The sequence below is a fragment of the Perca flavescens genome, chromosome 18, assembly GCF_004354835.1.
Source record: "Perca flavescens isolate YP-PL-M2 chromosome 18, PFLA_1.0, whole genome shotgun sequence".
In the NCBI taxonomy this organism is placed as follows: domain Eukaryota; kingdom Metazoa; phylum Chordata; class Actinopteri; order Perciformes; family Percidae; genus Perca; species Perca flavescens.
The window spans coordinates 110,795-172,500 of record NC_041348.1 but is presented as its reverse complement, the minus strand read 5'-3'; the positions used below and the strand labels follow the sequence as shown (position 1 = coordinate 172,500).

General features: G+C 43.6%; 3 protein-coding genes across 3 annotated transcripts; all 3 read right to left on the bottom strand.

Moving 5' to 3' along the window:
- Positions 1–10,501: 10,501 nt before the first annotated feature.
- Positions 10,502–16,829, bottom strand: tcf23 (transcription factor 23). Its single transcript, XM_028605399.1, has 4 exons — positions 16,129–16,829; positions 15,190–15,342; positions 12,034–12,198; positions 10,502–10,914 (listed from the first exon to the last, which is right to left on the bottom strand). The coding sequence occupies exons 1-4, from the start codon at positions 16,279–16,281 to the stop codon at positions 10,777–10,779; spliced, it is 609 nt and encodes a 202-aa protein (XP_028461200.1). The 5' UTR covers positions 16,282–16,829; the 3' UTR covers positions 10,502–10,776.
- A 463-nt stretch (positions 16,830–17,292) lies between these two features.
- ephx1 (epoxide hydrolase 1, microsomal (xenobiotic)) lies at positions 17,293–22,821 on the bottom strand. The gene is made up of 9 exons (XM_028605398.1): positions 22,693–22,821; positions 21,704–21,887; positions 21,435–21,615; positions 19,945–20,163; positions 19,608–19,737; positions 19,304–19,515; positions 19,099–19,207; positions 18,719–18,841; positions 17,293–18,442 (listed from the first exon to the last, which is right to left on the bottom strand). Exons 2-9 carry the CDS (start codon positions 21,884–21,886, stop codon positions 18,232–18,234), a joined length of 1,368 nt encoding a protein of 455 aa, XP_028461199.1. The 5' UTR covers position 21,887; positions 22,693–22,821; the 3' UTR covers positions 17,293–18,231.
- Positions 22,822–23,788: 967 nt separating this feature from the next.
- srp9 (signal recognition particle 9) lies at positions 23,789–25,385 on the bottom strand. Its single transcript, XM_028604530.1, has 3 exons — positions 25,180–25,385; positions 24,983–25,051; positions 23,789–24,516 (listed from the first exon to the last, which is right to left on the bottom strand). The coding sequence occupies exons 1-3, from the start codon at positions 25,249–25,251 to the stop codon at positions 24,397–24,399; spliced, it is 261 nt and encodes an 86-aa protein (XP_028460331.1). The 5' UTR covers positions 25,252–25,385; the 3' UTR covers positions 23,789–24,396.
- Positions 25,386–61,706: the final 36,321 nt, after the last annotated feature.

Genomic DNA, 61,706 nt, shown 5'->3' with positions numbered 1-61,706 from the left:
CTCGATTAATCCAAAGCATATAGAATATCAATTCCTCTCATACTGTATTTTGTTTTTTTACCAACAAAAGATATATTTGAGATCATTTGTATATTTTTATAAATTTACATTTATAAATTAAAGCCACATTTCACGAGTTGAAAAGTGGATTCTACATGCAAGAACCATGAAATGTTTCTTTTTTTGTTAGATGTGACAGGGAAACATCCCATAAGCTGGCCTCCATATTCCCAACGTGGCAACACATGTGATGGCTCCTTCAGTTTAAACTACGTGACAATGTGTGCTTTATTTATGATTGCATAGTGTTGAATCTCCTCCTTCATACCTGAAATTACTTGAAGTGTGTGCCTGTAACCTAATGATACGCAGCCCCTTTATAATGTGAGAATACATATTGTTTATAATCTTCATATTGTTGATATTTTTGCTGTTAAAGATGTCCTTTATGAAGCCAGCCTGGCTGCAGCACTGTGATCCTAATGAAGCACAATGATCTCACCTTTAGATTTATAGATGCTTTGGAAGTACTATTTTCATTAGAGGCCTTTTTTAACAGTGAAACTGTTTGTGAAAGAGAAGAATGGCACTTAGTAATTTCTAGCAATGATAAATATTGTTTTGAACAATATTTATTATATTTGTTCTCCCATCCACAAGAATTCTTTCGGTGATGCATTCCAAAAACATCCCATAAGCACTGAAGTCAAGACGACTGCTCTGCTTTGGCTGTGCCTTCATTGTGTCACCACGTTCCTTTCTGTGTCTGATGTACTTTTATATTAAATATGAGCCAAACATCTGTCCACAGGTGAATGGCTCACATCCAATCAGCTGAGAGAAGATGATGGGATATGCTGATGCCTTTGAAACTGTTGTTTGGATGTGTGACTATTCCATTTATAAGACTGATGGACCTGATTTGAGATGATATTAAAAATGATGATAATGACAAATTCAGTAGCTGTTTTGCCTTTATTGCCCCCGCACAAGCCATAGCACCCTGAAGGAGGTTCAGGAGCATATATGACTGCCCCCTTCACATCATCACTACAGAACTACACAAGTATTCATCTAATTTGCAAAACCTAAAGGTATAAAAGAGAAAGAATGAAAGGGGAGCGAGCGGCTGCTCTCAACATCCTGATGTTATCAGTGGCAGCGCTGGTGGTCAGCTGGATGTTCCCCTGCTGGGTCACACTGACTCTGGTCCCCTCTATTAATACACTCATCTGGTCCCCTCTAATAATATACTTATCCAGGAGGCTGACTGGACTGGGCCTTGGTGCAGAGCAGCAGAGGAAGCAGGGCATGTTAGAAACTCTTTCTATAAAATGCTTCATACCAACCAAATGATGATTACAAAGCATACTTCAGAAGCTTTGCTATGCTATGCCTTAACAATGCACTACAGAGTGCATAAAGACCTGTGAACATGATCTCTCCTCTCTCACACACACAAACACACACACACACACACACACCACAGCATAACATTTCTCCTGAGTGCCATTAGGCTTCATGGATGTCTGATAATCCGTGTTTGTGAAGCAGGGCCGGAGTTCCCGAGTCCAGGCTCCAGTCCACTTTTTGATGTCTTGGTCCCATGCCTTGTTGGACTCGGTTAATAAGAAGGGGTCAGTTGGTCCTGGCTGCTGATCAGTGGTCAGTTGTACACTCTGAATTGATCAGTTTGATGTTAGAAGATTCTGGTGTATAGATCCATCCTAACTCCTTAATCACTATATTAGTTTTGGAAAGACACTGTTGCCTATTATGGTCTAGAACTGGACTCTGTTTGGACTTGGACTGGACCTGGTCTTGCACTTAGACACGATTAGGATGGTCTGACTACAGCCCTGTGGTAATGTTTAACAGCTTTCTTTAACTTCACTAACTGAGGCTCCACCAACTACCTTTTGGAGCGCAGGACGTGTCTCCTCAGTCACATATGACGCTTCTGTATGTTAGACATTCAACAACACAATCTGATTGGCTGAACTTAAGTGAAACGGCAGAACCCACATTTTGTGTGAAGCCCAACCCCTAACCCTAACCCATGTGAGGAGGGAGCTAATGTTATAAACTCAATGCTCTAAAATTCCACACTGACCTTTTCCTATCAAGGTAAGCTGAATAAAAGAGAGAAACGTGGAAGAGCTATGTTTGCGTAATCTTCCAGGGTCACACAATATTCATTATCTCCCCCTGTTGTTCCCCTTTGTCCTCCTTCTTTCCTATTTCTATATTTATTTTCTCTACCGTCCAGTAGTGGTTTCTCTCCTCTTCTCCTCCACCCTCCCCTCCTCCTCTTCATCCTCCTCATCTGTTCCAGCAAAGCCCCGGCCAGAGAGGGGGAGTGTGGTCTCAGAGCCCCATAAATCCAGCGTGGAATCAGCGTGTCCCAGCCATAATGAGCAGGAGATAGGGAAAATATGTTGATTATCTCCCAACATGAGGGGATGAGGGGGCAGACTTCTTGAACCTGTTCCAGTGGCAGAAATAGCTGTCTTTACATGGAAGCATGAGCACCACACACACACACACGCAGCCACAGGCCTGCAGTGCATTCTGCACCTGCTGTAATGTATGCTGTAGCTCCACTGAGCACTGAAGCACATTAACTCATTAACTGGTGTCAATAACGGAGAATACACTTAAAATTCTACTAGAATTAAACATTTCAAATAGATGATACATTCCTTACAGAGTTCTGATGTTTCCATGTGGCCACTGAATTTAATTCAGCTAAATTCACTGATACAAAATAGCAGTTGAAAATGTTCAGTGGCCGACCTGGCTGAAATCTTACCCGTTAAAGGTCCTTTCATATCTTCATATCTAATCCAGTTGATGATAATCACATTGAACTGTGGGTAATGTAAAGTTTAATTAGGAAACCAAAACTCTGCAAATTATATTCCCTCAGGAGGTATTTCAGAGAACACTTCCTGAGGAGTTAATGTGCTTGTTACTGACATTTATGACAACGTAACTGCGTATCACCAAATCTCAATCAGAGTTTTTCACAACATGGATTCCATTGAAAGATGATAAATGATCATATTACTATCACTATCACCCAGCCTTAGTGGACACACTGGAATCATTAGCAGCAGCAGTAGCGATAGATTTAGTTGAGTGAAGTTTAAGTAGAAGTGCTGAAAGGAGTGGAAGAGTTGAAGTGGAGGTCCAGGAACAGTTGCATGCGAAGACCTGAGAGGTGTCAGCCCAGTTTAGGAATGGAAAGCTGGTAGTACTGAACCAATTGAAAGTTCCAGTGTGAGTGTTCAGTGTGGCGCTGAGGGAAGTGTCCGAAGACTTCCGTTTATAAATGGAAAGAAGCGTCTGCACTGGAACTGGCACTTTCTGAATAAAAGCTGCAGTTTAACATAAATATAGGTGTAAACCTATATATATATATATATATATATATATATATACACTACCGGTCAAAAGTTTTAGAACACCCCAATTTTTCCAGGTTTTTATTGAAATTCATGCAGTTCAATATCTTATTGTACTCTGAAATGAAAGAATAGAACAAATGAACAATTTAAGTTAAAAAAGAAATCATGGAATCAATTTATAAACCAAAATATATTCTAAATGTTTGACTCATTAAAAAAAAACCCTTTGGCAGATATAACAGCTGAACACACTCGTGGCATTCTTTCTACAATGGAAATCAAATATTCTTCCGAAAGTTCTTCCCAGCTCTGTTGCAGAAGTTCCCATAAATGTGTGGCCCTTGTAGGTTGCTTTGCTTTCACTTTTCTGTCCAGTTCATCCCAAACCAGCTCAATGGGGTTTAAGTCTGGTGACTGTGCTGGCCACTCCATGTTTTTAAGCTTACCATCTGGTTCTTTTTTGCTAAGGTAGTTCTGGCATAGCTTGGACTTATGTTTTGGGTCATTATCTTGCTGTAGGATGAACCCCTGACCAACTAGGCGCATACCAGAGGGTACTGCATGGCACTGCAAAATGCTGTGGTAGCCGTTTTGGTTCAGGGTGCCTTTCACTCTGTACAAATCACCGACTCTGGATCCAGCATAACAGCCCCAGACCATCACGCTTCCTCCTCCATGTTTGACAGTTGATGTCACACACTGAGGAACCATCCGTTCACCTACTCGATGGCGTACAAAAATCCTGCGTGATGAACCGAAGATTTCAATTCATCGATTCATCAGTCCATAACACCTTCTTCCAGTCTTCAGTAGTCCACTGGCAGTGTTTCTTGGCCCAGGCAAGCCTCTTTTTCTTATTCTGACATCTTAGCAATGGCTTTCTTGCTGCAACTCGACCCATCAAACCTGCAGCTCCAAGTCTTCTCTTTCCAGTTGAAACTGAGACTTCTTATTATGACCACTATTAAGCTGTGCTTGAAGCTGTTGTCCTGTGAGCTGCCTATCAAGCAAGGTGTTGACTCTCAGAAACTTGTCTTCTGATTCTGTTGTGGCTTTGGGTCTGCCAGACCTCTTCCTGTCAGAGTCTCCCCCAGTTCCTAAGTACCTTTTGATGGTGAACAATACTGTACTCACTGACACCTTGACTTTCTTCACAACTTCTCTGTAGGAAAGACCACCATTCTTAAGTGTTATGATGGTCTGTCTCTCTTCCATTGTTAATTGCCTTTTTCCCGCCATTTTTATAGCAACACACTGTAAAGAATTCAAATGTCCACACAAGTGTTATACTTGAAAGAATCCCTTGTATTAAGCAAACGTGCAGGTAACATACAGGCAGGTGCTAAAACTTAACTCTCCACAACTGCGTGCGTCTTACGTTACAGGCGCCACGTGCGTACGTGTGTAGGGACGCAGCAGAATGTCCTTAAAGGTATACAGCCACATTTACATGGGCACATTATATATCATCTCCCCTTTTAAGTTTTGTTTCTTTCTCTGAGAATAAACCAGAATCAAAAGATATCCTGACTGTTCCTGAATAACTGAACATTTGAAAGGTACTGCATTTGATTAAACAGTAAGGCACTAGTATCAGTTGACTTAACTCATCAAACATAACTCTGTGCATTATAGTAACGAGCATTATAACATCAGCTATCTTCATAGTGTCAATAAACTTGTCAGTCCACAGAATTACTAATAAACATTTCCCTTAATTTCTCTTTTCCCCTCCCCATAGTCCATGGCTCAAAAAATGAACAAAACAGCCACACCATCACAGCGAACATGTGATTTTCCGTCACAGATTCAACCTTTCAACAGGTTTACTCAGTCTACCAGACCGGTATGGACCAGTCCAGTCTGTATGTCAGGCGGTTCGACACTGGGGGCTGCAAAAGTTTCAGCAAAGACTGTGGGGTCAGGCTGCTGCGTGGCAGCTCCTTGCTGTACTCTGTCTGGAGTAACAGGATGTGTGGCTCCAGCCGCCAGAGGAACCTGTTGCAAGTGACACCTGTTGCGTCTCAAAGTTGCTCCCTGGGGTGTTTCAATGACAAAGGAGCGTGTTGTGACGCTGCCTCCAGAGACAACGGCAGGTGTTCTCCAGGCTTTCTGATGGTCCAGCTTCATGAGGACAGGATCACCTGGCTGTAACGAAGGCAAAGGCATAGCTCCATGGTGCTGATTAAAGTAGAACGCTTGTTTCCCTTTTTCCAACGCATCCTTGGTCCCGACAGTTTCCAGATCAGGCCATCGGGGCTGTCAATTTGCCTCCAGTGTTGGAAGGGTTGTCTTTATCTTCCGGCCCATGAGTAGCTCTGCCGGGCTGACGCCTGTGGTGGTGCAAGGCGTTGACCGAAAGCACATGAGGGCGAGCAGAGGGTCTTTCTGCTTCAAGATTCTTTTAGCGGTCTGAATACTCTCTGCATGTCCGTTCCCTTGAGGGTTGTGTAGACTTGAGGTGATGTGTGTAAAGTCAAACTCTCGCGCAAAGTCTTTAAATTCCTGGCATGAAAATTGAGGCCCATTGTCAGACACAACCTCGTCTGGACAGCCAAATCTGGCAAACACTGCCTTCAACTTCAAGATTACCTGCGAGGCAGTAGTCGTCGGCAGGTGACGTATTTCCAGAAACCGGGAAAAATAGTCTGACACGACAAGGTAAGTGTGTTTGTCATGATCACACAGGTCCATAGCAAGTCTCTTCCAAGGCCGGTCAGGTAAGGGGGTAGAGATGAGAGGTTCTTTCCGCTGGCTGAGTTTCATCTCACGGCACAGCTGACAGGACTGGACTTTTTGATGGATTTCTGATGAGATGCTTTTCAAATCTCTCACAGGCCCAGACACTCGCCAAACACTCCTTCTCAATCTGTGCATATCTGGTCTCGGCATCAGACAGACGACGTGAGCAGTATGCCACAGGTTTCCAGTCCCCTTCATGCAGCTGCAGTAGTCCTCCGCCTATGCCATAACTGCTGGCGTTGGCGGAGACAGCAGTGGGGCGGTTCACATCGTAAAACGTCAGGACTGGAGAAGTGGACAGGATGTCTTTTATCTGCTGGAACACCTCCTGCTGAGAGTGGTCCCATGTCCATACTGACTTAGACTTTAACAGTTCATAAAGTGGCTAACCCACTGTAGACATGTTGGGAATGTATTTTCCTAAGTAATTAAACATGCCCAGAATCCGCTTTAGGTCTTGCACGTTCTGTGGTGGTGGGAGCTCGCGGATTGCCTCGACTTTGTCAGGGTCAGGTCTCACACCTGATTTGTCAATGACTTAGCCCAAGAAGTGAAGCTGGTCCTGCCTGAACTTACATTTTTCTTTGTTTAACTTCAGGCCGGCTGACTCGATCCTTTCCAGCACCTTGCTGAGACGCTGGTTGTGCTGCTCTGGAGTATCTCCATACACAAGGACATCATCCATGAAGATACCCACTCCTTCCAGGCCGGTGAGGGTCTCGGTCATTTTTCGATTTGCGGAGCACTTGAGATTCCGAATGGGAGTCTTTTAAATGCATATCTCCCAAAGGGTATTATAAAGGTGGTTAACTTGGTGCTTTCTGGGTGTAGAGGTATCTGCCAAAACCCGGAGGCAGCATCCAGTGACGTAAACATGGTTGCTCCACTGAGTTTAGCAGTAATTTCCTCAGCAGTTGGAAGGACGTACCTCTCTCTCCTTACAGCCTCGTTTAACCTCTTCAAATCGACACAGATGCGCACCTTCCCATTTTTCCTTGGAACTGGTACCATAGGCGCACACCAGTCAGTGGGCTCAGTCACAGGCTCAATCACCTCATTTTCCTCCATGCGTTTTAATTCCTCTTTTACTTTTTGCAGTAGAGGCAACGGAACGCGACGAGCAGTGTGCACTGTGTATGGCTTGGCGTCATCTCTTAACAGTATTTTTACAGGCTCGGTTTTGAGTGTTCCATGCTCACCGAATGCTTTGTGGACTTCTTCGACACGTTTCACAAGCTCCATCATCACTGCTGTGACTCTGCTTAGCAGATTGTTTGCGTTTTGGCCACTGATGACATATACTGGAAAAGAGTATGGCTTTCCTTTATATTCTGTGCTGGCTTGAAACTTTCCTAAACAGTCCAACTGACCACCTGGGCTGCACAGTGCAACATTAGATGACTCCAATTTCTTGTTTGGAACCAATTTCTTGAACGTCTCTTCTCCCATAATGTTTACATCTGCACCCGTGTCAATTTTAAATTTGACCGGTGTTGTTCCAATTGTAGACTGTATTGTCCATTGTTCATCACTTCTGTTTTCATTGGTGACTGCACCCAGGAAGTATGGTGTCTGTGAAACAGTCTCTGTCACTTATCTGACTGATTTACTGTAACATTTCTTTTCCCAGTGACCCACCTTCTTACATTTGTTGCATGTAGAGTTCATGGCTGGGCACCTTTCCGGATCTCTGTGTTTCAGTTTTCCACATTTTCCACATTTCGAGTCTCCTTGATCATTTTCTCTCTTTTTAGGTTTCCACCTGGGATTTCCTCTGCCTAATCCTCTCCCGCGGATTTCCTGCACCGCTGCGTGTGACTCACCCTGCAGGTGAACTTGGAGTGCAACCTCCTTGGACTGGCAAACAGTTGTAATGGTTTGGGCAAGTGTAAGATCAGCCATTAGCTGCAATTTACGTGACAGTTCTTTGTCCAAAATGCCCACCACAATGCGGTCACGGATGTGTTTGTCCTTGTTTACACTGAAGTCACAGTGTTCTGACAACTCGTACAGGGCTCTGATAAACATTTCAGCTTTCTCACCGGGCCGCTGCAATCTCTGATAAAAGCAGGCGCGCTCGTGAATCACGTTGCGTTTAGGGTAGAAGTATGCGTTGTATTTTCCCAACACAACGTCAATCTTCTTCTCATCCCCGTCCGTCTCGAAGGTGAAAGACTTGAAAATGTTTTCAGCCTCAGGCCCCATGGCATAAATCGGCGAACTGACCTGCACTTCGCCGTCCTCTTTACTCAGTTTAGTGGCCAACCGAAATCGCAGGAAACGTTGTTTCCAGTCAGCCCATTCATTTGGACGATCAAAAGCAGAACTTTCCGGAGGATGAAACTTGGCCATCTCTTCGAAGAAGCAATGTGTCCGTCAAACGCTTCTGACACCATGTAAAGAATTCAAATGTCCACACAAGTGTTATACTTGAAAGAATCCCTTGTATTAAGCAAACGTGCAGGTAACATACAGGCAGGTGCTAAAACTTAACTCTCCACAACTGCGTGTGTCTTATGTTACAGGTGCCACGTGCGTACGTGCGTAGGGACGCAGCAGAATGTCCTTAAAGGTATACAGCCACATTTACATGGGCACATTATATGACACACACTACTTTCTGCAGTACAATACTGTTCATATAATGCTCATGAGGGTACGGTACCACAGTGTGCTCCAACAATACTTTTATCCAAACAGACAGAGGGGGTTGTAAGTAATCCAGACCAGTTGGAACACCTGTGGGAATTGGTAGCACCAACTTTCAAAGCTTGATCAACCTCCATTGCTGCAGAACAGCTTTACTTTGTTAACCCATTTCTTGTTCCCTGAAAAAGGCCTTTTTGTAAAATACTGAAATGTACATTATTTTTCAGTTTTGGGTAACCTTACTTTTTTTTTAACCTCAGGCAGTTCACACTTACATTTCATTGTTAAAATTTCAATAAAAAACTAAAAAAATGGGGTGTTCTAAAACTTTTGACCGGTAGTGTATATTTTTTTTATTGGTCCTTATTTGTTTCTGTATAATATATTGTAACTCAGTTTTACTATCCTTTGCTACAACTGTTTTATACAGAAGGCTTGGACAGATGAGGCTTGTAAGTCCTGTGAGAAAGATTACATAGTTTGGACCTTGCTATATATCATTAAAAAGAAGACATGGCTGTTGTGTAAGTGATTGGCTGGCTGACAGGATGGTGACACTGACCATACTGAAGTGTGTCTGTGTTAGAACCAGGACCGTGGCACAGTAAGCTTTTCACAATGATGTCTTGGTCTCTTTGCAGTTAATAAATGCAGCAGTGGGTCTGGTCTGGTTCTCCTGTCCTTCTGTAACCTCTGGCCGAGTAGTGTTCGGTGCAGGGGAACTCGGGCAGCCGGCCCCCTTTGGACAGATTTATAGAGCTAGCCTTGAACGCTGGCCTGTTGCTCGTGGAGCTGAGCCCATCTTGTTCAAGGAGGAGAGAGCTTCTTCCATCTAGCCTACACACATATCTACATGAATTATTTGATTGTTTTCATTGCTGAGCTCTTATCTTGCAATTACAATGTAATCATACAGCAACAAGATATGATACTTAGTAAATTATGAGTTGAGATACAGAAACTACAAATACTGTGAAAAGGGGAGGGCAGCTGTCAAATTGTGCCTATATTTGTAACTATTGTGGTGGATACTTTTACTTTGAACTTGCTTAAAGTTTTGACCTACTTACAGAAACACATGAAATGTCAGGATGTCATGTGTTATTTCATCATGTAAGGTGGGAACTCTTTTCACAAAGTAGTGTCAGGTGCATGAAGCCAGAGGAAAAATAATCCTTTTGATTTGACAATTCAAAGACTAGAATATCCTTAAATTTGATCTTTGATGAGCTTTGATCTAAAAGTGTGCTGGGCTCTGTGGCAGTTCTGAGGTTTTAACACACACACACACACACACACACACACACACACACACACACACACACACACACACACAAGCTGTTGTTGTAGACGGTGTTTTACTCAAAGTAAGCTAACATTCTGTGGCAGCTGTAATGAGAACTAAGTGGCCATTACTGCAGATCTCTGAAGTGATCAGATAGCAGCTGTGTTCCTACAACAAGCCTCCTCTCTCACCTCCCCCCTAACTAAGACCCAGAACATGCTGGTGCTGAGGGAATGGCTCTCTTCTTACCGCCACTTTGCCCAGCTGGAGGTTATTACACAGAATATTCTCTGCTGAAAACAAGTGTTTTATTAAAGAAATGTTTATAGTCTTTTACCTCTGCTAAGGAGGTCATATTTTGTGTGGGGGTGTGTGTGGGTGCATTATACAGACAATAAATAAATAATTCATTGCAGGCTTTTGCACATACAGTTTTGTGTTTAATCAAGATGTGAAATGAAGGCAGAGATAAACATGCTCACTGTCATTCATTATTATTATATATTATTATATTATAATATTAGACCAACCAACCAACCACTGCTGCTTATTTTTTTTATCTCCCTACAGAATATTCAAATGTTTGCCTTGCTTTGACTTCGGGAAGGGGGTAGCGAGCAGGCATGTAGCTTCTGACAGTTACTGATCACTGGAGCTAACCCTGGGAGAGGCCTGTCCCGGGCTCTGCTATCACTCCCGCTCTGCTTCTGCAGCAGGGGTCAGTGGCTGTGCCCTGTCCCGTCCAGGTGGAGGCATCTGATTGGCTGGGACTCCTGACAGCAGCTCTCCTACGCTGCCACAGTAGAGCAGGGAACGCATGGGCCACTTCTGAGGACAGAGACAGAGAGACAAACACACTGTTAGAAAATCATCAGGGGTCTCATTTCTAAACGTGGCGTACGCACAAAACGTGGCTGAAAATGTGCGTACGCCACTTCCCACGCAAAGGTTGTGATTTATAAAAAACAAACTTGACAGGAGAATGTGCGGTCCTCCACGCAAACTCTGACCCATGCGTACGCACATTTTGGAGATAAAATAGGAATTGGTGACGCAGATGGTGAGGTGGTGAACTGAAGTCAGACTGCAGAGAGTAAATGGGAATAACTATTACTCATAATATTTTCAAGTATTGATGCCTCACGCACATTTCTTCACTCCATATCATCCACTTTACCATGAAGATGAAATCCAGCAGTGTTATTTGTGCTTGTACTGAGTGATAACTGTTCCATAAACACCTCCAACTCAAATCTTAAATAAAAATTTGTTCTTAATATTTAATCAGCGCTGTCTCACCGTCACATTGTCTGCTACGGAGCGCAGGACGAGGAGATGGCCCGACTGCATGGAATACAGGATAGCATCAAATACCCTAGCATTAGATAACAGCAGAACACAGTGTAAATAACTAAATATCTGTCTTTAAAACTGTGCATATATCAATCAATCGTTACCCTTAATGTCCTCGTTATCAGTCTGAACTTTAATACTATTCATAACAAAACCTGCATGAAAAAAAGTGTGTTTGCCTATTATTATTATTATTATTATTGCCGGTCCAAATACAGGTCCTCGCCACTCTGGGGCCACCGGCTGGTTCCAAAGGGAAATGTCAGATAGATAAGTGTTTTTTTTTAAAGCCTGTGATGATCAGTGGTGTCCGTCAGTCACTCTGAACCCACAACTAGCGTAACGCCTTCCATTCAATGCTGTGACCTTTAACTGAAGCCCCTTATTTGAGTAGTGTTGAACTAAAATAAGCCAGTAATCTAACCCTAATATCACAGTCTTTGTTTGTGCACCTGACAGACATATGTAATGTTGTAATGTTGTAATGTTGTTGGTTACAGGTTACTGGATGTGTGACAAAGTGAGATACATACAGTAGATATGAAGTCTTTGACCATGAAGAAGAGTGAGCACGTTGATTGTTCCTGTCCTTACCTTAACAGGATGCAGGTATCCACCCGGCCGGGAGGGCAGCGTGTGCTCAGCCAACGCCCCCCCCTGGTCCAGTGTCTCTGTTAGGTAAGCTATGTAGTTGGTAGCCAGAAGCAGGACATCCAGCTTGGACAGTTTGGTGTCTGGGGGGACGGAGGGCAGAGCAGCCTGAGGACAGAGGAGGAATCATTCAGGTTAACACATCAGATGCTAATAACAGAGACACCTAGTTCAACCACGTCTAGTTTTTAATTCAGTCTTGTGAGCTGTACGATGTAAAATTGAGCATTAGGAAAGAAAATGTCAACCTCATGACAACAAGAAGCTCCTGTTTGTTGTTTTTGGCAGAACAACAAGAAAAACACAAAAAGAGAAAATATAGTATGAATCCAGCTGAAGCCTCAAAATGGTTACACCAATCAGAATCAGGGTCAATAAAAAACGGCACAGAGGCGTGTTGCTGTCCTAACAATGCTGAAGCTGCAAGATGACAGAAAGGATGAGGAAGACCACAACAACAACAACAACAACAACAAAGAAAAGTCCACTGGGATGAAAAGTCCTGCAAAGGTCAGGGTTGTGACATATAGAGTAGTATTTTCATAACTTCACACAGACAGCGTTTGCTGCGATATGATATTAATGGCGAGCCGAAAGCGGTTGCGGTGCTGTTGACGTACACTTCCTCGGAGCCGAGTAGGCACAACAGTGGTTTCTATGCCCTGGTGACTGACTGACAGGCAGAGGTTGTAAGGCAAGGCAACTTTATTTCTACAGCCCCTTTCGGTTGTGCCCCTAAAATTTTCATTTGGGGGCCACTGTGCTCCTAGTGAAAAACGTTAGTCTGGAGCCCTGCTGCCACCTTTCGCGCGCATCCCACAGTGCCAGGATGTAAGCAGTAGGGCCAAGATCATCGATGTAAGCCTGCAAAAGCGATGGATACATTTTTAAAAAGGAAAAATGCAGATTCTGATTATTGGGCTACAATGTGTCATTTTGTAACATTTTTGGTTGGTGGTGTGCCGTGGGATTTTTTTTATGTAAAAAATGTGCCGTGGCTCAAAAAAGGTTGAAAACAACTGATCTAGGCCACACTTTAGAATTTATTAACTCAATTAATATTTGTATAACTTTAATATTACAATCCAAATCATATCCAGAATGTTAACTACTCTGATGGAGCGCAGAGTATTGCTGAGCAGGCATATGGAGGAAGGAGATGAAGGGCGTTGGATCCACGGCACAGAGACGACAACCTGCTCTAAAATCCCCTGGTCCCTGTGATTAATGGTTTTTTTACAGTGTGTTCAGGGGACAGGCAGCTAGCAGATAGTGAGGAGATGTTTTTTACAGTGTGTTCAGGGGACAGACAGCTAGCAGATAGTGAGGAGATGTTTGCTGTATGCAGTGTTGGTCATCTTACTTAAAAAAGGAATTAGTTAAAGTTACAAATTACTTCTCCCAAAAAAAATTGAGTTAGTAACTCAGTTACCACATTGTAAAAGTAATTAGTTACTCAGCAAAGTAACTGTGACGTTATTTTTTATGTTCTATAATCCTATTACGTTCTATAACGTCAAATATGTTTATATTAACTGATTGAAGAATAAAAACACTATATACAGTATTTTATTTTGATTTGGTATTTAGGATAGCTCTGAATGAGTCAGACTCCACAGTGGACAGGGGTAGCATGTTTTCAACAACATACCTTGCAATCAATGTGTTCAGCTTGGCCTTGGTCACCTGTTGCTGACCCGAAAAATCGACCGTTGCTTGTTTTACCAGAGTGGCTCCGTCTACTTGGCTGGAGCTCACGCTAGCTGCATTTGGGCTTGGGGGGTTGGGTTAGCAGCAGCAGCAAGTGTCCTGTTAGCATGTGTTGATGTAAGGGGCTTCATAAGATTGGAGTTAAAGTCTTTTCCTGGGCATAGCGTGCATGTTATATAAACAGTCTTGCCTTTAATTTCAATGAGTGAGAAGTAATTTCAATGAGTGAGAAGTAGTGCTGGTTTAGTGGTAGTCAGAGCGTGCAGTGAGACATCGTGAGCAGGGCATCCGCCCACCCAGCCAATCATCATCGCATTCCCGACCCCTGTTCTCTCCCGGCAGCTGATGTGTAGCCTGCTGCCTGACACCTCGCTTCATTCAACCAAATTGTCGTAACGCGCCACTTTACATTCTCAGTAACGATAACGGCGTTGCAACGACGGGAAAAGTAATTAATTAGATTACTGCGTTACTGAAAAAATAACGCCGTTAGTAACGCCATTATACTTAAACGCCGTTACTCCCAACACTGGCTATATGTGACGAAAAATGTTGTAGCCTAAAAAACGCGTCACATCACTGAGAGCACCTTTAATATAGCCGTAGGAAAAACCAATCGCCGATCATCTCTTTAATTTTCGGTGTTGTAATGCTACCTGTTGCTAGGGATTTAGGTCTTAGTGTCACTATCGTCAGTGTTCTGGTAGCCTGATATTGCCACACTAATTCACTAATAAGTCTGGAACCTCTTAATGCATTTTCAATTTTCAAGGGGCATTATCAATTACACAGACCAAAATGCCTCTGACAGCAATTGAATAGACGTACAACCAATCAGAGCAACGAAACTGGGCATTCAACCAATCAGAGCAACAAAACGTAGCCGACAACCAATCAGAGCAACAAAACAACGAGGCTCTGAGCAACCATGCAAGTTGGGGCGGTGCTTGGTCCATTTTCAAGAAGGAGAAAGCCTGGTGTGGTGCGCTGGACAGAGACTACGTTCAATCATGACGCTCCTCTGTCAGTCATTGTCTTAAACCCGCCCCATGTGAGATAAACGGTTGTGATTGGTCTGCCCAGGGCCAGGTCGGCTGGAAGTCTGTCTGAATGTATCTGTCAGAGCAAATGAAAAGTGAGCTGGCAGATTTCTCTGGTTTCCAGGCTAGGGTTCTGGTTCAAGACTTGATTATAACTCCATCTAGCTGTTATCTATGATAAGGCACTGCATGCAAAACACTCAGGACCATCAAAATAAATTCATCAAACTGAATTCAACGCCCAAACAGGAAGCAGGTGCTAAGACACAAACTAGCAGGGAATGGCTCAGAGTGAATGTTGATGTTCAGTGTTGACTCAGTGAAAGGGGGGGAGTGAACGTCCGGGTACCTGCAGGCTGTGGAAGGCCTGGCGGAGGTTGCGAACGCGGCTCCGCTCTCGCGCTGCGTTTTCTGGGGAGTGCTGACTCCTCAGTGTCCTGGACTGGACCGCAGACTCCCAACCAGAACCAGAGTTTGACCTGGACCCACACACAGACTGCACCTGCAGCAGAAGACGTGTTTACAGCCAATCAAATGGCTCGGAGACATTAGAATACAGTGACACAGAAGAGTGATTCTGTCCCAATATGAAAAATGTCCTTTTACTTACTTTGATAAAATAACATTGCACATTCTGCTAATTAGTTCACTCTAAAATATAACTTCCTGTTGCAGTGTGTATTATCTGCATACAGAATCATCAGATCCCCCTTTTTAACCCTCTTTCATAATTCTGACTTTCATTAGAGACTTAGGACAGAATTATGGTTATTATTATTATTATTATTATTATTATTAACTGGTCACACATTTAACTATAGGATATCTACTGACTTTTATGGCACTGAGAGAAACTGAAAATGAATAAGTTGTGTAGTTTGTAGCTGTTAGATACATGAGATTACTATGGAGAACAGTTTCTCAAACACTCCTCAGAACGGCTCCTGAACATGTGAAACAGGCTTGACAAGCACAAATCCGTTTCAGTCCTCTACAGCTCTTCCTTCATTAGTTTACTGAAGTTAACAGAACTTCAGTTAAGTTCTCTTAAATCAAACCCTTCATGAAAAAGGGAGATTCCTATTAACTCTACACATCTTAAACAATCCACATCACACTAATAAGTTAGTGTGATGTGGATTAGTGGCGTAGTTTAAGTGTTGCCTGCTCTCCCTCCCACCAGAGTTTTCCTGTGAGGGATTACATTTGACTAAGTACCTTTCCTTGCCATTTTCCCTTTTTATATCCTGATGATGAAGGTTGCTCAGTCTTTGAGGTTGAGACTCACCCACTTCCTGGGCTCCCGGCTGCTGCGTGTGCTGTGCCTGAGTGCGTGCGGGGATGCTGGGCTCTGCTGCCTCTGTGGCTCAGCGGTGGGGCTGGAGACCAGCTGGTGCCTCGCCGCGACCGACATGAGACCTTCCAGAGGATTCACGGCCATGGCTGCTGCCGAAGCGCTGGAGCAGACTCCCCTGAACACTGAATTCACTTTGGCTCAGTCTATTTTCATTGGCTGGAAGGAGGTTTGCTTTCCTGTGTTTGTTGTGGAAGTATCATCCACTAAGTGCTTTGGTAAACACACAGTCTGAGCTCATCTCTCCATCGGAGCATTTTAAACATCTGGTGTAAAAACTGGCTCAACAACAGCTGAAATCATTCATCATTCTGTAGCTACTGAGGACGTCCTGTTCAAGGATCTCCACCTCTCTCTCTGTAGGTGCCCAGTTCCACTCAGACCCCTAAAAATCCCACAATCCCTGGCTGCCTCTCTGCGCATCAGAGTCCACCCAGAGAGTTCCTCCCAGTCTGACCCTCTCTCTCTCCGTCTGTCTCGACTCGTTTCCTTATCGGGTGAGGTAATGTGGGGAACTTCATGTGGTCCTTATCTCAGCCGCCCGCTCGTCCTGATCCTCCCTTGGCTGTTTGCTGCCAAGAAGAGCAGGCGGCAGACTGTCAGGCCTGGGGGAGTGCAGCACTGGGAGGGTTTCCCGAGCCAGGGCACTGGGGGGCTTGGGAAACTCAGAGCTCTGCTCACGACTGGACAGGGGTGGGGCTGGAAGCCCGGGGCACTGCGACATTGACCATTACCAAAGAGAGGCTTTTGGTTTGTTGAAGACATTCAGGGCATCCCATCATGTTCAACAGCCTCGTCAGGACAGGAAGCCCGTTTGGAGACATCACAAGACTCTGCACATGCGGAGATTACATGAACACATCTGTAACAGACGCATTTTCATCGTCTTGGCTTTATGAATCTTTTTATTTTGCATCCCTGTTTACAGTCAACACAGCAGCATTAATAGAACTAGTCACCTCACCTGAAAGCACCATTATCTACCTTTTGTGCAGTTGCTGTTAATGTCACTTTTCTAAATATAACCAAATCATTTTCATCATTTAACTAAATCACTTTCTGCAGTACAGATGGGAATCAGCTTCTTCAAGATCAACATGGTGATTTATTCTTTATTTTCACAGTTGGTACATCAATAAAGAAAGCAGTGTGAATTGTAGTATTTTAAGCAAATCAAAGTCGATCAAAGAGACAGGATGTAAAGTGAATGCAAAATCAAAAACAGCTGTGTTTTACATTAAAGACATGGAATGAGTTGTAAGAAATCCAGCCTAACTCAGAGGTCTGAGGCTCAGTGTTATCAGTGAGAGGAATGTCTGGCACCTTGTTCAGGCTGTCAACACAATACCACCAGGTGGCCCCTGACCTCCCATCTGCAGCTGCTGAGTAAACTGTGTAATGCTAATACTACAAAGCTGAGGGAGTTGTAAAGGGGAGTTCTGAGGGAGGCTTCAGTGCTGGTCTCGTGTAGCTGTGGAAGTGTTAGGGACCCCCAGCACAGCTCCTCCTCCAGACCACAGCAACACCGTCCATTACATTACATTACATGTCATTTAGCTGACGCTTTTATCCAAGGCGACTTACAATGCTATATATGTCAGAGGTCGCACGCCTCTGGAGCAACTAGGGGTTAAGTGTCTTTACAACACCTGCTATAGTGCTTTTCTGCATAACTTGAATAGCACTGAACTAATAATAAAAAGCCCATTGTGACAATCCAATCAATTCACCTTTTGCTCTGTCCGTTTAGCTTCTTTCACTGTTAAAGTTTCACACATTGTCTCATATTAACGCAGCATAACAATATCATCAGCACCTTCATTCATTAAGCGTGTCCTTCAGATTGAATAATTTAGCCCATATACTTTTGGGTCATGCCATAGATTAGAGAAATAGATTTTATTTTTATTTCAATAAGTGCTCTTGTTTTGAAGCCTTGACTCACCTACTGCCTTATGGGTATTAAGACAGCATGGCAGGTGTGTCATTGGTCAGTGAGCACAGGTTTCTAATCTTAGCTGTCATGTTATTGGATCACTACACAGCCCGGCGCTTCTCCACTGTCTTGGTGAAGTTCTGGATGTCCTCGGCCATCAGCTGGGGCTCCTCCATGGCGGCAAAATGGCCGCCGCGGGCCATAGGCGTGAAGGTCACTAAGTTGCGGTATTTCTGTTTGAGCCACAGTTTGGGAGTGTGCATCAGCTCGTTGGGGAAGCAGGCGAAGCCAGTGGGGACGTCCACAGGGATCCTGTGAGGAGACATCACACATGTTATCACCTCAGCCACACCTTTCACCTGATGAGTCGGATCGGGGGAGATCAGCCAACAGGCCAGCACAGTCAGCCAATGGTCTGCATGCTGCATGCTGCAACAGGATAACTGGTACAGTCCTGCTCAACTTTGATCTTTTCATTGTATGTGCTTTGAAAGGTTATTTGTGACTCATGATTAGTAGCATTGAAACGAGTAGGTCCTGTCACTGTGAACATCTGCTCTTTCAGCACCAGAACACTGGATCACTCACTTAGAGTGAGGCACGTTCAGGCCTTTGCCAAAGTTCTCCTTGTAGAACCTCATGGAGGAGACGATGCAGCCAGACGTCCAGTAGATCATCACGTTAGTCAGCAGGTCATCCAGGGAGAACTTCCTGCAACACACACACACACACACACACACACACACACACACACACACACACACACACACACACACACACACACACACACACAGAGGTTACAGTAATGAGGAGCCCATCATCTGTTGTCTATGTTAATATTTTGGGATAGTAATGCGACAGAGGAGCCTGGCTGCTGCTGATACATAGACGTGCTACTGCCACTGATGCTACTCACAGCGGACTATGACTAGCACTGGCTCCATTATGTTCTGCTGTGTTCTCTGTACCTGGTGAGTCCTCCGTCCTCCAGGTCCCTGAAGTCGCGGCTCGTCCACGTGGAGAACTTCTCCAAGATGTAGGCAGCCAGACCCACTGGGGAGTCATTTAGTCCTCGACCTGAGGGGAGAGATGGATTTGCTGATTAAAAAATGATTCTATGGACCTTTTTTTAGACCGGACTGAAGCCAGTGGATCCTGTTTTCAGGTCCTTACCCACGGTGTCAGGCTTGGTGGCCTGGATGTGCATGTAGCCAGACTCTTTGATGGACTCCACCACCAGTTTCTCCATGCAGGGGAAGAGACGCTCAATGTCTAAGTCGGTGAAGCCAAACAGCTTAGGGAAATGACGGCCCAGCATGATGGACAGGGTCATGGGCAGCCCCGGATTGGGTGGGGCAAAGTTCACATGCAAGCCTCTGACGCTCCTGGAGAGAAAAACTGGAGTAACACCTTATTTCAGCATCTCTAAAGACTGTGTGTGTGTGTGTGTGTGTGTATGTGTGTGTGTGTGTGTTACCTGGGCTCCAGCTGAGCCATGTTGGTAGTGACCAGCCAGCCCCAGTCTCCTCCATGAGCGTAGAACTGCTGGAAGCCCAGACGTTTCATCAGCTTGTGGAAGATGTGTGCGGCACACACGGAATCAAAGCCTGTAGAAACACACGCACACGTCAAGTTTTTTTAAATGGACATTTCAATCGTAAAGTCAAATTCTGGGAGTAACGGTTTCTTTTCATCAGTGGTGTTTCCAATAACCTTGCATATACTAGTACATGTGATCTGCATATTCATTCTATTCCCACATCTGGCATTAATATATTCCCATGTCTGCAAGAAAACCAACTTTCCAGACTCACCTTTCTTATGTGGTGCTTCTGAAAAACCGTAGCCTGGTATGGAGGGACACACCACCTCAAACACAAGGTGGCTGGGGTCTGATGGTTCTGTTAGCAGAGGGATCAACCCATAGAACTCATAGAAGGAGCCCGGCCAGCCGTGCACCATGATCAGAGGAAGAGCAGTGGATCCCTCTGGCACCGCCTTGGGCTTCACATGCAGGTAGTGGATATCAATGCCTGGAAGATGGTTAGAGTGATGCAGGTTAGAGGTAGGCACATATCTTCTTCAGGAGTGTGTCAGTAGTGGAGACCAAACAATCTATGGAATGTTGCGATCAAAAAAATGCCTTGATTCCGTTGTGATAAGTTGAACCTGAAAGTTGAAATGTCTTTGATGTCCCCAAGGGGCAATTTGGTTCACAACATGTAGCCAACACATAAACACAAAAAAGCACATAAAACCTAAAATAGTAAATAGATAAAAACATAAATACACATGTACACTACACTTAAGATGATAAGTATATGCTGTGAAATGGCAGGGATGGCAGATGACCTAGAGTTTATTGAGAAACCCCACAGCTGATGGTACAAATGATCTCAGGTATCTGTTAGACCGGGCACGTTTTCGGAAGGTATACCTCCTTCCAGATGGTAGGATATTACATGCCTATTATTTCACTAGTATATCTGCATTCTACTATCTCTCCTTGTATTTATCCTTGAAATGGTTTGTCCATCCTTTGTGCAGTGGTAACTGGAGTCTTCATGGACATCAGCCACATATCTATGGAGATCGAGAACGGGAAAATGGCAGCTGACGTAGACCAAGGCGGCGATAAACGACAAAATGAAACTTGAGATTGTGGATGATCGTTCGACTTTAGGAGCTGATATCTCAGTCCCAGACAAAGAGGGTCTTAATTTTATGTCAAGAACACCACTGTAGGAATATCACTTAATTGCCTGTGCAGTCACTGATTTATTTGAATTTTTACATCAGGGCTGATGTCAGCTCTGACATGTAACCGCCACACGCCGCTGAACCGCTCCCTCACCTGTTCCTCATATGTTCAGTGCCCATAGCTGCTGCACCTGTATTCCCCTGTGTCTCTTTAAAAAAACTGCTCTGATTGGTCAGCGATCTCCTCACCTGTGCTGTACTGTAGCTGTCTCTGTACTACTGCGTATGTAGCGGGACTTTATACCGACAGAAATCATCGATAAAGGCTTCTAAACCAAAAACTATACAACCGGACATGTTTCAGCAGGGATGTCATCCGGAATTTAAAATAAATTCATAAATTAAATAAATGTCTCTGCTGCTCTGGAGCATTTTAGTGGGTCGCACCAATTCTATGGGACACACACACACACACACACACACACACACACACACACACACACACACACACACACACATTCATATGTCTGGCCCAAATGCAATTCATGTCATTTTGTTTGCACATGCTTGGGTCTGCACTTTATGGTGTGCAGAGCTTGCTCACCTTCGATGTTGGTTTTGAAGTGGGGGTACTGGTTGAGTCTGTCCACCTGTCTCCTCCAGTCAAAGCCATTTCTCCAGTAAGACAGCACCGTGTGCAGGCACTGGGAGTTGAAGCCGTAGGTGAAGTGGCTGTCCTCCAGAGAGGGGACAGGCCGAGTCTGGTCTATCCTCCTGTACAGGTCCTGGGACACAGGGACACAGGGACAGCATGAGGAATGGCTAGGACTGCATGACTGACAGACTGCGAGACAGACGGAGAAGGAATCCAACCTCCAGCTCCTCAGCACTGGTGCTGACTGTAAAGGGACGAATGGTGATGTCCTCCCCTCCATCAGGGGGGGCTCCGGCCCCCCACCAGCCGTCCTCTGTCCTCAGGACCTGGGTCCTGCTCCTCTGGACCAGGAAGTAGAGCAGCCCTCCAACCAGCAGAGCAACCAGCACCTCCGTCAACATGCTGCAAGGACACGGACAGACAGGGTGATGGGACGGGGAGGCAGAGACGGGGACAGGAAGGGACAGGGAGGGGCAGGGACGGGGAGGCAGGGAGGGACGGGGAGACAGGGAGGCAGGGAGATGGGGACAGGGAGGCATGGTCAGGGACAGGGAGGGACAGACAGGGTTGAGATGGATGATTGAGAACTACAGACTTTTTTTGTCATCCTAAATCACATAACGTAATGACTGCACCATTAAAGAGTTGTTCTACCTTCATAAAAGACAGTTATTATGGACCAAATCATAAAGGCTCATTAAAGTGTGTGGAGTGAGTGACTGTGGTGTAGTTTAATGAGCTCAGAGAAAACTAAGAGGCAGCGCTGCTGTGGCCAGCTGACAGCATTAGGATGGGACACGTGATTAGCCCCTGGCTCCATTACTGCCCTCATTAGCGCCAAACAGCAGTGTTCCCGGACTCTGACTAAAGTTCACGGTGATGTTACGTAAGCTGATATGGTAATGTTAATGTAACATTCTGCAGAAATGTCCCAGTTTGGGATCAATAGTCTGTCTCTCAAATTCAAATTGCTTTATTGGCATGAGCGTCTAGAATAATACAATTCAATAATAATAAGATGAGGAAAAAATACATATATAGGCCTACAAGTTTACACTGAGGAAACTAAAATGTATAAATGTATTAAAAAACTCTCTGCTGGTCCCATCCAGCCAGCCCGTCACTCCTCCAGTCTCACTGTAACGTCTCTACACTGTAACGTTACTATACCGTTACTTAGTAGCTCATAGTAACATTAGTTACTCACCTACTGACTTAATGCCCACGCGGACAAGTGATCCAACACGTGTGCTGCTTGTTACTCTGCGAGCATGAAGAAGGGAAACACTTCTTCCCGAGACCTGACTGACCTGACTTGCCGTGGGGAAATACCAGAGGTGCATGATGGGTAATGTAGTACTTTGCGAATGTGGACAAAGTGGGTTGAGTTAATAACTCAGGGGATTACTGCAGTTCAAAACAAATCATTCACCCGAAATATAGAATGAAGAAATGATCTTCACAGCGCACAGACCGGGGAAAACTGTAAAGCAATATTTCTTTTCTACCATTAATATTGAACATAGTGCAGTTTTAAGATGATGATGATAGCTTTATTGTTTGATCTAAGGTCCATTTAAAAACATACAACACAATTAAAAGGACAGAGAGAGAACTATAGCATGCAACTTTTTGTTATTCTCTTTCCTCAGAGCACTGCTCAGCTTTGTCATTACGCAACACAGGACGTCCCATAGAGCTTCAGACCAGGCTATGGTTCACACCAAAGCAAGCCATCAGTGATTGGGAGTGTCACTGAAATGGGTGTCCTGTTATGTTCTTTAACCCCCCAACATAACACAAGTAGAATTTAGGTTTCTCAGTTACTGTTTTTTCCGTCAGATGGTTTATAGATCCGGACGTTTCCACACTTGAAGGCAACTTCATTTCGCAGAGAAAGAAAGAAAAAAAGACAACAGTCAGCTGTTCCGCTAAGTCCTGGGCAGTTCAGAGCTTGTGTTTGGTGTTTTAAAACATCCTTGTGGCAGAGAGGTTTCCTGTACAGGACTCTCACACCGCCTCAAAACACAACGACCGAGTCTGATCCACGTGCACCTGACTGGCCACAGCAGCGGGACACAGGGGGAGCTTCTCCACAAGTTCAATCTGTTGCAACTTTTCCTTGAGCTGCTGCAGTTTTTCAGCCTCCACCGCTGCAGCCTAAACACACTACCCCTATTCAAATAAATGGAAAGATCTGCGTTTTCACCAGAGAGTCCGAGTGTGTGTGAACGCAGCCTTAATCATGCAGATATTTATGGTTCATAAACACAACACCAGATGTATACAGGAGAGACACTGGCTGTACTGGGGTAAATAAACGTTTATTGAACAAGTAACAATGATTCTCAGTTGACAAAATGGCATTAGGAGGTGTGTGGGGTTCCTCCACACTGTCGCCAGCCAATCAGAAGCTCCTGCTCCAGTTGTGTGGCACGAGTCCAGGAGGAAAAAACAAAAAGGAACCAACCGCTGTGCTGAAACTGAATCCAACATCGCTACATAGATGTGAATAGAAAAGACATGTAATGTCTCCATGCCCGTCCTCTTTAAAAAACTGAAATTAAATGCAGCTCCTCTACAGAAATCAAGGAGCCAGAGCTGCTCACACTGCAGCTGAGGATTTGTCCCACACTACCCCCCCCGCCCCCACATCTCCCAGCAGCCTACACTCCCCTTCTTTAGTCATACCATCAGGGATGTGATCACAATGCCTGATAAGGAAAAGCAGGGTAATGTGATTTTTATTGAAAGTCTCATAAAAAAAAGAAAGAAAGATTTTGATGTATATTTCTATCACATCTCTGGTGGTAAAACATCTATGTACCAGCCTGACCGCCCCCCAGACTCCACATGGCACTGTGATGGTCCTGTGCTCTAACAACCGTTGTGTCCTCTGCTCTGGAGCATTTTAGTCCGTCTCCATGGAGCCACTGTGCGTCTCCTTGGACACCATGAGTCTCATCAGTTTCCCGTGGAGCTTCTCGATCTTCTTCACGTCCTGGGCCTGGTCCGTCTTGTACTGTAAACACTGCAGGGACGGACAAAAGACTACATGAGGACAAGGATAGCTACAGCACCATTACCGTCAATGGGCTGAAAATAATCTCACATCACTATACCTACAGTCACATATCAAACATGGAACCCTAAACAACAACTTCCACTTTTACAGAGAAGTATCTCCTTCTCAATGTGTCCACACACACACACACACACACACACACACAGTTGTATGGTGACCAAAGATTGTATTTTTGTTTACTTTAATGATGATTGTGAGTGATTGATGCATTCAGCTAATCAATCAATCAATCAATCAATCAATCAATCAATCAATCAATCAACAGAAAACTACAGATTACAGCTAAGTATTTTCAGGTACTAAGTATCTTTGAGTACAAAGTATGTGTGTTCTAACATTATGGAAACATTATGGTGTCACGTGTTACTAACTATGGTTACTAAACAGTTCAGGTAAACATGACGTCACTTACCACGGCATTGTCGGTGACTTTGATGCAAAGGTTTCCGTCGCAGTGTCTGTACTTGAGAACCACTCTCACCTGGAAACACAACAGCTGACGTCAGTGACTCACCTACAGCGTCACACGCACGGCTCTTACAGGCTAACCCCCAGCTAACAGGCTATCCAGCTAGCATGCTAAGCTGGTTCGGAGGTGTAGAGGCTCACCTTCATGGGGTCTGTCAGATAGAGCTTCTCTGCTGCGCGTGCGAACTCCTCCCAGGTGTGATAGTGAGGCATGGTTCTGGATCTGGCCGAGAGAGTCAGTCCGGTGGAAAACAAGAATCGGAATCAACGAGCCGCTTCGCCCGCTTCAGAACACCACATCAGCACCAGCGGCAACACAGCCAATCAATGAAGAGTACGTACAGCGAAAACACTTCCGGGGCACCGTTTCAAAACAAGAGCAGAACACGTTTATAGATAGAATAAAGGCTTTATACACATTATGAAGTTTGTGGTAATGAGTAATACTTAATAGTAAGTCAAACAAACAGAAAGCTGTTTTAGTGATTAATATTTGATTGTGATAAAGTTTAAAATGCATCATCACTAGGCTACTAACAAAACGTCCCACTGACACAGCGGCTATGGTCCCATTCATCAGCAGCGAAGCCTAACATTTCTATCTAAAAAATCAACCCTGATGCTGAATCTGATCGGTATTCTAACTTTGGTTTGCCTCGTGCTTAATGGGCCCGAGCTTTATTTTGAAAGGACCCTTAGTCACAGGACCGGAAACATCCCTGAACCTATATTAGAAATTCTTTGGTGAGGGTTAGGGTGTTAGGGTCATGTCGCCCTCTAGTGGCTGCACCTACATCTGACTGACACACTCTACCAACACAATGCCTCAAAAACATGCAACACAAGACCCGTATAATATACAGAGATGATAGATGAGTCAAATGTTCATCTGCAGCATAATCAACTAGTACGAACAGCTGTCCGAGATGTAACATAGCCCTTGACATGTAGCCTACACAGTGAGTGAGAGAACGTTGTTGAGACGTCTGGTCCTCCAGAGCAGTGTTTTTCAACCTTTTTTGAGCCACGGCACATTTTTTACATTCAAAAAATACCACGGCACACCACCAACCAAAAATGTTACAAAATGACACATTGTAGCCTAATAAGATCAGAATCTGCATTTTTAATTTATAAAAATCTATCCATTGCTTTTGCAGGCTTACATCAATGATCTTGGCCCTACACACACCGTAACTCAACGTGCTAACCAAATTTTCACATTTCTATTACTAATAAATACTTTGATAATAGATGCATAAATTCCAATGTGCTGTTTCAAATTCAGTGTCACTTTTGAAGATGCAACATATAAGGTAAACTGACAGCCCCATCGCTGTCATGACAGTAAAAACAAATATATATATATATATATATATATATATATATTTATTATTGTAATTTTATATTATTTTTTTAATTGTTCTTTAATGTTTTATGTAAAGCACTTTGAATTGCCTTGTTGCTGAAAGGTGCTGTAGAAATAAAGTTGCCTTGCCTTACAACCTCAGCCTGTCAGTCTCGCACCAGGGCAGAGAAACCACCGTTGTGCCTGGCTGCTTTGCTCCGAGGAAGTGCAACATCAACAGCACCGCGACCGCTTTCGGCTCGCCATTAATATCATATCGCAGCAAACTCGGTCTGCATTAAGTTATGAAAAACTGTAACCACACTTAAAACCACTTTATCTGCATTTCCGTGACTCACTGTGACTTCAACCAAACTGCAGAGCCGACGTAGTTTGCACGGTCTGCAGCTCTGCGTGTGTGCGAGTGTGTGTGTTTGTGTCAGAGCTCCGCTCCCTGTCAATTTTGACAGATTAACTTGCGTTTACGGGCTCTCAAGTACCGACATTTTTTTACTGGTCGCACATGTGAGACTGGATGTAAAATTAAGTCGCACACTCTCAAATTTTGGTCACAGTCAGGAGCCCTGCTGGCAGTAATTCTAATGTCTTAAATCAACAAGGTCATTATTGCGCTATACTGTCACCTACCCTACTGATACAGAATAGTATTTAATTTCTCTGCCAGTCATCATATTGCAGTCACAGATGCGCAACAATGGCAAATTATTTGCAGTAACTCAATAAAAAAAGTTGTTGGACAAATTAAGTAAAATCTGATAATTTCTCACGGCACACAGGGCGATCTCTCACGGCACACTAGTGTGCCGCGGCACAGTGGTTGAAAATTACTGCTCCAGAGGGTGGAGGTCTGGTGGAGGTCTGGTGGTGGAGGTGGAGTGGTTGGGCACCAGATGGCAGACAGAGTTGTGGTATTCTCACAGGCAGGGTTCAAAATTAGCCCCATTTACCAGCCAAATGCTGGTAAAATATGCAAGTGGCTGGTAGATTTGCTTCACTCATCAGCCAAAAAAACAATGGTAATCTATTGAGTGGCTGGTAAAATGTAAACATTTACATACTGTGAATCGTTTTTTTAATCGAGAATCATTTTTGAATCAAAAATCGATTTTGAATCGAATCGTGACATTTACTGAATTGTGCACCCCTACCGAATACCTTGATATGCAAATTGTATGGTTGGTGAGCTCACAAAATATTTACAGTGACATTTTTGATAAATAATCATTATAATCAATCAGTAATGTGGATATTCAACTCAACTTTATTGATAGTGTCAGCTCCTAACAGGAGTTATCTCAGGACACTTTTGAGATAGGGTAGGTCTAGACCACACTATCATTTCCAGAGACCCAACAATCCCCCAAACAGCTAGCATTTGGTGGACAGCGCAGAGGAGGCAGAAACCTCGGCCAGATCCTGGCTCTAGTATAACGAAGTGTGTCAAAAGTTCAGAACATGACATCACTTTCCTGTAATGCAGCCTTTAAAACCAGGAAAAGACAACACTTATGTCATTTTATGATATCCAGAATCTAAGAGGATATCTAGTATCATTATATCGATATAATACAGATATGAATCAGTCGCAGTGTGACATGCATCTGTTTCAGAATCAAATACATGAAAGGACTCTATTTGAAATATAATAATGACTAACAGATGTTTAGCATCAAGTCCCCCTGACATCAACCTATAAGTCCAGCTATTGTCTGGTAACATTTCTACCAAAGTACATTACATAATAGACCTTTTTATTTTATTTTTAGAAAACCCTTTCCTAATCCTCTTTTAAACCCTCAGACAACCATCATGGTTAACAGAACTTCCTTTAAAACAGAACAGTTACTGTGTTTCCACAGTTGTTCTTCTCAGGATGCTTTGCTCTCTGATTAAGATAATATAATGGACACAATATTGTATGTGGCGTTTTCTATTGGGGGGTGCAAATGTTCCAAACAAGTTCCTTCCTGAGACTATTTAGCAGAGGCACCGTGGCTGCGTCCAGAGCTTACACCCTGATTTTTTATTTAAGTTCTCATGACCTTTTGCACTTGCAGGCGGTGTGAGAAACTTTGTTGTAAAGATAACTTTCCCTTTGAGCTGTGGTCTTAATAAACACTGCGGTCATGTGAACATAAGAAGTCCTGTCCTGTCTGTGCTCTGGCCCTTCACTACTTTAGGAACCTGGTGCAGCTGAGCTCAGGCCCATTACTGTGAGCATGCAGAGCTGCTATTGGCTTATTGAAATCAGCCTCTGGTTGTCTTTGTTCATTATCAGACAGACGAGAACATGACATAGTAAATACCAGAAGACATATTGGTGGCTTCACTGTACCTACACTACCAAACAGTCTTCATAGCAACCGCTGACCCCACCTCATCTCATATGTGTGTGTGTGTGTGTGTGTGTGTGTGTGTGTGTGTGTGTGTGTGTGTGTGTGACAACAGCCTCAGTTGTCAGGGGCAACCTGTACGTGCTACGTCGGCTACGTCCCACCAGTTACGTCACTTGCTGCCTTCAGGTACTGTGGGAAAGTCGACGAATTGTGAATAGAGCGCACATAAGCGACCCAGCCAAAGAGCTTGAACGCAACGTTTCCATGTGTAGTTTAGGTGCCAGACAGAGGCCATAACCAACAGGCCACAGTGACATCAAACTGTGTTTCACAGAATGTTTGATGAGGTTTCTACAGCACTGTGTGTGGCAGTTTGGTCAAATATATATATATTTGTTATAATAATAATAATAATAATAATAATAATAATAATAATAATAATAATAATAGCTGCATCGTGTAATGCACCAGTCAGTGATTTGGTTTAGCTCGTCAGGATTCAGAGACTAACTGAGTCAATCAGGGAACGGTTCCCAGCTGGGGGACTTTGGAGATTTCCGTGCGGCCGTGAACGCAGAGAGCGGCAGCGGCAACGGCAGCGGAGCGGTTCGAGGAGCGGCACAGCACGCCGCATCAGCGAGCCGAGTGCGTCACAAGAAGCCGAGAGCCGCTTCCAGTGAGCGTTCAGCAGCAGCGGAGCCGCGATGCAAAGGATCATGTAGGATTCCACTGTTGCTTTTTGAATTCGATATTTTTCTTTTTTCTTTTCTTTTTTCTACTTTTACCGGATAGGCTGCAGACTGACACGCCGCCGGAGCCCTGAACCGAGCCGGCAACTTTTGGAAAACTACAAGTGAGCCGTCGTTGGTACCGAGAGGACTTTGGGATATTTCTGGCCTGAAAACACTTTGGTCATGAGGTAAGAAGCTCCCAGCGGTCTGAAATATAGACCTATAGATACAGAAATCTATAAAATGAGCAGATGAAGTCAAGAGAGAGAGAGATGTAAGCTGAACGTGTTGCTTTGTCACACACACACACACACACACACACACACACACACACACACACACACACACACACACACACACACACACACACACACACACAGACAGACACACACAGAGCGGCTGCTGCAGAGCCCTGTTACCGTGTTACCGGCTCCATGTTCAGCTTCATGGACCGACAGGCTCGTGCAGCAGTCTGTGCTGCAGCTGAGGACGTGCACGGGGTTGGAATCATTCCCACTGCCGCTCCCACTCTGCACGGAACACTCTGATAATGGGGCAGCATTTATTTAGGATTGTTACTCACTCACTCTCTCTCTCTCTCTCTCTCTCTCTCTCTCTCTCTCTCTCTCTCTGATGGGGGGTGTCTCTGAGAAGAGGTGTCCTGGGGACCCAGGCATGTGTGGCTGTTGTGTAACATGGGGGAGCCAATAGAGACTGTAGCCAAGCAGGACTCTGAGGGACAGGAGACATGAACCAGTGCTGAAGATAGTGACACTTTGCATGGGTCAGCTGCATGGAAGGTCAGGGTTAGCTGTGCTGGTGCTGGTGCTGGTGCTGGTGCTGGGACGGTCTGGGAACACTGTAGCTGCATGTTAAAAGCCTCTCAGTGGAGACCCACGCAGTGTCCACGTCTGGAGATGACCTTGTTTCTGAAGGAGTTAGTTTGTGTTGGATGTGTCCTGAAATGGGCTGATGATGCACAAAGTGTTGCTTTCACTTGATTCTGTGTTCACACAGCCCAGCAGCCATTCTGCCTGCTCAGAGATGTTCAAACAGCTTCTATTGGGCGTGTCTTCCATCTGATCTAACAAAGTGTGTATGTGGACTAAGAAGTGAGAGTGCAGTGTGGCTGGCCGGCCCCTTTAAGAAGAGAAAACCCCTAATTGAATCCAGCTGCTGGAATCTGTGGAGGCCAGACTGTGTTAACAATAGCTTTGCTTGTTGTGTCCATGTCCCACAATGGAAACCACTAACGTTACATCTCTCTCACTTCCCTCCTCTTCCTCAAACTTTACAACAACGCTCTCATTCCTTGTTTTAAACCCTGTCCTGTGTTTTGGACTGGAGCAGGCAGGAACACCGACTGAAACACAAGATGTCCCTGCTGCCAGTAACAGGGACAAATGAGCACCCACTGGGGAGCTACTGATGTGTGAGTGGGAGTCAACAGGTGTGTGTGTGTGTGTGTGTGTGTGTGTGTGTGTGTGTGTGTGTGTGTGTGTGTGTGTGTGTGTGTGTGAGAGAGAATGTGAGTGGCGGCCCCAGCTGCTCAAAGCTGACTCCTGCAGGACACTTGGTGCTGTGTTAAATGTTGTAAATTTGCTGAAGAATTGTGTTCTAGGTTTTAAATAATTTTAAACCGGTCTAAATGTTCTCTCTACAATGTTTTTTTTTTTTTTTTTTTTAATTCTGTGGTGTTGTAGTTCTTTCTTTCCCTTCTCCAAATACAATTCGCTGTATTACGGCTACAAATGAGACCAACATGAAACTTATGTTGCAGCCGAGTGCAAGGCGGCGTGAGTCTCTTTTGGAACAGATTTTATTCTTCAGCTATGGGGAAGTGCAAGTTTAGCGATTTTTCTGGACTCTGACATTGATGGTTTTAAATTTTTTTATGTCGTGATAAAGGTCTTACATTTCATTTATAATGGCCTTCAAAAGGTCCTAAAAAGTCGTAAATTTGACTTGGTGAAAGCTGCAGAAACCGTGCTGTAACAGGCAGCTTTCTCCACCTGAATATGTGGGAACTTTGGCCGCTGTCAGCCGACTTTGCTCCCACCGCTGTGCTCAGAGGAATGGATTGAAGCGCGCCACTCTGCCGTTATCCTAGCTGCCTGTGAACACCCATCAGGAGTTATTGGTCCACTGGCTGTCCAGCACACACTTGACACTGCTGGTGTTCAGCATTATCGTCCCATTTCCAAAATCTTGGAACAGCTGACTCGTGTAGCACACACCTTGTGCAATCCAAGTCCATTAGTTTCCAGTAACAGCTGGCTGAACGAGGAAAGCTGAGAGAGGTATAGTAGAGAATAATTCGGTCTGGCAATCAGAGTTTCCAAGCTATTTAAAAACTCCAACAACTCAAAGTGGTGCTTGGGGAACCATTGCTCTCATGGTTTGACTTACTAATGGCGTTTTTCCATTACATGGTACCTGCTCGACTCGCCTCGACTCTACTCGCCTCGACTCGCTGTGCGTCCGTTTTCCATTGCAGATTTTAGTATCGCCTCAGCGTGGCTGGTCGTCATAGCGACTGCCGTGGGAATGGCTTAGTAGCTTGCTTTCCCATTAACATATCCCGGACGCATTTCCTGGTTCTCCGTCTCCGTAAACAACATGATATCAAAGAGATAGTTAACGTTTACTGCTCCAGATTTCCCACCGTGGTCACATATATATGACTCTAGAGTCGCTACTCGCTGCGGAGATAATCGCCGTCACTCTCTCACTTCTCCCTCGCTCACAAGCTCCCCACACACACACATACGGCGACTCGACACACACACATCACACATGCACACACCAGCGCACCAGTATAACCATCAGGCCACTTGTATGCTACGGAGAAAGCTCTGCGTGGAGCCTCCGGCAGCAAAAAAACACCGCTGGTTAAACTATTTAAAAATGCCGTCTCTCGCTAGCAATGCAGTGATCAGTGACGCTTCTTTCCAACCAATCAGCAGCCTGCAGGGTTTCACGTCACCTTCTTGGCTCGCCTCAGCTCGCTTGGAACCTCGACTGAGCAGGTACTAAAAAAAGTACCTGTTAGCAGGTACCAGGTACTTTTTTTTGTAATGGAAAACCAAAAAAGTAGAGTAGAGTAGAGTCGAGGCGAGGCGAGTAGGTACCATGTAATGGAAAAGCGCCATAAGTCTACTTTAAAGACGCGACACATTGTCCCTCATTTTGCCTGAGTGGATGTGGTATGAGACTGTACTGGGACATCTGTGTGTTAGTGTCTCTGCTTCACAGCTAGTTCTGAGCACAGGGAGTCCTTCATGCTGCGCTTCTCTTCAGACACTCGGCAGACATGTGTTGGCTGCTGGTTGGAAGGTCAGAGATACCTGGCTGCAGCACATTCCTGGACCATGAGCCGGAGGATGGATATGTAGGGTGGTCAGTTAGTTCCCTGCGCTGTGTCAGACAGCACGTAGCGCTGATGTCATCTTATCTGGGGCGGTTTGATAAGCGCATGGTCAGGGTGGCGGGCTGTGAAGTGTCATGGTAACGGGCCCTGACAACTGCTGACAGGCCTCGTCTCTCTCCCCTCCGACGAATGAGAGGAGCTGAGTCTGCTCTGCAGGACAGACAGCCACAGTCACTCAGTAGTTGAACTTCTAATATCCAAATGAGTGATTAATGGCCTGATCCTGAGGAGCTACTTTAGAATGAGAATGCACAATTGATTTAAAGAACTCAAGACACTGACTCAAGGCGTGTCTTGAGTTCTACTGAGTCTGAGCTAAGTCATGGTAAAGCTCTTCTTCACAGGACAGATTAAGACATTGTTTTATCATTATCAAAAGTAGGACTTCATCATGAGCTCCAGAAGAAAATCTACTTTCTGTTCTTTCTTTATGTTAGACTGTCCATCTAGATATCGTATTGACCTGAATATAATACGACCTTGATTATAAGATGACCCCTTCATTTGCAAAACTAATTTTTAGGAAAAGAACTTTTTGAAGACCAAATCTCATTTTAATAAAGAAATCTGTATGAGTGTTTTTTCTTAAGTTAATGACAAAGCGCTGAAAAGACTGCAGCAATTCTCTCTGCAGTCTGAGGGCAAGCGCTGGGTGAGACTCGTCCTCCGCCGCAAACACAGCCCGTTACGGCACATCATTCATCATCAGCCTGCGCTACAAGCCGAGGCTTTAGGGCTCGCCATCTCCGTACATTACACTAGGTGACGCCATATTTATTGGCTATTTTGTTTGAGGACTCTGCTGCGTTCATCACATAGCCTGGTTGACCCCAGACCCAGTCTCAGCTGTAACTGAGAGTGGGTCTGGGAAAGGTTCATTGACAGTTCATTTCCAAAGGGGCGTCACCAACGGACGCCGCTCAAATGCCTCTGGGCGCCATTCGATAGTCCTTCAACCAATCAGAGCAACGATCTGGGTGACGCTGCGCTTCGGTAGCCGTCATGTTGAATGTAAACAAAAAGCTGCTCGCCTCAACGGTTGTGATTGGAGCCTCAATTTTGGGGACATTGGAAATTAATTTGAATGGGCTCTTGGTCAGACTGACTTGCAGAGCAAATCTCAAATTTGTACGTTAATCAAAACTTTTTATCATTTCTTTGCTAACTTGGCGTAATTTTGAGCTGCTTTGTTCGGGACGCTCAACGTGTCTCTGCATCTTTCAGGCTTCCTCACTCTGTTGGGAGTCTGGATTGAGGGCTTTGGTCATGATAGGCACATTCAGTTTACAGCTATTTGGCGCTATATATATATATATATATATATATATATATATATATATATATATATATATATATATATATATATATATATATATATATATATATATATATATATATATTAAACGCACTGTTAATGGATTGCTACTCGGTATCGGCCAATACTCAAGTCAAAGTATTGGAATTAGTATCAGTAAGGTGTCAGAAGATCTCTAGTTCTCAGTCAGTCTCAATGAAGCAGTGTTTGTTGAACTCCCATGGCTCAAGATGTCCTGACCAACAGGACTTGCTCGGTCCTATGTCTGTCACATGCAATGCAACAGAAGTGGTAGCAAACTCTGGAGTCTATCATCTTATCCTCTTTGATCAAAAAGCCAAGTGGACACAGAAAACTGACTGCTCATTTGAATAGAGTGTATTTATATATTTTCTGTGGTATTATCCCCATGTAAGTAACCTGACTCCGCCAGATGGATTGCTTCGCATTTGCTCGGCATATCCATCTGGGAACTTTCCGTTGGAGAACTTTTGGGAAGGGGCGGAAATACTGGTTAGCTGATTGGATGAACCATCTGTCTATCACCTATGTTGGTGATAGACGGGCCAAATCAACCAATCAGATCCACGAAGCATATGAAAATACAACCACAAGCCCTCCCCTGCTGCTGCAGGCAAAGCATAGCTTGTTAGCTAAGCATGCAAGCAACATGTCGGTAAAGGATATTTGCCGTTTGTGTAACGAGAATTTAGGAATAAAAGACACCGTTTCAGGTTCCCGGACCATATTCCAAAAGAAAGATCCAAGGGAAAAAAAGCATTAGCGAGTGGCTAACAGAATTAGGGCTACCGCTGTCTGAAAATACTGGTTAGCTGATTGGATAAACCATCTGTCTATCACCACCTAACCCACCTCAAAACCAACGCTGATTGGCCCGGTTGTTTGGCTAACGGCTCCAAATTTTCTCTATCTCAAAATGCCAGACTGATCTGCGAGTGGAAAACTGGAGCTCGCGAGATCCGGACGGTCTCACGAGGCTACCATGTAAGTGCATACTGATCCAAGGTTCCCTCCAGACCAGGTGATCGATATGATTTTAAATTGACGCCAGAGACTGTAGTCTTGAATAATTCCTATGAGTGGTTAAAGAGAGTGTTCCTGTTCTCTCTGGATCTGAAACTGGATCGAGCTATAAAGCTGAATGAGTGCACGTGAAGGAGGATGGAAGAATGAAGGTATTGTGCTCCAGTGATTTCAAAGTTTTTGAAAATTTTGATTGCAACTGGCTCCCCGCCACCATCTGCTCCTCGCACTCCTTATCTCCTCCCTCTGCAGTCTCTCTCCTCTCCACCAATCCCTCCCTAATCTCTCTCTCATTTCACCTTCTGCTGCTCCTCACAGGCCATCTCTTTTTCTTTTACTTCCATCCTTTCAGCGCTCACGTCTCAGTGTCCTGTTCCAGCGTCTGCTGACTGACTGTTAGCAGAGGGAAAGTCAACCCAAGGAGCAGAGTAATCACAGTGCGTCTCAGAATTACTGCTGAGTCACTGAAAGACATGACTTTGAGCCTCAAGCAGCAATGAGCGTTACTCACTTTAATCACACTCTGTGTCCCAGCTGACCCAGTGATTTCTCTAATCTGTGTGTGTGTGTGTGTGTGTGTGTGTGTGTGTGTGTGTGTGTGTGTGTGTGTGTGTGTGTGTGTGTGTCACTTCATGGACACTCAGGATATTACAGACCTGTTTGTGTCCCATCTGGATGTGTCAGCTGGGTTAGGGTGTTCCTCTCTTTGGGCCAGTTGGTAGATAAACACTTGTGCCCATCGCAGAGAGACATGACGCCAGCTGTCTGTACCTGCTCAGCATTAGGAGAAGTAGTGATGCACCGATCCGACTCTTCCTGTCCCGGTAACTATCATGATAGCCAATCCCAACCTGATCTTACTCTGTCTTCCAAATGGGAAAACTGTAAACTACAACCATCATGTATGTGAGCCAACAGATGGGCATTGCTGTGTTCATAATGATCCCAGGAAAGAAATTAATATGGATCATGCCAAGACCAATAGAGTCAGTATTGGCACCAATATATTGATCTAGCGTATGCTGAATAATTCCTGCATCAGTGGCTCTAACGAACATGTCCAAACATGTGACCATCAAGCTCTCCAAGCTAAGACTAGTCAAAGTGTTGACATATGGAAGCATCAAACATGCATTTTAGATGAAGGAGATGAGAGTGTATCCATTGTTCCTGGTCCCCGTGCACACAAACACTGCAATTAGCTCTGTTAGGAAATTTAGAGCAAAAAGATGATATTAACATCAGAACAAAGCGTTGTCCAAATTACCTTAATATTGCCTTAACGCAGATTGGCTGCTGGTTTTATGATAGAAACGATATAGAGAATGATGCACCATAGACATTTTAATATTGTTTTAAAGATGTATATTGTCATATCGCCCAGCCCTACTCTCAACATCCCTCTTCTCTGAATACCAAACGCTGCTAAGTGCAAATCAAACACTTGAAGCTGTTGTTTGTTGGCGCGGCTGAACTCTAAAGCTAACTCTGAGTGCACCTTCATTCTTCCAGGGTCGTTTGGAAGCGGCCCTGTTGTTTTCTGATGCTTTTTATTTGTAGCTCTGTGCCTGATTTAATAAAAGATTTAATAACATAAGTATACTCCACTGCTCGAATATATTTAATATTTTACGTGTTATATAAGGAATTATTAATCATTCATTCATCTCTGACCTCTGACGTGTGAGCTGTATTTGTATTCCCTCTTTATATAAATGTCTTCTATGAGAGTGTTTCCTCAGATACGTAATAACACAGCAGCGTGTGATTGGCCCGCACGACGAGCCACGACCACTCATGAATGTGCATTTCTCCGTACCGCTCCTCCTTCCGGTTGAACTGATGCCACCGAGTCGTTATTAGCCGTCATGCTAACGTTAAATGTTAATGTTAATGTTAATGTTAATGTGAAGTGTGAAGTGTGAAGCGTGGTGAGTTGAACCTTGCCAATCAAGCCTCTCGCTGGATTCCTCTTTCTTTTTTCCTCTTTGGGGCTACAGTATTAGCGATGTCTGCACGTTTAGCGTCAACTTATAGCATATATAACATTTTTTCAGTGTTGTTCATCTTTTTCTCACGTGACGCCAGCAGTCCATCACAGAAAGGGGAAAAAACCACCGGGAGAATTGCTGATCCTGCTTGAAATGGAAAGCTAGTTTTGATTTAGAATGAAATCCTAAGACCTACTGAAGACTTTGACTCTGAAAGGACTGAAGGTAAAATGAAACTCGTTGTTTGCTTCAGCAGCAGTGACTTTAATCTTTGTTGGTTGAGTGAATGATCCCTTTAAATGACAGCAGTGTGTTCCAGGTTCAGATACCACTGTATCATGTCTCTGCCGCGCTGCACCCGCTCAACAGCACCGCCCGAATAGTTCTGTCATCAGAAGTGGTTGTCCCGGCAACACAACGCTGCAACATTGACACTCTTTGTTCAGCCGATTGTAGCCTTGCTAGATCTTAAATGACGGGACAGGAGAAATAAGAGCTGCTGCTCCGGGGGGGCGTATAAAGGCCAAGAGGGAGGGAAGGAGGGAGGGAGGCGTGTAAAGGGTGAGTTGTGAAACATGTCATCCACGTCCCAGTTGGGCCTCATTTGGCCTCCATAATGAACAGGCCTTGGACAAACTGCTCCATCTTTGTTCCCTGCACAATGGCACTGAGAGCTCTGTGCACTGAGAGAGAGAGAGAACCATCTGACACAACTGCCCAACAGGCTGGACCTGGACCCAGACCCAGACCTGGCACTGGACAGTTTATCAGTCACTCTGGCACCAATCGGAAGTGCTTTAAACTTTTCAAACGATGAAAGAGTTAATAAGCAGTTGTTCCAGTATCCCCGCCCATTCCCAACAATTCACTTCACAATGAACACAGGTGATCTCAGTCAATTTGAACCAAGGTTATTTTTTGTATCATATTACTAACACTGTGCGTGTGCGTCTGTGTGTGTTCTCCAATGTCGACAGGCGATAAGCAGGCAGCTTGTGAGCGGCAGCATTGTGACTGGAAGTTTAATCAGGCTCTTGTTTTAGAGTTGAGGGGACAGGAAGTGAAGCCCTGGCTGGTTGGCTGTCCTTTAAGGCCCTGACACACCAAGCCGACGGCCATTAACTAGGGGTGACGCAGGCTGACTGTGGCGTCGCCTCTCGTCGGCCCTCGTCGCCTTTGTCTTGGCCAGAAATGAAGAAACTGGAACACGCCGCGGAGACTACTGCTGACGGCCAAGTACCACGTACGTTCTGCGCCTGCGTGAGAGGAAATAACTCTCCACACCAGCAGGCGGCGCAGTAATCTATTCGTCATCATTCAACAAGGGAAACCAGATACAAACGCTGCTATGATACCCCCATCTCATGAGGGTGGGAGGTCTATTACGGTCTTTATATTAAATATCATGGTATAGGATATTAGTTAATTAACATGTAGGTATGTAAAGATCTTTTAAAAGACATATTATTGTTAAAATAAATATAGCTACACAAGTAGTTATGTATATCTACTGTTCCCTGTTACCCGTGCCATTTCACCTAAAACTACCACGACGTGGGACTGCTACACGAAAAAAAGAGGACACGCTGAATCTCTAGATGAGAATAAAGGTTGAGTTTTATAAAAAAACACAAATTCACGAGTCCCTTACCTATGCCACATGGTAAAACCGCCTGTGACCGCACAGAACAAGTTCTGCTTTCAAATTTTTACTTAAAGTAGAAAGAAAGGCATTATCAGCACAATGTACTTCAAGGTGGAGACTTAACTCTGATATAATGCTGGATATCTAATGCATCATATTTTTATTGTGATATTTTGTGAGTAGAATCTGCAACGTTCTCTGTCAGGTAATGTAGTAGTACAATGTTTTCCTCTGAAGTACAAGCACACACTAAGTCATATATATATAGGCCTACAGTTGCATCTTCAGTGCTTTGGGTGCCTTCTGTAAGTTATTTCGGAGTTCAATGATGGTGGAGAAAGCTGCGATACAGGAGGCCAAGCAACCTGCCCATTCCAAACATGCCTGTTTACTAGTGCACTAGTAATTTAAAAAGTTGATTGTGTGTGTGTGTGTGTGTCCTGGCTGTAATAATCTCCCCAGTGAATATTAGTCTGATTACAGCAGAGGGTCCAGCAGCGCTGCAGCAGGCCGTGGGCTGGATTGGCTCTTTAACCTTTGTGTCTGGGCCTAAAATGATTAGTTTGGCGAGTGTGACAGATGTTAGAAACTTGGGTAATGAAGTGTGGACTGCCAGAGCAACAGGAATACTCTCATGTTCTCCTTCTGTTATCTAGAAGCTTACATTGTCTATGTATTTCATCACTGGCAACACATGAGTGAAGTAGGGTGAAGATGAAAGGGCTTATGGCGCTTACCCACTGCTAGTACCAGCTCTACTCTACTCTGCTCGACTCGACCGCGGTGCCCCGCCCTTCATTTTCCATTGCAGATTTAGTACCGCCTCATGCCTGAGGCGAGCGTGGCTGGTTGTTATAGCGACGCCACAGGAAACTGTCGTGACCTAACGCGTGTTTTTGATTCTCGGCATGTGGCTGTTACCAGAAGACACATTTTGTTTCAAAAGAAGCTGGAGGCAGCTAAAGAAACACAGCTGGCTAAACTATTCAAAAATGGCGGGTTTGTTCAGGACCCCCCTGTCTGTCGCTAGCAGTGATTAGTGTTGATTCTCTCCGACCAACCAGTAGTCTGCAGCTTTTCACCTCAACTTTTGGTATCACCTCAGCTCGCTTGGAACCTCGACGGAGGTGATACTAAAAAACTTTTTTACATAATGGAAAACCAAAAATTATGTAGAGATCATAGACTGCATATGAAGATGTAGAGATCATAGACTGTATATAAAGATGTAGAGATCATAGACTGCATATGAAGATGTAGAGATCATAGACTGTGTATATATAAATGTAGAGATCATAGACTGCATATGAAGATGTAGAGATCATAGACTGTGTATATATAGATGTAGAGATCATAGACTGTATATAAAGATGTAGAGATCATAGACTGTGTGTGTATATGTATATGTATATATATATATATATATATATATATATATATATATATATATATATATATATATATATATATGTAGAGATCATAGACTGTGTATATATATATATAGATGTAGAGATCATAGACTGTGTGTATATATATATATAGATGTAGAGATCATAGACTGTAAATGAAGATGTAGAGATCATAGACTGTATATAAAGATGTAGAGATCATAGACTGCATATGAAGATGTAGAGATCATAGACTGTATATAAAGATGTAGAGATCATAGACTGCATATGAAGATGTAGAGATCATAGACTGTGTATATATAGATGTAGAGATCATAGACTGTATATAAAGATGTAGAGATCATAGACTGTGTGTATATATATATATATATATATATATATATATATATATATATATAGATGTGTATATATATATATAGATGTAGAGATCATAGACTGTAAATGAAGATGTAGAGATCATAAACTGTGTATATATAGATGTAGAGATCATAGACTGTATATAAAGATGTAGAGATCATAGACTGCATATGAAGATGTAGAGATCATAGACTGTATATAAAGATGTAGCGATCATAGACTGTATATAAAGATGTAGAGATCATAGACTGTATATAAAGATGTAGAGATCATAGACTGCATATGAAGATGTAGAGATCAAAGACTGCATATGAAGATGTAGAGATCAAAGACTGCATATGAAGATGTAGAGATCATAGACTGCATATGAAGATGTAGAGATCATAGACTGTATATATATATATATATATATAGATGTAGAGATCATAGACTGTAAATGAAGATGTAGAGATCATAAACTGTGTATATATAGATGTAGAGATCATAGACTGCATATGAAGATGTAGAGATCATAGACTGTATATAAAGATGTAGAGATCATAGACTGCATATGAAGATGTAGAGATCATAGACTGCATATGAAGATGTAGAGATCATAGACTGCATATAAAGATGTAGAGATCATAGACTGTATATAAAGATGTAGAGATCATAGACTGCATATGAAGATGTAGAGATCATAGACTGCATATAAAGATGTAGAGATCATAGACTGTATATAAAGATGTAGAGATCATAGACTGTATATATAGATGTAGAGATCATAGACTGCATATAAAGATGTAGAGATCATAGACTGTATATAAAGATGTAGAGATCATAGACTGTATATATAGATGTAGAGATCAGACTGTATATAAAGATGTAGCGATCATAGACTGTGTATATATAGATGTAGAGGTCATAGACTGTATATAAAGATGTAGAGATCATAGACTGTATATGAAGATGTAGAGATCATAGACTGTATATATAGATGTAGAGATCATAGACTGTATATAAAGATGTAGAGATCGTAGACTGTATACGAAGATGTAGAGATCATAGACTGTATATATAGTTGTAGAGATCATAGACTGTATATATAGATGTAGAGATCATAGACTGTAGATATAAATGTAGAGATCATAGACTGTATATGAAGATGTAGAGATCATAGACTGTATATATAGATGTAGAGATCATAGAGCGCATATATAGATGTAGAGATCATAGACTGCGATGTAGAGATCATAGACTGCATATGAAGATGTAGAGATCATAGACTGCATATGAAGATGTAGAGACCATAAACTGTATATATAGATGTAGAGATCATAGACTGTATATATAGATGTAGAGATCATAGACTGTATATATAGATGTGGAGATCATAGACCGTATATATAGATGTAGAGATCATAGACTGCGATGTAGAGATCATAGACTGCATATGAAGATGTAGAGATCATAGACTGTATATATAGATGTAGAGATCATAGACTGTATATATAGATGTAGAGATCATAGACTGTATATATAGATGTGGAGATCATAGACCGTATATATAGATTTAGAGATCATAGACTGCGATGTAGAGACCATAGACTACATATGAAGATGTAGAGATCATAGACTGCATATGAAGATGTAGAGATCATAGACTGCATATATAGATGTAGAGATCATAGACTGTATATATAGATGTGGAGATCATAGACTGTATATATAGATGTAGAGATCATAGACTGCGATGTAGAGATCATAGACTGCATATGAAGATGTAGAGATCATAGACTGTATATATAGATGTAGAGATCATAGACTGTATATATAGATGTGGAGATCATAGACCGTATATATAGATGTAGAGATCATAGACCGCATATGAAGATGTAGAGATCATAGACTGCATATGAAGATGTAGAGATCATAGACTGTATATATAGATGTAGAGATCATAGACTGCGATGTAGAGATCATAGACTGCATATGAAGATGTAGCGATAGGCGTTCACCAGATCTGCTGCCGTTGCCTGGATTGAGGACAGGATCTTGCTCCACTTTTGCCACAACAGATAAATTAACCGGACTTCTTTCTGTGGATTGACTGCGTGCCTGGCAACACTCTGCTATGCATGGCAACGGTCTGTTATGCAGTATTAGCACACCGCAGAATTAAGTGATTACACATGTGTAATAATCAAATGTATTGTAGTTTCTCAGCTCCACTATGACTGCATCATGCTGCCAGTGTTTCTGTGTTATCAGTGTGACTGCTGTATCCACACATGGAACCTCAGGCACACTGTCACTGGCAGTAAAACCTGGAAGAGGCCTACTGTATGTGGCAGGCTGTGAGGCCTCTGCCAACCTAATGCTCAGTGCCCTGCCAGGTGTGTGTGTGTGTGTGTGTGTGTGTGTATGTATGGGGGGGGGGGGGGGATGGTGGTTTGGTTGAAGAAAGCTGACTTGTTTTTGTTATTAATGTGGCTGAAGAGGACAGGTGGCTGCTCCGTTTGTCCATCTGTCCCCTGTCCCACAGCAGCTGTCGGTCCTATCCACTTTCTGCTCTGTGTGTTGTGTGCCGTGTGAGTAGGGAGCACAGGTCAAGGGACACAAACTACACTACACTCACAGGATAATGTTATTGTGTAGTACAATACATTTTCTCCTGCATTTTCCTTCTGTAGAAGCTTCCCTAAATTGCTTAAATGGTTTCCAGATTTACCCATATACTCCCAATTTGTTCTTAATATATACAGTATGTTCGGATACAGGTGCAGCTATATTTATTTGGGGTTGAGTGGAATATTCGCAGACAGGATGATCATGGTTTTAGTGAACACTCACAGACACAGTGCCTACATGTTCCCTGAGCCATTTAAAGAATATGTTCGGTATATGACGTTTGTATTTATTTAATTAGACAGGAGTTGTGTATGTCTGCATCAGCCAATTATATTAAAGTAGCTTTTCGTTTAGTGTATTTAATGTCAGTCTGTCATCATTTCCCAGAGCCCAGGTGTAAGATGTATGTATATGTGTATATATATATATATATATATATATATATATATATATATATCTCTTACACCTGGGCTATGGGAAATATATACATATATATAAGATATTCAGTGAACTATAGAAGAGGAAGAGAACTAACAAGGTGATTAATACTACTGCTGATTTTACATTTTCTGTCGATCGACTAATCGTTTAATTGGCAAATACTTTCAGGTCCACAGTTGTGTGTGTGCGTGTGCATGTGCGTGTGTGTGTGCGTGTGCGTGTGTGTGTGTGTGTGTGTGTGTGTGTATTAATCCGCTGCTGAAACTAGTCGTCAACAAATGTACTATTCTCACCTGAGTAAAGGTTGATAAAAACTACAATGCCCAGCTGTTTAAAGGTCCCATGACATGGTGCTCTTTGGATGCTTTTATATAGGCCTTAGTGGTCCCCTAATACTGTATCTGAAGTCTCTTTTATTTAGACCTTAGTGGTCCCCTAATACTGTATCTGAAGTCTCTTTTATATAGACCTTAGTGGTCCCCTAATACTGTATCTGAAGTCTCTTTTATATATCCTTAGTGGTCCCCTAATACTGTATCTGAAGTCTCTTTTATATAGACCTTAGTGGTCCCCTAATACTGTATCTGAAGTCTTTTATATAGACCTTAGTGGTCCCCTAATACTGTATCTGAAGTCTCTTTTATATAGACCTTAGTGGTCCCCTAATACTGTATCTGAAGTCTCTTTTATATAGACCTTAGTGGTCCCCTAATACTGTATCTGAAGTCTCTTTTATATAGGCCTTAGTGGTCCCCTAATACTGTATCTGAAGTCTCTTTATATAGACCTTAGTGGTCCCCTAATACTGTATCTGAAGTCTCTTTTATATAGACCTTAGTGGTCCCCTAATACTGTATCTGAAGTCTCTTTTATATAGACCTTAGTGGTCCCCTAATACTGTATCTGAGGTCTCTTTTATATAGACCTTAGTGGTCCCCTAATACTGTATCTGAAGTCTCTTTATATAGACCTTAGTGGTCCCCTAATACTGTATCTGAAGTCTCTTTTATATAGACCTTAGTGGTCCCCTAATACTGTATCTGAAGTGTCTTTTATATAATTCAATTCAATTTTATTTATAGTATCAAATCATAACATAGGTTATCTCGAGACACTTTACAGATAGAGTAGGTCTAGACCACACTCTATAATTTACAAAGCCCCAACAATTCCAACAATTACAGTAATTCCCTCAAGAGCAAGCAGTGCGACAGTGGCGAGGAAAAACTCCCTCTTGGGAAGAAACCTTGGACAGACCCAGGCTCTTGGTAGGCGGTGTCTGACGGGCCGGTTGGGGGTGTGATGAACAGTGGCAATAATAGTCAAATTAATAATGGAACAGTGACTGGATGTAGCGGGGAGCTGCAGTGTTCAGCAGGAAGCAGCATGACATTGCAGGGCACCGCTGAGCTCAGCAGGGAGTGCAGCAGGACCACGGCGACAGCTGGAACCAGGATCTTGGTGCCAACGTTCTCCAAGGAAATACGCTGGGGGAAAAAACATAAGGACTCTGGGGAGTAAACTCTAGGAGCTAGGATTAGTAACAAGCATTTCTGGGATGGGATACACACAAATAGTAATAGTAATAGAAAGGGAGAGGAGAGAGCAGCTCAGTGTGTCAAAGGAAGGAAGTCCCCCGGCAGTCTAGAACTATAACAGCGTAACTATAACAGCGTAACTAAGAGAGACAGGTCATAAGGAGAGGTAGCTTTTTCGGGCTTAGAACCCTCCCCCTGCCAGATCGGGCTTGGCTGGTCTGCCTCCCTCTACTTTGTTATGTATTATTAATCTAACAATTATGAAGAGAAGCAGGTGGGTCAGTTAGCTGAACACTGCAACTCCTCACTCCCTAACTATAAGCTTTATCAAATAGAAGAGTTTGAAGTTTATTCTTGAAAGCGATTACAGTTTCTGCCCCCCGAACCCAGACTGGGAGCTGGTTCCATAGGAGAGGAGCCTGATAACTGAAGGCTCTTGCTCCCATTCTACTTTTAAAGACTCTAGGAACCACCAGTAACTCTGCATTCTGGGAGTGCAGTGCTCTAGTGGGACAATAAGGTATTAGGAGCTCTTCTAGATATGATGGTGCTAGACCATTTAGAGCTTTGTAGGTCAATAGAAGGATTTTAAACTCAATCCTGGATTCAACAGGAAGCCAGTGCAGAGAAGCTAATACAAGACAAATATGATCTCTTTTCTTAGTTCTTGTGAGAACACGCGCTGCAGCATTCTGGATCAGCTGGAGAGTCTTAAGGGACTTATTTGAGCAACCTGACAGTAGGGAATTACAATAGTCCAGCCTGGACGTAACAAATGCATGCACTAGTTTTTCAGCGTCGTTTTGAGACAGGATATTCCTAATTTTGGCAATGTTACGAAGATGAAAAAAGGCTGTTATATATAGGCCTTAGTGGTCCCCTAATACTGTATCTGAAGTCTCTTTTATATAGGCCTTAGTGGTCCCCTAATACTGTATCTGAAGTCTCTTTTATATAGACCTTAGTGGTCCCCTAATACTGTATCTGAAGACTCTTTTATATAGACCTTAGTGGTCCCCTAATACTGTATCTGAAGTATCTTTCCTGAAATTCAGCCTTGGTGCAGAATTCCAGCCACTAGAGCCAGTCCCACAATGAGCCATTTGTATGTAGGATGTGCCATTTCTGTGTCTGTAGCTATTGAGTAGTAGAGAGGGGGGGCATGGTGGAGGGTCGGGGTGTGGCCTTGACCAACTGCCACTTTGCTCGTTTGAAAGCCATGATGTCTCTCTCTCATGGGTGGGCCAAATTCTCTGGGCGGGCAAAGCAGAGAAAGGGGAGGTAACCTTTCTCCTTATGACCTCATAAAGAGAATATTCCTGATTGGTCCATCTGAGCTTTCATTTTCTCAAAGGCAGGGCAGGATACCCAGGGCTATCTAATGGCATCTGAAGAATAGAGCAACACCGGACTTATGCCTTAATAAAACTGTGTATGTGTGTGTGTGTGTGTGTGTGTGTGTGTGTGTGTGTGTGTGTGTGTGTGTGTGTGTGTGTGTGTGTGTGTGCGTCTAGTCTAATCAGCTCAGATAAAGAAAAATGCCGTCAGCTTCTTGATTTCTCTTTGTTTTATTCTCTGTCTGTTTCCATCTCCTCAATTTCTAGATTTGTTCTTTTTTCCCATCTTATTCCCATCACATTGAGAAGACATGTGATGCAAACAGTTGTTAAATGCAGATATATATGTTCAGCTCTGCTGTTGTGCTCAAGCTTTCATTGTTTCAGCCTGTGCAGCATGTTGAGAGGGCCACATGTGATGTCCCTTCACTGTGCTGATGCAGCTTCTCACCCAGTGCAAATCACTCATGATAACCACTGATATAGCACCTTTTTGCTCCAGTTTTTCCTCATTAATTTCCTCTTTGTCTACATTCACTTCCATGATGTTCCTCTATCATCTTTTCCTCTTCTCACGCTCCACCTCGCTGTCGCTTCTCTCACTGTTACCAACTTTGTCACACCCACACCAACAGATGGCTCGGAGCTCCTGTTTCACACCGCAAACACGGCCAATTTATTATGCTCTGACAGCAGGTGTGTGTGTGTGTGTGTGTGTGTGTGTGTGTGTGTGTGTGTGTGTTGTGTTGTGTTGTGTTGTGCATTATCAGTATGCAGGTCCAACACTGACCAGGGCTTAAAGGCACAGCTCTCATCAAATACATAACCTTTACTGAGAACCCAGCACCACTGACACACACACACACACACACACACACACACACACACACACACACACACACACACACACACACACACACACACACACACACACACACACACACACACACACACACACCGAGACAGATAGACTTGAGAGCGTCTGGTGCTTCGCAGCACCGTCTGAATATTAACACTGGCTGTGCTGTTTCCTTCTCTGTGGATGATGTCTGTGAATAGAAATGACAGCTTTGAGCAACAAGTTGGCCCCATAAAATCCAAAGCAGTATCGGTGCTTTTAGCGGGCTTCTGATTTGTAGGTTTTATAAGCTGTATCAACATTTATTTAGCGACTTAGCCAAACTACGAAACAAACTGTTGCATCTAAATTTGCATTACAAGATTGGTGTCTGCACGTTCAGCCAAAGATGGTTTGTTAGAGAGAGAAACAGAGTAAAGACACTGTCATTCAATACACAACAACTTTCCCAGCCTCAATATATTAAACATGATACTGTGTCCCATGATGCAGCCCCATTCATTCCTCTAAACGTTTGTCATAGGGCGGCACGGTGGCACAGTGGGAAGCACTGCTGCCTCACGGCGAGAACACCGGTGGGGTGGGCGGCCTTTCTGTGTGCAGTATGCACGGGGGTTTCCCCCACCTTAAAGACATACATGCTGGGTAACTGCTGCCTCTGGCCTTGATGAAGGTTCTGGCATTCCCTTTGGAGTTGATCCCTGGGTGCAGGACTATGGCTGCACACCTTAATAGTTAGGATGGGTTTCCTGCACACTAGGGTCCTGTTGAGAGTAGAGCCCTTCGGATAAATTTGCCAGGCTATAGATACCAGTTTACTGCAGATAGATCTATAGCTATCTGTGCATATGCAGGCAGATGAAAAGGAAAATGGGCTTTAAAAAGAGAAAAGGAGAGGATAAGGGGAAACAACTCCAAGTTCTTTCAGAAGAAAGGTGAACAGGTTTTGTTCTGGAGTTTGACGCTCGCATCTCCGTCCTCCACTTGTCTGCTCACCAATACAACTCTATTCCAGTCTTGATCACTTGTCTTCCATTGTGTGGTATGCTAACTGTACGTACACACCACTGCCGACTTGAGCTTCTAAAGTTACCGGAAGTCATTCAGCACAATAACTTCAGTTTTGTTTGAGTTTAACATCAGAAAATTGTAGGTCATCCAGGATTTTATATCTTTGATGCATGCTTGAAGTTTGGCTAACTGACTGGTGTCTTCTGGCTTGATTGATAAGCCTAGAGGAAGCATATATAAGGTGAATAGAATTGGTCCAAGCACTGAGCCTAGTGGAACGCCATGGCTAACTTTAGCGTGCCTGGAGGAATCTTCGTTAACATTAACAAATTGAGATCGATATGATAAATAGGACTTAAACCAGCTTAGTGCGATTCCTTTAATGCCAACTAAGTGTTCCAGTTTCTGTAGCAGGATTGTATGGTCAATAGTGTCGAATGCAGCTCTAAGATCTAGTAAGACAAGTACGGACACAAGTCCTTTGTTTGAAGCAGTTAGAAGGTTGTTAGTAATTTTCACCAGTGCCGTCTCTGTGCTATGATGCATTCTAAATTCTGACTGAAAGTCCTCAAATAAACTATTCCTATGTAGAAAATAACATAACTGATTAGTGACTACCTTCCCAAGGATCTTGGATAGAAAGGGAAGGTTAGATATAGGTCTATAGTTTGCTAAGACCTCAGGATCGAGGGTGGGTTTTTTCAGAAGAGGTTTTATCACAGCTACTTTAAATGAATGCGGTACATAACCTGTTACTAAAGACATATTAATCATATCTAGTAATGAAGTGTTAACTATGGGTAACGCTTCTTTAAGTAGCCTCGTTGGGATGGGGTCTAAAAGACAGGTAGATGGCTTAGCTGAAGAGACCTTTAACATTAATTGTTGAAGGTCTATAGGATAAAAGCAGTCTATGTCATATATAGTATATGTCAGGTCGTTCTTTCAAGCGGTCCTGAGTTTAAAGGTGAACCGTTAGAAGTTGATGGCAAAAGGTGAGGAATTTTATCTCTAATAATACCCGAATATTCGAATATATTAGTATTTGATTTTAAAATTTGACATTCGAATATTCTTTTTTTTTTATTTTTTATTTTGGTTTATTTATTTTCTGAATTTATCTCTCGTTCACACTCCAGTTGGTGGCAGTAATGCATATTTAAGTTGGTTTGCCAACCGCCAATAAACTAGAAAGAAGAAGAAGAAGAAGATACTGTCGGTACACGATGACGCCCACTTCGAGCATTTAGCAAGCTTTAACAAGTGCGGAAATGGAAAACTGTTTCGCGTTTTTCCGTTGTGATTCGGCCAGAAACTTCAACATTGTGAGGCGAAGAGATCGTTTTGGAATATAAAGCTTGGATATTACATTTTCTTGGACTCTTGGGGATTTATGAAAATCAAGTTTTGGTCCACTTTGTACCACTTTGTTGCTGAAAGGACAACGAAAACAGGTATGCATGCACTCTCGGCTGTGCAGATTATGGCTGAATTGTTTTATTTTCTGTTACTTTGTAACAGTTGTGTACATGGCTTTATATTTTAAAGATTTAATTCTTTAAAGTTATAAAAACGCTCATGAGTGGAAGTTTTATCGAGGTTACAGCGACGCCCCCAGTCACAGTGTCCCGTTGACGAGACGGTGATCCTTGAGAGGTTAAAAGTTTATTAATTCTGAACGCGTCCGGCCTGTCTATCTATATTGCACCAAATACGACACTGCACTCCCTTGTGAAGTCGTTTGGATGAAAGGTTCTCAAAATAATCAAAATGCAAACAAACAGACAGACACAGAGATTCCTGCCTTTATTAGAGATAATAATATGTTCCGAAGCTTCGAATATTCGATGCTCATTACTACCGAAGCTTTGAAGCTCACAAAATGGTATTTGGACCAGCCCTAGACATATATAGAACCTCAAAATCCCATTGACACCTCTTTCCTCTGCAAATCTCACAATTTGAAACTGCCTCTGAAAACCGGCAAATCTCAACAAAGCTAAAAGTTGACGTCAACTCCTCAACTCCTAGTCTTTGTCACGCCCCAACATTTGCATAGGCTACACCACTGACCTGAGGTCAGCCTAGTCTTCTGAATCTAGCTAGGTCACGCAGATCTCCAGAGGTCCGCTATTTAATTACTAAATTCACTTCTGAGACTTTTTTATGCGAGAAATCAACTATGTAGAGGTCAAATATGGGCTGTTTTTTACGGAAATTGATGGCTAATTGCAAATTTTGTCTGACTGTGTGTCGCAGTTCAGCAGGAGCTCAGCAGGCTAACGTGACAGCGGCCGGTGCTGCCTCGCCACATCTAATTTTCCTATTCTGTTCTATCATTGCAGTGGTAGTTTTAATTCCAATTAGCTTGTTAAGTAGCGCCTCTTTTGTTTACCTTTTGATTTAACCGATCTGAGTCAGGGGACAGACACCGTGCTTATTAGACTATGAGTGGGCGACTGCTCCAATGGAAGCACAGAGAAGCGCGTAACATTGCACCTCTGATTACTGATATCAACCTTGGGTTGTCATGATTTATGACCCATAATAGACTCGGTCAGATTTCTTGATATGAGAGCGGCTCCGTTCAAAGTGGGATGAATGCAGTCTCTCCTAATCAGACCAGGCTTTCCCCAGAATGCCCTCTAGTTATCTATGTAGCCCACATTATTAGCTGGGCACCACCCCGACAACCAGCGGTGGAAGGATGACGTATGGCTGTACATGTCATCGCTGATCAGGTTTGGTAGGGGTCCAGAGAAAACTACTGAGTCCGACATTGTCTTTGCATATGCACAAAGTGACTTAACATTATAGGCTGAACGATTTTTGAAAATAATCTGATTGCGATTTTTTTCCCCCAATATTGCGATTGCAATTCGATATTCGATTATTTTTTTAAGCTCTTTGTCTTCTTTATTATTCAACAAAGACAAACAATAAATCATTGTATAGTATGAACAACACACAATTACACACTAAACAGTTAAATAAGTAAAAACACATACATACATATTATATATATATATACATATATACATACATATATATACACACATACACACACACACACACATATATATATATATACATACATATATACATACATACACACATATATACATATATATTAAATTCAATTCAATTTTATTTATAGTATCAATTCATAACAAAAGTTATCTCCAGACACTTTACAGATAGAGTAGGTCTAGACCACACTCTATAAATTCCAAAACCCCAACAATTACAGTAATTCCCTCAAGAGCAAGCATTAGCAGTGACTATTGCGACAGTGGCAAGAAAAAACTCCCTTCTAGGAAGAAACCTCGGCAGACCCAGACTCTTGGTAGGCGGTGTCTGACGGGCCGGTTGGGGGCGTGATGAACAGTGGTGATAATAGTCACATTAGAAGTCACAGTGACTTCGAAGGTTATCGTGGAAGTTCATGTCATAGCAGGGCACATCGTGTCATACTGAGTAGTGCAGTCTCCTATACCGGATCCTGACTACTCTGTGCATAGGAACATCACAGCAGGGCGTTGCGGGATGGGTGGGTGCGGTGGGTGCAGCAGGACGCAGCAGGATGCGGCCGGGAAATGCAGAGAATCGCAGAGCATAGCTCTGCGAAGTAGAAACATAAGGACTCCGGGGAGTAAACTCCCCAGAGCTAGATTAGTAACAAGCATTTCTGGGACCGGATACATACAAAAGTAACAAGTAGAGATGAGAGAGCAGCTCAGTGTGTCTTAGGGAGGAACAGCCTCCCCGGCAGTCTAGAATTGAATAGCATAACTTAAGAGAGGCAGGTTAAAGAGAGGTGCCTGGTCGGGCTAGAACTCTCCCCAACCGGATCGGGCTGTACTGGCCTGCCTCCCTCTACTCTCGCTAGATTATTAATTATACAGTATATAAAACTGATGACTACGAGGAGAAGCAGTGGGCCGGGTTAGGTGGACGCTTCAACGTCTCGTTCCCTAACTATAAGCTTTATCAAAGAGGAGGGTTTTCAGTTTACTCTTAAATGTGGTGACGGTGTCTGCTCCTCGAACCCAGACTGGGAGCTGGTTCCACAATACTGGAGCCTGATAGCTGAAGGCCCTGGCCCCAGTCTACTTCCAGAGACTCTAGGAACCATAAGTAGCCCCGCATTCCGGGAGCGCAGTGCTCTAGTGGGACAATAAGGTACTATGAGTTCTTCTAAGTATGATGGTGCTTGACCATTTAGAGCTTTGTAAGTCAGGAGGAGGATTTTAAATTCGATCCTCGATTTCACTGGAAGCCAATGCAGAGAAGCTAATACAGGAGAAATATGATCTCTTCTCTTAGTTCTCGTCAGAACACGTCTTGCAGCATTCTGGATCAGTTGGAGAGTCTTAAGGGACTTATTTGGGCAACCTGATAATAAGGAATTGCAGTAATCTAGTCTAGAAGTAACGAATGCATGGACTAGTTTTTCAGCATCGTTTTGAGACAGGATATTCCTAATTTTGGCAATGTTACGAAGATGGAAAAAGGCTATTCTTGAGGTTTGTTTTAAGTGGGCGTTGAAGGATATATCCTAATAAAAAATAACTCCTAGATTTCTGACAGCAGTGCTGGAGGCCAGGGTAATACCATCCAGAGTAACTATATCTTTCGAAAACGAAGTTCGGCAGTGCGTTGGTCCTATCACAATAACTTCAGTTTTGTCTGAGTTTAACATCAAGAAATTGTGGGTCATCCATGATTTTATATCCTCAATACACGTTTGAAGTCTTGCTAACTGACCACTTTCATCTGGCTTAATTGACAGATATAATTGGGTATCGTCTGCGTAATAGTGATAGTTAATTGAGTGTTTCCTAATAATATTACCTAGAGGAAGCATATATAAGGAAAATAGAATTGGTCCAAGCACTGAGCCTTGAGGAACGCCATGGCTAACTTTAGCGTGCTTGGAGGGTTTATCTTTAACATTAAAAAATTGGGATCGTTCAGAGAAATATATATATATATACACACACACCTATACATACACATACATACACACACACACACACATACATACATACATACACACACATACATACATACATATACATACATACACACATTTTTTTACAGTGCACAGAGAGGAGCTGCCTCCAGCCCCTCCCCCTCGTGAAGTTGCGTGCCGTGTGCATGACACCGTCAACACTGCACTAGCTCAGAGAGGCTATTGTTACGTTAGCTGCTGCTGGTCTTGCCGCGGGATTAACTGTACTAATAAAACCGTTGAAACACCGCGGCCACGCTGCTGTGAAAGCTCGCCGAACCGTCATTTATCAGTCTGGTTGTTACCCCTCTCAGTGGCAGCTCCTCCACCCATATCTTTATAACGGAGCTAACCGCTAACCGGAGCTAACCGCTAATCAGAGCTAGCTCGTTGCCAACCGAGCCTTCAGTTCTGCGTGCCTGTATCCATTAACTGCATGTATGGACTCGAGCCCGAGCAAAACCCTTCATTTTATTAAAATGGCTGTAAAAGATTTAAACTTCAAGTCAGAATTGTTTGAATGACAGAGATCAGCTCAAGGTACAGTGTAGCGTTAGTGTGCTAAGTTGATGCATTCTCTGCGTAGTGCAGACTGATTGGCTCTCGGAGTCATCAAATCGAGACCAAATCACAGCCTTTGCGATTAGGAAATCGCGTTTTAACATCCATCTATCCATCCATCTTCGTCCGCTTATCCGGTGTCGGGTCGCGGGGGGAGCAGCTCCAGCAGGGGACCCCAAACTTCCCTTTCCCGAGCAACATTAACCAGCTCCGACTGGGGGATCCCGAGGCGTTCCCAGGCCAGGTTGGAGATATAATCCCTCCACCTAGTCCTGGGTCTTCCCCGAGGCCTCCTCCCAGCGTTTTAACATATCGCGATATTATCGCAAATGCAATTAATCGTTCAGCCCTACTTAACATTCATTTTGAGTGATCTCCGATTTGCGTAATTGGGTATAATTGGGTATCATTATCACCTACGTGAAGTATGATCTTACTGTATTTATGGTTATTTTTATTTTTAGCCAGCAGCTTTAGATGGGATTCCACATCACCCGCTCTGGCCCCAGGGACGCACACGGCCGCAGCCACTGGAGCCGCCAACTTCACGTTCCGCAGTATAGAGCTCCCAATAACCAGAGCTGGCTTTTCAGCGGGTTTATCTCTGAGTGGGGAGAAACTGTTAGAAAGGTGAAGATGTTGGTGGTTAGCCATAGGCTCCAGTTTAGAGCAACTGCCACCATTGTACGCTCCCCGGTTTAGAGCTAGCGCTACACTTCCTTTAGACAGTCACCCACTCGCCCGGCTGCTTGGGGCCATGGCCGGGGGGACTGCTTACAGAAGCTACAGTATGTTGGCCTGCATCAGCTACGGGGCGCTGGCTAGCATACGATTTTGATTCCATGGTGCAGAATCGTGCCTCTAACTTACTAAGCCTCGCCTCCAGAGCAGTGAATAAACTACATTTATTACATGTATCATTATCACCAGGGGTTAAATTGGGATTTGTTATGTGGGGGGGCTTTCCCTAGGGGGGGTCAAATCTTTTAAAATAAATAAACCGTTAAATGGCACTTTCTGGAGAGTTTTGTGCAAAGAAATGGAGAAATTGAGTCTTACATGATATGTGCAAAACTGCCAGGTTAAGAGCCTATACTTTGCATTATTGTAGTATCAACAGGTATTGGGGCATTTAGCATTTACATTACTGTTAATCAGTCATCACTTGATTACACATTACACATGATATAAGAAGTGACCCATACAATGTGCCAAACAAAATGTGCCACATGAAGAGACAGTGCAGCATATGACAGTAGCAACAGCTGACCAGGTCCACCTCACACAAACTTCCTTCTCCCATTCTCTCTCTTTACTACAACACACACAAACATACACACAAATACACACACGCACACACGGCACTAATCCTACCGACGTAGACACTAGGCGTTATGTAGTTGACCCGCAGTGGTGAATTGTCTGCAGTTCTGGGCGGGTTGTTGCCGTGTTCTGATTGTTCTTATCTCAGCTCCGCCGAGACAAAATAGACATGCCATTTCAAAAATCTTTCATTTATTGTCCGAAATATCATGTTTTCAAAAGCATCACTTTCATCAAATTTTATGTGACATATTTAGACTGCAAGCAGGCACATCCGGACAAACGAGCAGGCTTATGTGCCGGGGCTGACAAGACGATTTTTACGATGTAAAATGTTCTGCTTAGAATGTACCCTCCCCAAGTACCAATATCAATATGGGACTCTTATACATCACGGACTGTCCCTAACCCTGTCTAAGGAATTAACAGCCACGGTGCACCATCATCAGAAATAGTGTGTTGGTGTCTCAGGAGGGGAGGATAGGCAGGAAAGAGTGATGGCCAGGTTTTATGATATTGGAGGCATGGGAGGTGGCAAGCTTGACTTCCGTAAATATTTTCAGTAATTGAGAAAATGCAAAGCCAAGGGAAAGCCATGTGAGAGGAGGGGAGCTTTTTGTTTCTGCTGATGCTTTGGCTGAGCTCCTGTCCTGTTGTCTTTGCACAAACACCAACAACACAGAGACACACTTACACTTATCTGTTTGCTAAGGCTTGGAAACATAAGCAGGGAGACACAGAAACATTATACAAACCAAAGACAGTTGAATGGATCACTTTAATGAAGCCTCACAACACTTGGATGCAGGATGTACAGATCGCTGTGCTGTGGCAGTGCTTGGGTCTGACAGTGCAAGGTGAAAAAGGAAAGGTTTGTTTTATATTGTCAGTATTCTCACCAGTATATCTGCTGCTACCTAACATGGAGGATTCTGCCTATAAAAGGGCTTTTATTTTGTCAACCAAGGCCTTATGTAACATTCTTTTCACTCTAATCCCATACTATAAAAAACCCAATTCATGTACGCGTTCTGTTAGTGTTCATGTAATATGAGTGTGACACTCTGTGAACATGCGACCAAAAGGTCCAAGCAGTGATGTCACCTCAAGGCTGAGATGTCACAGATTGTGAACAGCAGCAAACACTTCTTTTGAATCACTGAAAGATATGACTTTACATTTGACTTGAGTTTCAGTCAAACCTGTCAGCAGGATATCTCGCACACTGATCAGTGTTGCATCTGAGATTTCATTTATTGTTATTTGTTTATTTTCAGCAGTTCTGTTCTGTATTATGACTTCCTTTAAAAAGAGAAGAATGGGATTGGCTGTATGCTTAGCTGGTGCGTTGTGCTGGTTCCTCAAGACTATTTAGCAGAGGCACCGTGGCTTTTCTCCGGTGCCTAGAACCACCCAAGACGATTGTGATTGGTTTAAAGAAATGCCAATAAACCAGAGCTTTCCTCCCATCCCCGAATGCTATGTGGAGTAGCCAGACCCTCCTCCAGCGAGCTTTGGAGGAGGGTCTGGCAAAGCGAGACTACACAGTTTCTGCAAACACATACACACACATACAGCCTACCAGTAGGTTTATGATGTGTCATCTCATCTGACCCCAATCACAACACCAAAAACCACAGCAGGTACGGAGGCCCAGCAGGATCAATCTGTTTGCTTTAAGGTTAATTGCTGTGTTTCTTTTATTCAGCAGTAGAAAACATGCCCAGTAAACGGGGCGCCAGTGGGAGGATGAGCTGAAATGCAAAAGCGGTTTCTCAATAAGAAAATAATGAAAGATTTTCAAAAGGTTGAACAGTGTGAATGAAATAAAAATTACAAAACAGTCAGCTTTAATAAAAAGGACTAACAATATAATTAATGAAGGCGTGCACTGCTGTCTGTTTGCTGTCAGCCTAACATGTAAAGTGTGAAACGGCTTCCCCTCCTCTGCAGGCTCCATTCCTCTTTGCCTTTCCACCATCAATCAGCTTATTACCAGCCGTCGTACTCCTTCTCTCTATCTTTATTTCTGACCACAGCAGCAGGCTGGATCCAGAGCTCTGTGCTGCGACCCCTGCAGTCTTCTTGACATCATGGTCACAATTAGCTGCTGAGGCCCTGCAAGGAGACTCTGCAGGGCAGTCCCAATTTAACATTGCTGCTTTGTTCTTCCACCCATTGTTTTATTTAGTGTGTACCTGTGAGCTGCAGCAGAGCACTCTTGGTAACTCCACGCTGTTAGTCAGTCCCCCACTTTTGTCCACACTTAAATATCTCGACAGCTATTGGATGAATTGCCTGAGATTCATGGTGCTGAGAAAATGAATCCTAATGACTTTGGTGATCCACTGACTTCCTCTAGTGCCACCAGCAGCTCAAACCTTTCCGCAACCCCCAGCCCCCGCCTGCAGGACAGGCCTGCCAGGAACTTTGTGGCTCAGAGTATAAGATCTCCACAACTTTTGGGCTTGATGGTGTTTTTTGCCTCCAACGGTGCCTTCCAGGCAGCTAACCCTAACCTTAACCCTAAAGATAACCATTGCCACGCTGCCTTGAAGAAGACGTTGGGGGCAAAAAACACCAAAGACCAACTTTTGGATGGATTACCATGCAATTTGTGCAACACTTTGGTTGATGAATGATATTCCCATCAGCCTCAGCTATACTTTGTGCTATTTAGCAAATGTTAGCACGCTAACACACTAAACTAAAGCCCCTGACACACCAACCTGACGGCCGACCGTTGGCAGAAAAGGCAGTCGGACTGACCGAGGTCCAAAAAGTGCCTCAGAACACACCTAAGCTACGCCGACATGAGAGTACGTTCTGCGCGTGCGCGAGACCTAATACGTCTCCATAACAGCAGGCGGCGCTAATCTGTATTGTCGCCCAAAAAATGAAAACCAGCTGATTGGACGAACGCGTCACACAGATTTTTCAACCGGGCATAATGGCGGCTTCATTCGGAATACAAACTCATATTTTACGAAGATAGTTCACCAAAATGTGTTTCTGAAAACATTTTAAGCGAGAAATAGGCCATGTAGTTGCTGAATCTGTCTTCATTTCAGATCGACAAAGGTCAGTTTAAAAGATTTTTGTCAGATTTTGAGAGGCTTAATCACACTCATCCTGCTCGTCATTTACGACTGCCTGGACGACGGCACGGAACACACGGAACAGACTTGAGTCACCGACCTCGCCAGACTGTCTGATGGCCGATTATCAGGTTGGTGAGTCAGGGCCTTAAGATGGTAATAGTGGTAACCAGTACCTTACATTTATACCATGGTCTGGGGGAATACTTCCAGTGAAACTGTCTGTTCAATGTCTAAATGAATGTGCTGGCTACATAGTATCAGCCTGTATCTAAAATGAGGAACCATAGCAACAGGGATGCAGTCTAAGCCTTTGTATATTATTTATTTCCAACCGTGAGTGAGTGAATCGTTAAGTCTTTCAGTACATCAGACCACGCCCCTTTCTGGGGGAAACAATCCCACAGACGACAGCAGTGTAAACAGAGGAAGCTGAACAAATCTCCAAATTCTTTTAGAATTTTTTATTTTAGGCCTTTATTTGTCATGAAAGGGGAGAGCGAGTGGGAATAACATGCAGCAAAGTGCCACGGATCAGAATCGAACCTGCGACCACTGTGTCGAGGACTGAGCCTCTGTATATGGGTGCATGTTCTACCAGGTGAGCTACCCAGGCGCTCCTGTTTTAGATTATTAAGGCTATTTTTTCCCCTGGAACCAACCAGACTATCACACGAAAGGCTCCAGGGTTCGCATGAAATGGACCAAACTGCTCCGTGTGAAAACCCCTTTAATGAGTACATCATCCATGTTGTGCATGTATGTTTAGACTTTCTGTAGCTCATCGTCTTACACGTCTGCAGAGGCCTTCAGCCTTGTTATGGCAGCTGTCTGTAAACCCAGGAAACAGTCCCTGAAAGTCCTAAATAAAACCCCAACACACCCAAACAGATGCCTCTGTGAGTGCAGTTCCTCAGGCTCAGCACAGAGCGGCTGCAGAGGTGGCAGGGGCCCCAACAAACCCTTTTTAACATAAGCAAGAAGCATGTCAGTAGACTCTTATTTTGCTCGAGAGGAGATTCTAAAGCTGTGTGTGAGTCAACATGAGCAGGTCCTTGTCCTCCTCTGTTGAACTTAAAAGACATAGGCCTACATAGCGATGTATTTCTTTGTTTGTCTGGTGTTGATTTTGAGCTGTGAGGGTATTAAGGCTATTGCTGTACGCAGACCGAATGAGAAAGACATGAACAATAGCATGAGAATGTGATTACCTTTCACTTTAACCATCACGCAGGCGCTCCATAACATATAGCCCAGAGCTATCTGACAGTAGTATGGCATTGAAATTGCCCTCACGCCACCAGCAGCTCAGCAGTTTCCTGAAGATACCGTTCAGACAGAAGCGTTAATGCTGTGGATTACTCAGGTTGAATATGATGAAGGCTTCTGTTATCTTACTGGAGCGGCTGAGCTGCATTAAAGCAGCTTTAACTACTTTAATGAATAAAATATATATTTAACACCAGAAATAATGAGGTTTGGCGTGTGAGATAACTCCATCAGCATGTTCTGATACTCCATGTCTCTGGTATCGGACTAATCATTCAAAGTGTTCAGCAAGTGAGAGTGCCTCCAACCTGTCAGTGGCATAATGAGTCGAGTGCTTACTACCTGTACAGTGTGCATGGATAAACCAGGTGACATCAGCCAACCTGAGTTGTGGAATTGGAATAATCTGGCGAAGTCACCCAGTGCATGCATTACTTGATTTCTTGTCCAACTGGGGGCAGAGCAGCACGCTGTAACATCAACATTAGTAGCCCATACCAGGCAGCTGCCACATGTAACTGTTTGTGACTAAAACATGTAAATTGCTCTTTCAGCTCTCATATTTTCCAGATGTAACCACACTGGAGTTTGATAAATGTGAACATATTGTAGCAACAGAGCGTCTTACCAAACACAGCTAATGCTTGGCTGCAGATAGCTGTGTCAGCAACCCCATGCTGGCAGATCTATGTTTTGTTTTTCATGCACACACACACACACACACACACACACACACACACACACACACACACACACACACACACACACACACACACACACACAGCTTTAAAAAGAGAAACCTGGAATAATCGGTTCCTCACTCTGTGTAGCTACACACACATTTATTACACACACATTGCTCTGTTTGTCCCTAATCCTGTCAGTCCACTGGCCCGTTCCTCTCCAATAGAATGAAAAGTACATCACCATAGAGACCGCATCAATGGGCTATTAGCATGAGAGGTGAGCTGAGGAGATGAGATGAGAGACGGTGAATGGACGGAGAGAGAATGAGAGAGAGTGTGCAGAGTTTAGGACAGAGAGTGGGAAAGAGGACATACTGAGGGAAGAAGGGAAAAAAAATGGGCTGGAGGGAAAGGGATGGATGAATGGAGAGTGTGTTTGAGAGAGGGTGGAAGGCAGGGGGGGTGGGGAGTGTAAAAGAAGTGATACATTGGCTCTTTCTGTTTATTGCCATGGATAACTGCTTTCCCTTCCTCTGCCTGTCTGTCTCTGCCTGCCTTCCTCTGCCTCTGTCTCTGCCTCTCTGCCTGTGCCTGTCTGCCTATCCCTCTGTCTGTTTCTGCCTGTCTGCCTGTCCCTCTGTCTGTTTCTGCCTGTCTGCCTGTCCCTCTGTCTGTTTCTGCCTGTCTGCCTGTCCCTCTGTCTGTCTCTGCCTGGCTGCCTGTCCCTCTGTCTGCTTCTGCCTGTCTGCCTGTCCCTCTGTCTGTTTCTGCCTGTCCCTCTGTCTGTCTCTGCCTGTCTGCCTGTCCCTCTGTCTGTCTCTGCTTGTCTGCCTGTCCCTCTGTCTGTCTCTGCCTGTCTGCCTGTCCCTCTGTCTGTTTTTGCCTGTCTGCCTGTCCCTCTGTCTGTCTCTGTCTTTCTGCCTGTCTCTCTGTCTGTCTCTGCCTGTTTCTCCACTGGTTGTATGTAGTGCTCCTGTTTCAACCTCTGTTACTCAAATCTAGAGTCAGCCTCTTCATTATACCCTTAATTTGGCTTCATTAGTGGAACATTGATAGAAATGTAATTTAGTTTTTTTTAAGACTTCTGAACTTTTTAGCGTCTTGATTGGGAAATAAAATGCCTCATTGTTGTACGCTACAGTTAGTCTATATATTAACCTGGATTTTGGCTACCAGAGAACCAAGGTTTCACTCCCTGTTGAATTAAAACAGCATTATTTTGCCCCAGACTAGCACGATGACAGGCGTACTGTATCTATTTGGGTCTTTGGTGATAGAAGGATGAGGAATCTGC

Excerpts from the sequence above, each read along its gene's own strand:
- tcf23 (XM_028605399.1), bottom strand. The coding sequence starts at position 16,281 with ATGGCCGTGAATCCTCTGGAAGGTCTCATGTCGGTCGCGGCGAGGCAC. Across the intron at positions 15,343-16,128 it reads GCCGGGAGCCCAGGAAGTGG|GTGCAGTCTGTGTGTGGGTC; the intron begins GTGAGTCTCAAC and ends CTTCTGCTGCAG. Across the intron at positions 12,199-15,189 it reads AGGCCTTCCACAGCCTGCAG|GCTGCTCTGCCCTCCGTCCC; the intron begins GTACCCGGACGT and ends CTCTGTCCTCAG.
- ephx1 (XM_028605398.1), bottom strand. The coding sequence starts at position 21,886 with ATGTTGACGGAGGTGCTGGTTGCTCTGCTGGTTGGAGGGCTGCTCTAC. Across the intron at positions 21,616-21,703 it reads CCAGTGCTGAGGAGCTGGAG|GACCTGTACAGGAGGATAGA; the intron begins GTTGGATTCCTT and ends CCTGTGTCCCAG. Across the intron at positions 18,443-18,718 it reads CTGAACGTGCCTCACTCTAA|GATCCCTGTGGACGTCCCCA; the intron begins GTGAGTGATCCA and ends GTCTCCTCACAG.
- srp9 (XM_028604530.1), bottom strand. The coding sequence starts at position 25,251 with ATGCCTCACTATCACACCTGGGAGGAGTTCGCACGCGCAGCAGAGAAG. Across the intron at positions 25,052-25,179 it reads ATCTGACAGACCCCATGAAG|GTGAGAGTGGTTCTCAAGTA; the intron begins GTGAGCCTCTAC and ends TTGTGTTTCCAG. Across the intron at positions 24,517-24,982 it reads AAGTCACCGACAATGCCGTG|TGTTTACAGTACAAGACGGA; the intron begins GTAAGTGACGTC and ends CCGTCCCTGCAG.